This window comes from Dermacentor albipictus, chromosome 7 (genome assembly GCF_038994185.2).
Source record: "Dermacentor albipictus isolate Rhodes 1998 colony chromosome 7, USDA_Dalb.pri_finalv2, whole genome shotgun sequence".
In the NCBI taxonomy this organism is placed as follows: Eukaryota; Metazoa; Arthropoda; class Arachnida; order Ixodida; family Ixodidae; genus Dermacentor; species Dermacentor albipictus.
In genome coordinates this window covers 30,244,878-30,316,966 of record NC_091827.1, presented here as the reverse complement: position 1 = coordinate 30,316,966, position 72,089 = coordinate 30,244,878, and the positions used below count along the sequence as shown (strand labels likewise).

General features: G+C 48.0%; 2 protein-coding genes across 2 annotated transcripts; one reads left to right on the top strand and one right to left on the bottom strand.

The window, feature by feature from the left end:
- Nucleotides 1-20,414: 20,414 nt before the first annotated feature.
- LOC139047809 (neprilysin-2-like) lies at nucleotides 20,415-22,919 on the bottom strand. Its single transcript, XM_070521943.1, has one exon. The coding sequence runs from the start codon at nucleotides 22,917-22,919 to the stop codon at nucleotides 20,415-20,417; it is 2,505 nt and encodes an 834-aa protein (XP_070378044.1).
- Nucleotides 22,920-24,743: 1,824 nt separating this feature from the next.
- LOC139047368 (leukocyte elastase inhibitor A-like) lies at nucleotides 24,744-31,874 on the top strand. Its single transcript, XM_070521193.1, has 5 exons — nucleotides 24,744-24,905; nucleotides 25,876-26,023; nucleotides 27,446-27,818; nucleotides 29,186-29,581; nucleotides 31,097-31,874. Exons 1-5 carry the CDS (start codon nucleotides 24,884-24,886, stop codon nucleotides 31,469-31,471), a joined length of 1,314 nt encoding a protein of 437 aa, XP_070377294.1. The 5' UTR covers nucleotides 24,744-24,883; the 3' UTR covers nucleotides 31,472-31,874.
- Nucleotides 31,875-72,089: the final 40,215 nt, after the last annotated feature.

Sequence of the window (72,089 nt, the reverse complement as noted above, 5' to 3'; positions counted from 1 at the left end):
GACGGTGGCTCCAAACGCAATTGCAAGGGCTTGCCGTCTTAGTGTAAATAAACTTTTTCTAAACAGTGAAATACTTTTCAAATATGTCAGTGAGTGTCGACTCGGACCCTTGTTCGGAAACGCGCTTTGTATACAATGGCTTAGTATTTTGTATATGTCATCGTCCTGATGAAATTCTTCCGTCATTGTGACTCATTGTATCGTCGTTTGTTGAAATAAACTTTTTGTTAACACTCCAAAACAATTACAGCGTTTCAGCATAAATACGAGGTCTGTGCCAAAATTTCATGCAATAAGTCAGCGAAGAAGTGGGAGAGGACGTCGTAGCGGCTCCGATCTGGCCCCTCGAAAAAAAGAAAAAAATAAACATCACAAGGGAAAGAAACCTAGTCACAAGGGGTTCTTACCTAACTTGCACATGCGCCGTCTGACAGCACCTGACAGCCACGGCCTCTGTGATCGCCTGAACCTTCTCTCTAGACTGCCGTGTTTATGTCCCCCTCCCCTTCCTCAAGGCGCTGAGCCGTACTCCTTAAAACGATGAAGAACGCCTCTTCCTATTTACAATCCCCTCCATCCCTCTCTGTTTAGTACCAGCCGGTCTGTTGTATGTTAAGGGAGAACTGTGATGCGCGCACTTTTTTCTGCAACCGATTTTTGGCCTTTGATCGATGTGGAGATCCACGAAACAATGGAACCAGTGCCAATTTTTCTTTTTTGTCAAACTGGGCCAGAATGGTGCATAAGTTTGCCAAATTTTGCAGAATGCCTATGTTCACCCGAGTTTACAGCGAAGCTGTTTACCTCTACCAACCGGCGATTCTTTAGTGGCGGTCCACAGAAAACTCGGCTTTCTAGAAGTTGACAATTCAGCGCAAGAACCACATGCAGCGCACGCGCATTCGGGCGGCATGGTGTCACCGCGCGTGACGGATCGCGGCGAGAGGCCGCTGAAAGATGGGTTCATCACCACCATCATCATCATCATCATCAGCCTGGTTACGCCGACTGCAGGGCAAAGGCCTCTCCCATATTTCTCCAACAACCCCGGTCATGTACTAATTGTGGCCATGCTGTCCCTGCCCCTGCTACGCTTCCCTTCCCTTGGAATCCAGTCCATAGCCCTTAATGACCATCGGTTATCTTCCCTCCTCATTACATGTCCTGCCCATGGCCATTTCTTTTTCTTGATTTCAACTAAGATGTCATTAACTCGCGTTAAAGATGGGTTGGCGCCGCTATAAGGTTCCTGCCTTGAAGCGACTGGCGTTAGTGCGAGGTGCTTCTGGATACGTATACGTCTCGGTTTACGTATAAAACCGCAGATCGCATGAAACGTATGCACATGGTTTACTTAGAAAATGAGCCATGGGTATACGCCATGCAAAGTGAGAACTCCCGACGAGCAACAGAAGTAGGATGCGCGTAGAAAGGAGCAATATAGGCTCTCGGAGCAACGTCGTATAGGCAAGACCCTTCGAGCCAAGAGGTTCGAGCATCGGGCGAGAGTCAAGGAAGCGGACTCCAAGCGACGCGTTCGGTCGAGCTGCGACCAGGGACTATAGTCAAGCGTCCTTGCTTTCTATAGATCACTATCATCACCAGAGACGAGAAGCGGAGAACGAAGCGAAAAGAAGCAAGTACGACGCCGACGAGATCGCCACGTTCGCGGGAGCGGCTTCGAAATGCAGACGCAAGTTCCTCTACGTGGAATTCGGATTTCGGTGCGACTTGTGTGCGACCGCCTGTGGTTCCGCGACGGACTTGTGGCGCATCTCCGCCGCAAAGAACGCCGCGAAGAACGCCGCGAAGAAACGCAGTGCCATCGAGGGTCTCACTCGCGCGTTCCCCTGGAGACGCCGTGTCTGATATCGAGGTTAAGCGGATGGTAACAGCTTCGCTGGCGATCCACCTTAACAGAGTGGGTTGTGTCGTAGCGCAAGCTTTGTGTTTGACGTCTTGTGATTTCTCATTATGGTCTGATATATACACGCCGTGGTTGCTCAGTGGCTATGGTGTTGGGCTGCTGAGCACGAGGTCGCGGGATCGAATCCCGGCCACGGCGGCCGCATTTCGATGGGGGCGAAATGCGAAAACACACGTGTACTTAGATTTAGGTGCACGTTAAAGAACCCCAGGTGGTCGAAATTTCCGGAGTCCTCCACTACGGCGTGCCTCATAATCAGAAAGTGGTTTTGGCACGTTAAACCCCATAATTTTAATATAGAGGTTAAGTGGATGGTAACAGCTTCGCTGGCAATCCACCTTAACAGAGTGAATTGTGTCGTAGCGCAAGCTTTGTGTGTGACGTCGTGTGATTTCTAACTATGGTCTGATATAGTGACGCCACGCGACCCTGTGACGTCATAGCGTTTTCTGTATAAGAACAAGCCGTTCTTGGCAATACAGTTAGTTGCCTTTCTGCTCCTGGACCGTTGTCGCTCTTCTGCGTTAGTTCAGATTGGGCCTTCAATTTTTTCTAAAGTGAAATTTTGGAAACAGGTTTCTGCCAACACGATGCCAAAACTGCTCACTCCTGAGCGAGAAGTTGTGGCGAAACGAATGCTGCGTTGATTGGAAAGCTTCGGACGACAGCTATGCCTTTTTTTTTTTGCAGAATGTCGTCGACGGCGACGAAACTTAAATTTACGAATACGACATCGAGCTGAAGCTCCCGAGCAAGGAGTGGAAAGGAACGAATCGAGCCAAAGAATAAAAGAAAACACTACAGAACAAAGCAACAACCAAAGTATGTTGATCCTGATTTCTTTGTTCAACCCCTCTCTCTCTCTCTCTTTATTTATTTATTTACAGGATACTGCCGGCCTTAGTCTTAGGACTTGGGCAGGAGTGTGATATACAGATGAACAAAAGAAAAATTAACAGCATAAATCATTACAAGAATTCAATACATTGCAATGCACATATTCCCAGATCCGCACAAACCGTACAGAGCATTCCAACGAAAAAAAAAACATCACAAAATTTTAATATATCTTAAAATACGGATATTCGCTGCCATTAAATTGTGCGTCACGCTTGTGCGCCTGAAGGACAACCTGTCGAGACTACTTGCACCATGGAGGTCCTGAAGCGCATGTACTGTGTGACATAGGACCGTACGGTGACACTGCGTAAGACTAGGAACGCCTTTGCGAGCTGCGTGACAGCGCCCACAGAAATAGTTCGTGCGTATGTGCGTGTGTGTGCTTCGATTTCTTTTCCTTTCTTTTTTATCCTTCTTTCTTTCTCCCCTATCGCATCCCCTTTCCCCTCCCCAGTACAGGGTAGCCAACCGGAGATAATATCTGGTTAACCTCCCTGTCTTTCCTTTGCCTTTCTCTCTCTCTCTGTAGCACGTGAGAAGACGTGTGCGCGCAGTGCGACCAAACTTATCGAAAGGAGGTCGCTGGATTCCTCACCACGATAACGGGCCTGTACACACTCTGCAATGCAGGTGCGCGAGTTGTTGCCACACAGTTCCATCGCTGAGCGCTGGAACACGCTCCCTACATGGCGGATTCAGCCTCCTTCGATTATTCTTTTATGCGTTACATATTGCAATCACTCAGTTCAGCCCTTGGGCGCGGCCGGGCAGCCACCGTTGACCTTTAGCGCAACCACGTGACGTGACGTCACGACAGCCAGAGGAAAAGCTGGGCCCCAACTCGCGTAATATCCAACGCTTTCTTGGCTTAACCAAGCTAAGCCTGGCCATTTTTTTTCCCCGATTTCCCGAATGCTAACTAACTGGCGTTCCGGGCGTGGCACTTCGCGGTTGTGACGGATAATTCAAAAGCAAACAACACCACTCCTGAAGTGCTCAGCAGACGAGCGTTTCCAAGGGAGCTTCCAGTGAAGGAGTAACAACAACAATGTTTGTTTGAACCCAATAGCAGTACACACAAAAGCGCCCCTGGCGAAGCCAAAGGAAGCCAAACGAAGCCTTGATGGGGCAGCACCGGGCAGCCGGAGACTTGGGGACGCAGTCAAGGAAAATTTGTAAACAGTTTAAGTGGAAAGAAATTTAAAAAGTTACTTATTCGTAGCTTCGCGTCTAGTCATCGAGAACATCTCTACAAGCAAATTGATTGCACAACGAGGGTTGTAATATTCGCGGATGCGCTTCCTGTACATGGTGTGCTCCCAAGGAACAACAAAACGATGACGTGGAACGCAGCTCTTGGTGAGGCCTTGAAGCAAGGCAAAACTGTCTGGTCCAGGTGCACTTCAGTACAATTGTTTTTTTTTCTTAAACAATAGAGCAAAATTAGGTATCTTCCGCCGTGGAAATACACTCCAGTTATGGTTCTTGTGCTGGTCACACAATATAGATTACAAAATGATTTGTAGAACGTTACTTTCCTATTGGAACCAAAAATCAAATCAAAAGATACTGAACCACCGCACACTGTATTCGAAAGAGAATGCTCTCTGCCTTGACATTTGTAACGGTCTCAGTGACTAAATATGGCGTACAAGAGTCAAGGAATATTTATTTTTTATGCGAAGCATATTACGAGAGCTCAACCCAGCTCCTCAGGCGCGGCGGTGTCGCCTTCAATACCACGTGACACCGTGACGTCACGACATAGAAGTGGCTTTGGCTCAACTCTTGCAAGATGGGCTGGGTGGGAATCGAACCAGGGTCTCCGGAGTGTGAGACGGAGACGCTACCACTGAGCCACGAGTACGATGCTTCGAAGCGGTACAAAAGCGCCTCTAGTGAATGCGGTGTTGCCTTAGAAACGAGGTGTTACTAACGCTCAGGCATGCGTCGCTTGCTCAGGCGCACATTTCGTTGCCGCGCCGAACGCTGCGTTGCTCGACGCTCACCGCGTCCAATGCGGGGCGCGTAGTTGCTGCACCGTAGCCCATTGTAATGGCGGGTCGACGGGAACGCTATCGCGTTCCACTCTTGAAGGCGAAGCAGAGTAACGCACGAGTTGTTTCTTCGTCTAGCCGAACCAAATATAGCCAAGCAACAGCAGTTCACCAGGCTAAACAGTGGTTCAACAACTAAAATAAAGGCTAGTATGCTTCGCATCCTGGGCTTAACCTTACCTAAGCCACAGCCATTTTTTTGTTTTGTAATTGTGGCATACAGAAAATTGGTTGGAGATCTAAGTAAAAAAAAGCCATTGTCTTTTATCGCGTACAGGCGCCGACAAAAGTGGGATACTCCACGCAGTCCACGCTGCGGGAGCCGGAGCAACGGCAAACTGCATCACAGCTCCATCTACAGGCAGCATCTGGGATCATGTCTGCCGATAATAAAGGGCACCCATTGGCTGTCTCGATCCCAGATGCCGCCTCTAGATGGCGTGGCGATGCAGTGTGCCGCTGCTCCGGCTCCCACTGCGTGGACTGCGTGGAGTATACACCACTTTTGTCGGCGCCTGCACATCTACATGTCTATAGATTCGAAGAAGAGCTTTGCTGATCTCTTCCTTTCACCGTCGTCGTCACGCGAAACATTGTCGCGTCTCGCGTGACGCTAGAGCAGCACCTGAAAGAACGCCACGAGTTTCAGCGCTATACGCTTTTCTCGCGAGTGGTTGGATTACTACTTCAGCTCCGCTGACCACGTGCAGAATTGAAAGAGAACAGAAAGATGAACACAATCGTTCCCGTTTGTTTGCTGGAGAAAGATACGCGAGCACATTTGAAACAGCCAAGTTGTCGTCGCATGAAGGGCAGTTTTGGCTGCATGGCAAATTAACAACATAAATGGTGTCATAACCGAGTCGAAGTTATTTGAAGTTATTTGAGTCTTGCCTTTAGCACGGGAACGATTCACAGACTACAGAAGGCCTTGAGGCCTTGTCTAACGTTTTGCTTTTCACGTGTCCTAGTAGAGCGAGCACAGTGCCTTCTATATAAACCGCTTGTTGAACTGGTTGGTAAACGGTTCCTCCAGTAAGTTTCGCTTCGGGATCGGCTCCAAGATGGCGGAAAAATAACGGTTCTATCGAGTTCCGGTTCAGCTGAACATAATGGTTCGGCTCCGGTTTCCGGTTCAGTTACGGTTTGGTTCGACAACCTGGTAAAACCTCGTTATAACGAAGTTGAAGGGGGAGCCACAATCGCTTCGTCATATCCAGTATTGCGCGTACTGCACTATGAATCTTCATGGCGATTTCAAGGAGAATTTCTCTTAGTTCGTTATATCCATTGTTTCCTCATATCACGTTTCGATATGGCGAGGTTTGACTGCACACCTAACTAGGATGCAATTGATGTTTTTGCCTGAACGCCAATGTCCGCAGTTGCCTCTTCCAGCCTCTGCAAACGGGCAAATTTATTCTAATCTTTATTTTAGTTTGCGACTTTGCGAACGTGGTGTTGCCGACAACTCCTGACGTTACAACCATAAATTGAACCGTGATGTCACAAGGTACCGTGGTGTTTCAGGGATATCCCGATACCTAGCTCACAACTGCTACCTAGCTCACTAAAACAAATAAATAAACATTAAAAAAAGGTCTTACCCTATAGAGAAGGCAATCGACTGAAGAGAAATGCAGCTATAGATGAGGCCTCCTGATGCTTCCTAGCATGCGCGCGTGTGTGCTCTGCACAAGACATCGCAGGGCAAGCCAGCCAGGGACGGCTGTCAGAGACACGTGTTGATCGCCACGGTGGGGGTCACACACACTTCGTTTTCCCGCAGCTTGCTAAGGCTGAGAGCCCGCCGAGGTCTTTGTGCACGGAACAAACCCCGAGAGCTTCTGCGTGGCACACGTGTGCATGTGCGTGCGTCCACGCACCCGCTGAAGGCTCGTTTTCTCTCCCGCCCAACACCAGATGGCGACAGCTGACGTTCTATACACACACGCGCGCACCTCCCCCACTTGTCTTCGGAGTACACCGCTTGTATTGAATGGAACAACATAAACACACGAAAAAAAAGAAGCGTCCCTTATTATATGGCACGCTCCAGTCGGTCATCCCGCCGAGCGCCGAACTTTGGGCTGTTACATGCTCTCGTGTCCGTAGTACTGTGCAGTATTGTACCAACGTGGAAGTGGAGCCCGTGACAGTCTTGTCGAATGCGGTGCAGGAAAAAATGTCCAGCGTAGCCACTTCGGCGCGAGGAAAACCTGAAGTGCACAATGTTGCTTAAGATAAACGAGCACGCCTATTGAAAACGAAAATTTGTTGTTTGTTGTGTAGTGCGGGACGCGAGCGTGGCTGGAAATCGGCATAAAGAAGCGAGTGATGCATCCCTGAAGAACAAGCAACAACTGACTTTATTTTTGTGTTCGTTCAGCCTCTACGGCTCGGTTGCACACCCTCGCACCACTTCCCTTTCCCGCACACTCCGCGGTAATATTTTATCGAGTCAAAAGGGGAAAGGGTGTCTGACTGCCGCTGTGCGACCGTGAGGCCGCCACAGTTGCAAGACATTCCGCGCACCTTAGTGTCACTGATGAAATGTTTGATAAAGTGAGATAAAAGGTAGACACCGACAATGAAGACAATCTTACAAAGCTCATTACATTGCGTATATGAGTATCAAAGAAGAAATATTTGCACGAAAGCCACAAAGGTGGCTTGAGCAACATTTAAGTCTGTGAGCGATAGTATGACGGACAGTAAGGCACGCATCTTTGTTCCACGTTCCTGCCTGTAGGTTGTGTGTACAACACTAAGTAACCGAATTCAATATCATAGAACATGAATTGATGCGATTCTGAGAATTCTGTTTCTACTAAATACAGCCAACTCGTAAACATTGCCCTTACGATACATGCCCGTTTAGCTCATTACTAAACTCCTCTTGATAGTGCTGGCCACTGGGCTCGGGTGGATATACACAGCTACAAAGACACGTAAACGTGAACTGTACCCACATCTTCACTTGATCGTTGACGCTTGCAACACCGCCTAGAATGCTGTTAAGGCAACGTACGATATAAAATGACTTACGCCCATGAACCTGAACAAGAGTGCATATCAATCTGGAACTCACACCCTTTCTGGTGCAAGCGTGTGAGTTATAGACCTATCGATATACACCGTGATTCACTTTTAAGCGCGCACGTTAATCTGCCGTGTAGTGCACTTTTTTTTTGTTCTTGTTGTTGCTGCAATGCGATGCATGCGTGAATGCCTGCCGACATGCGCAGGCAACTGACTCGCCCGAAGGAGTGGCCATGGTGCAAGCTTCAGGTTTCAGATCCCTGAAGTACTATAGCGCCAAGCAGACGACACAAGAAGAAGAGACACGGACGAGCGCTTGTCTCTTCTTCTTGTGTCGTCTGTTTGGCGCTATAGTACTTCAGGAATATGCACCAACTAGCCCAACAAAAAGTTCTGCAGGTTTCAGATCACTGCACCGTATTAACGAGCCAGAGCAGCTCGAGCACCACAAACGCGGGCACACTTTCCTCCGGGCGCGCTTGCTTGCTTCTCACCCGCTGTGCCTGGTAGGGGGGGGGGGGGGGGTGAGGCGAGGGGTTCTTGCTCTTTGAACCTAAACACAGGTTCCGCGAGGCCTACTGCCGAGGCTTAACGGTTTCGGTCGCGGCTAACTCCTTTAGCTCCCCGCTGTAGCGCTATAGTAGTCTGGATGACACGTCGTTTATTTCCCGGGCAGTTTGGGTCTTACCCCCCCACCCACCCCCTAACAATCTCCCGTTGCTTCCGTTGCACGGTCCGGATCGGTCGCAGTATGAGTCCGCGCACGCGTTACTTGCACGCGAACAGGCATAGGGCCAATTGGACTGTGCCTCCCCCCCCCCCCCCCCCAATGCCCAAGTTCGGCGTCCACAATGGCGTGAGAACCGGGAATACCCGTGCGGGCATGGTTTGGAAGGTTGAGAAGTGAGGCCTTGCAGCGTTGTGCGCAAGTTTTGCGAGCTCTCATTTCGACGCCCAAGCCTTTTCTTTCTTTTTCTATATTTTCTTTTTTTAAGCAGTGATAGCTGTTACGTGTAGCTGCTACGACTAGTCTTGATGCCTCCGGACTTGTTGCATTTGTCAGCGGCTGTCGTAACACGTTCAACACATGGAAGCTGCTTTTTTTGTGATTGTGTGTGTAAGTTCGAAGAGCTCCAACAAAAAAACAAAAAAAAAAATCACACACACCGTATAACAGAGTTCGTCCTGCTCAAGTGGTATTCCCTGAACATAGTACAACATTCGGCAAAGAATTATATTTGAGCGTTCATAATGTCTGAAAATTTATACTGCTTTTTAAAACAGAACGCTAACTTAGAAAATCAAGAAAGGGGCTGACAGATGAAACAGCACACTGTGGTATAAAGTTTATCAACAGGAATAATGTGACACAGGAAAGCTGGCGAATGTTTCGAGAGGAGGACCTATATTCGTAAAAGGCTCACATGCCGAGCATGAAGCGGCCGCCTTTGACGAAGATAGGTCCCCCTATCGAAACGTTGGCCAGCGTTTCTGAGGCACGTACCTTAGCCCTGTTTATAACCGTTGTACCACAGAACGCAAACTTAGGAGTTTAGACTTGTATAGAAGCCATGGAAGGTAATTTGTCATAAGGAAAAAAGATAATCTGATTAATGGTATGACTTCTTACACTTCCTCCGTTGTGTCAATAAAATAACTGACCGAAAATTCGCCAGTACATGCGCTGGTGCTTATTGAGTAGATGACCTTGTGATGCAATAAAGCCTGATAATTAAGCGTTATAACTCACAAAAACGCATTGAACTTCCCGTCCGACCTGGACGCGCCCCTTTTCGGATAGCTTTGTTTTGCGGAAGAAACAACTGTACTAGAGTGACTAATGACATTGTTTTCGACATAGGATTACGTTTGCATTCAGAGTTATGCTCAATATATTTATCTTGTCATCACTAGTCGGGAAATTCAAAAGCAAGTTGCGTCTGCATGCAGAGACACCATGAGGGAAAGAGGCAATTACTTGCACGACAAATTGGAAAGTGCACATATATATATATATATATATATATATATATATATATATATATATATATATATATATATATATATATATATATATATATTTAAACTATTCACTACAGGACAGGTGTTGAAAATGCGAAAGTGAAGCCATACGGTATTAACGCCTGCTTACACAAGAAATCCCAAGAGTAGCCCCACTTTCGAGATGGCCGTCGAGAGGCATTCAGTTTAAGCTCATTCCAAACTGCTAGTGAGGCACTGAGAAACTGTTTATCGGGGTTAACAGAAAGCAGGACCACACTTAGCACAATCGGAAACGTTAGTACCTGACATAGTAAAACCCGCCGCGGTTGCTTAGTGGCTATGGTGTTGGGATGCTAAGCACGTGGTCGCGGGATCGAATCCAGGCCACGTCGGCCGCATTTTGATGGGGGCGAAATGCGAAAAAGAAAAAAAAGACCGTGTGCTTAGATTTAGGCGCACGTTAAAGAGCCCCAGGTGGTCCACATTTCCGGAGTCCTCCACTACGGCGTACCTCGATCATAATCAAGTCGGGGTTTGTGCACGTAAAACCCCCATAATTTCATTTTTGATGGTGTATTAAAGAAAACTAAACGTAAGGCGTTCTACGAAGAGTAGCACAAATCAATACGTGAAAGATCTGTATGGTTTTACAAAACTGCACCTTAGTAGATCAGCCAAACGCACATCCGCCTAGAAATTTTGCAAATGGACACAGGCACGGCAGCACCGAGCCATGTTGTAGGCTTGTGTTCTTTGTTGCGTTCCTTCTCCATCGAAATGCAACCACCTCAGGTGGCAGTCGAACCTGCAACCTATTTATATGGAGCAAAATGGCCCCGTATGTTAGAGGTTAGTCTGCGTAACAGCGTCGCGCGTCATAAAAATTTCGATCGTCCCAGCTGCGCAAGTCAGCGGGTGGGTGACTCTAGATTTGAATACGTCAGTGACAAACATAAGTTACAGCATATAAGAGATTGACGAGAGCGAACACACACTCTTTTGGGCTCATTGCGCAAAGACGTCTGGCGTAACACGTAAACGCATGATAGAATTGTCATATTCAGGACGCGGTCGCGGAGGGCTGCGAATAGAATGCAGCGCAACTCCGCCACGCACTCAAAGAAGAATGCGCGATTGCGAAACATTCGACGTAATGATAGCGACTACGCGACGCAACATGTTTACAGAAGACTGAGGGTTATTATCCAGACCCGACGGCCTTCTCTATGGCCGGCCCATTTCCCAGCCTGAATCTTCACACGCATACAGAAAAAATAAGAAAGCGTCGTCGTGTTATAACTAAGGCGCGCTTTTGTCACACCGCTTCGTCGAAAGACCAATTCAAGTGCGCGCCTCATTTCCTATGACGCGAAGAATAACGGTGCTCGTAATCTGTGTCGCAGCTGGAAGTACTCCACCGCAATACCACAATGTACAGCAGTGAAGACGTCCACAATGGAGGTGGCGTCGCTTGAACGGAGCGTTGATTGCGCAATGTTCGCGCAGGGGTGCGCGGGGTTCACTACGCGGGTCTTCTCGTGCACAGGCAGAAGGCATTACGACGCATCGCCTACCTGTCCGCATCCGGCAAACAATGCACGGACGGCGGTGGATTCCCCGCACGCGATTGCAGCCCACTACGCGCGTGTGAAAGACACATTGTGAGCACGCGCTGTAATGGGAGCCGACTCGTTTACACGTTTCATTCAGTGCCCAGCGTTCGCTTGGCCCCGTAGGTGTTCCCTGGTTGCGCAATGATTGCCGTCTCCGTTGGCGTCGCCTATTCCGGCGAGCACCAGGGGGCGCGCGGATCGTTCCCCCTACCACTTCGATAACAAGTGGTGGCCGCACCTCTGCGCAGCGGTGGAAACGTTTTTGGGGGCGCCGTATTTCGCGCGACACAGTCGCAGCTTGAGCCCCCCTGGCTCGCCATTCTTGTCCTAAGCGAGGGCCGGAAACGGCGCTTCGACTTTAATTACCTCGCTCGCTAGGTGGCCCCGCGGCGTCCGGAACAAAACAAGCGGGCCGGAACGTTGTCGCAGCGCTCCGCGAGGCTCGCTTCCCTGCGTGAACGCGGTGGACAATGAGAAGCCCGCTTGCGAGAGTGGAAAGGGAAAACGAAGAGGGGGAAAAAAACGGACTCCTGTACAACTAGCTTCCCTGCGTGAACGCGGTGCACAATGAGAAGGTTGCTTGCGGAAGGCGAGGATGTCACGTGAACGGTGGGATTGGGCGTGGGGCCGACAGGAGTCTGGTTGCTGTGCCAAGCGAACGGCGCCCTTTCGGTTTTGGCTGGGCGTTTGTTTCGGGGAGCGGGGCAAGTGGAGGGTGCAAAAGGGGGGAGGGGGAGGGAGCGAGCAGCGTCGAGGAGCCCCGGAGTCAGGTGCAACTGAGGTCCCGTCAGAGGCAGCTGACGCTCGGAGGCGAAGCGAGACTCGCAGGAGAAAATCGAGGAACGTTTGTATGGAGCAGGAAACGCAGCGCAGGCAAAATAGAAAAAAGAATGAAGCGGTGGGTGAAGGGGAGGGGGACGTCGTAATACATTGCTTGCTTTCGTGATAAGTTACGGTCTAACAAAAACTACGCGGGTGACAGGTTGTACACATTTATTAATAAAAGCCGCTTCGTGCGTCTTGAGAAGGATAAGATTGAGTGCGTAGTCGCCGGCCCCGTAGAAGGAGCCGAACGAGAGGCAGTGCCATCAGTTATTAAAAGTGGCTTAGCAGGTACGCCGTAGCAGACGCCAAATGTTCTGATATCATGTGTCACGGATCTGAAATTTACTGAAACTTGTATTAAAAGTATTAGGAAGGAACAGCGCCAACTAAGACGAACACAAGAGGGGAGAACGACACAGGACAAGCGCCATCCTGTGTCGTTCTCCCCTCTTGTGTTCGTCTTAGTTGGCGCTGTTCCTTCCTAATACAAGTATGCACCATCTAGCCCAAATGAATGTTCTCCTGAACTTTGTATTAAAAGCCTCCCACGGAAGCAATGCTCTTCCTTATGCCGTTAAAGACCTCACCTATAACACCGATTTCTTCCCGACCACATAACTTTGAAGCATGTCTGTACATATGGCGCTATTATTAGTAGTTTGCGCAAAAACCAAGCTTTATGGCGCTCCGAGAGGTAATCACAGCAGTATATATTCTCCACAGGGCCATATGGTTCATGTTCTCTTTTTTTTTTTCAAAAATCATATTCCAAATAGACACCGTTTCGTTTCGAAGAAACGTTTCGGTTTTCCAACTTTCTGCAAATGACTGTGCCCATAACGAGGATTGACAAAAAAAAAAATGAAGCGGCTACGTTCGTCTGCATGTCTTCTGCTGTTCTTCTGCAGTTCGTCTGCCAGTCCATTGGCAATAAAGTATTATACATGTCGTACGCCGGACTTATGACCTATTCCCTTTCGGTCCTTTCCAAAAGAGTAACGCGAATAACTCTGCCGCCTTACGCGTAAGTCACTTGGTCTGCCGGAACCGGAAACGGCTGCTCTTACGGTTACGAGCCTGGGAGAGGACGATTCCAGACGAAGCGGATATGGGCTCATCTGCGTTTCCGCCCGGCGTTGCGCCCTCCCGATGATCTCGGCGAGCTGCTGCGATGGAGGAGACCGTCCGGTAATGTGACTCCCTGCCTTCACTACTATCTCTTTCCTCTCACCCTCTCTATGGGTGGGGGAGTCCGTAGACCCCCGCCTTCACCCACTTGGCCTGTTCCTAAAGCACTTCCGGTACGCTCGCGCAAGTACGCATTCCTCCGACAACTTCTCGTGACTAACGACCGGCCAGCAAAAGGGGTTAAAATGCCCGGGTTCCCTGGAGATTCCTGCTTCTTTTTTTATGAAGCCGTTACAGTCTGTTCCAAATGGAGGTTACGTGCTCAGGAGATGCTGGGAGACCACGGACACTGATAAAGTAGCTCGTCATTTTCACGAGACATCCTTTACATACGAGTGCTCGGTGGCAATAGGGCTCCGAACAACCTCGATCAGAAACTGTGGTTATGGACGTGGCGGGATGGGGGGGGGGGGGGGGGGGTTGCTTTTGAGGTCATGCGAATCGATAAAATGCGTGGCACGCTGTTTCTGTCCTCTTCTGTAATTGTGACATGATTATAGAGCAGGTAGATCGCTGGAGCATGTCCCAGGCTTAGCACGTGCATGCGGGCGGGTCTCAGTCAATTCTGATTGAAGTTCATCGACACTAGATCTTGCACAAACGTTCTATTAAACGTAGCCTGCAGCAGGACATCAGGTTGTCAATGAACGTATAAATAAATAAATAAATAAATAAATAAATAAATAAATAAATAAATAAATAAATAAATAAAGCTTACTTTCATTCAATGGCAACCTCAGCGCATCATGCGAGAAGAAGATGGACATGATTGAATTACACTGCACGCGCAAATGACAAGAAGGAATGAACGCGTCCGTTTTGAAAGAACATATGCAGGGTGCCCCAGCTATAACATGGCCCAAAGTGCGATTCCTCTTTAAAATGGACTATTAAATCATAATAAATGCATTACTACACCCATAATTATCGGCCTATGTCACGAGAAAGTGATTGACGTGATGCGTTAAGCAGGCATCCATGCACTAAAAAATAAAAAAAGTAAGGACAGAACAAAATCCTAAGCACCTTTAAAGTATCGATTGTACACTTCAGCTGTAATTGATGGCGAAATACTAAGTAGTCGTTCCTTTTAACAGTGGAGCATATTCTACATCTTTCTGGGCTGTAAAATTTAAGTTACAGAGAGTAACCCTCTGAAACGTTGTCATAATTAAAAGGAAAATACACTGACGCCTATTCACAGAAACTTAGCGCGCAGTTTTATGTAAGTTTTAGCTCGGGGAAAACTCGCATTTCTCCATTAAAATACATGTAAACCGCAGAAACACTTTTATGTCACAACCGCATAACCGATTTACATGAAATCTATTGCATTTGATAGAGAAAGTTCAGTTGTAGTAAATCAATCAAGCGAAATTTGTAATTTAGATAATGAAATGTTTCACAAAAATTGCCGGAAATTGATTAAAAGAAATAGAAGCACGGAGTTTAAGAATTCGCAACTCAGCACTAAAACAGATAGTGTATTTCTGTAAACGGCACCTATTAAAGAGATAGAAAGATATAAATTTGTCGGCTCGCCTAAAATTTGCATTTGTTAGGATATTTAAAACAGAAACGTTAATACACGAATTTACAGCACAAATGAATTTTTTACATGTTTACGAGGGCCACACTCGCAAATTAGTGGTATATTTCAGAGTAGCGTATCGTACAAATTTTGTTCCCCCTATGTCTAACACTTGCAGTTTGCCAAAAATGTTATTTCATTAACTCTCTGTTACAGAGTACTTGAACTTTTTTTTCCCCAGCTTTTCAATTTTCAACAATCAAACAAAACGTTTAGGACTTTAACAAAAATTTAACGCTTCATTCATTATATTTCAACTTTTTTTTCTTCTTTTATATGCAGTAAGGCTCCTGAAAATCGGTACAGTGGTAGGGAAGAAACCCAATTTATCCGCCTTCATGCATCTAGGTAAGAGCTCCCGAGTTAAAGCTTCCTCTTAACCAACTCATTTGACTTGCCTGCAGGAGGTAGTAGTATTAAACTATATTAAACGGTAAAGAAGTAAGGGATCGGACGGAGAAAGCGTTCTTTCGTCGCCGGTGAGCAGACTCCTCAGTCCAGAAGTCCAGCGGCAGTGACCAGCCACCGCGCGTGCTCCATCAACTGTTGGTCAACAAGCATCAACAAGTTGGTCTTGCAAGCTCGAGCTGGACAGTGCTACTTCCCACTGGTCTAGGGAAGGGGCGGATGGTTGGGGCTGCTTTGGTACGCCCACACTGAATGGTATAGGGAAGCGCATACATTGCAGTTTATGACATCTTAGTTGAAATCAAGAAAAGGAAATGCGCATGGGCAGGGCATGTAATGAGGAGGTAAGATAAGCGATGGTCATTAAGGGTTACGGACTAGATTCCAGGAGAGGGGAAGCGTAGCTGGGGGCGGCAGAAAGTTAGGTGGGCGGATGAGATTTAAAAGTTTGCAGGGACAAGATGGCTACAATTAGCACATGACCGGGGTAGCTGGAGAAGTATGGGAGAGGCCTTTGCCCTGCAGTGGGCGTACCCAGGCTGATGATGATGATGATTCATTGCAGTGTGGGCACTTGTGTGGGTAGAGGGTAGGACGTATGGCGTGATATCAACTAATCTGCAGAGAGGTGTTTTTTTCTGAAGGCAACGCCAAACTACCGCATCATCGTGAGAAAGTCTTGCGTGCGGGTGGTGGGGCGGGGAGGGGAGGGGTGGTAGGGTGCGGCGTGCTAGGCGATAATATTGTAGTAGATGGGTCTAGGTACGTGAATCTGTATGAAAGCGTGACGCTGATCGTGCATGCACATGTGGGCAGTACAGTTGATTTGAGCCTTTATGCCTAGGCTTAGAACAAAAAAGAAATTTAGCGGCAACTCTGGTCCCTAAGCTTTTGCACTCGACTGTACAGCTTGTAGGAACGCATTTTTAAAGCGACTACTTTCTTTGACTTTCTTGGTTATTGGCCTAATCTTTTTAGCTGTGTTACTAAAGATAAAGTAGGAGAGCCTCATCAGATTCCCTTATCTTGCGTTGAAATCCCAAGCGCGTGAAAAGACAAGAAAGACAAGTCTACTGCGTGTCACTCGGATAAGCAAAGCCTAACTGAAACAAAATTGAAAAAATAAAAGTAAATGAACGGAAGTAGCGGTAAGAACGCACTAACTCTGAAATGGACCCTATGTAAAATTGTGTAAGCAGGCTTCCCACACATATAAAGCTTGCTATAACCAAGATGGCCACATTCCTGCTGGCAGAAGCCCTGTTAAGGACTACACAACCATCACGAACACTTGGATCATGGGGAGAACAGAGGGCGGCAAGAATGACGTCACTAGCTTGCACGTTGACGTCTTACTTGCGAAAATAGCCCGAGGTCCGCTATCTCTGTTAGGCCAAGCCATGGGCGTCTTGCGCTGGAGTTTGAGGTATAGTAGCGGCGCCTGGTGGCGGTGCGAGAAACGACATCTGGGTCGTACCAGCTTGGGTCGTATTGAACCTTGGCTGTGGCGAAGCACGTTTCTAGGCCGAGTTTTGCGTCGATTCGCACTTTTTTCTGCCCTGTTGCGAGTGCGAAAAGGCTCGTCACTTCTCACAGACCACGCTGCGAGCTCGCCGTAGCCTATAGTTTAACGAAAACGGACTCTCCGTGTGCCGTGGGACGTAATGCTAGGAGCAGAAGGAATCGGTGACGCCGATCCAGCCTCGAAAAGGCGTCACCGTCATTACTTCTGCGTCGCGGGCTGCCATGAACAAGATGGTCTGAATCCCAACATCAGATTCTGCCGTTTTCCTTCAAGGCCTCACGAAGTGGAGCGTCGGGCGCGCTGCATAGCTGCAGTTCGTCGCGCTGAGTAAGCGAAACTTCGCGCCATGTCGACTGCTTCACCTGTCTTGAAGCTTGCTTGATTATCTGCGTTCTAATGTTCGGTCTTTTGCACCTACAGTCCCGACAGCAGACCGACATTGCAGCAGGCATGGCTGGCAATTCACGATTCGAGACCCAGCCACAGCGACAATTAACAATACGACCGATGCGAAGTGGTGAAGTGACCAGGTGTGTTCAAATGAGCACAAATGGTCGGGCTCGTTCGATGACGATTCACTACTCCAATACGAGCAGCACAGGTTAAGAGAGTTAAATGCGCTCATCCTTGATCTCAAGCAAGCACGTTGAGGCAGCGCAGCAAGGCAGTATTGATTGCAGCACATCGATGTTCGAGCGCTGTCATTAAAACCTACATCAAGCGAACAGCGCACGTACATATGCAATGCATATGAGCTCGCACGTACGTGCGAGCTCATATGCATTGCATCAGTTATTACCAGTTACTAAAAGGGACAGATGGCCGCTACTACAACGCAGGCATAACTACTTGTTTAGCGGCATGCAGTCAACAAAGATTGCAGGAGGCCCGCCGTTTCGCGGCATGTCGAAAGACCACTACCGTCGCGGCGCGTACGATCGTGCGCTCGAGCAGTTCCGTATACATGATGCCTGCTTATCGCTGCTGTGGATTCATTTATAGCAAGCATTTCCTCGCGTTTGTGCGCCTGAATCTAGCAGCTAGCGTGCAAACCTTACCTGAAGTTCCACTTCGTACGCGACTCGCTTCACTTGCGATTGACACGGTGCTAAAACTTCGCCGCCTAATTCTTGAACGGCGTACACTTATTCGGCACTGCATAATTTCTTGCCTTTACGCAACGTGCCACCCCTGAAAAAATCTTCGGCGCCCGATATTCGCTGCAGGCCGTGAAACAACACAACCGAAAGTGGCGGGTCCATATTGTAAACGTGCTTTCCGAAGCAGACGACCGAGCTTGGTACGACCCATTTTTGCACAGAGGGCGCTTTTTAGCACCTTTTTCGCAGCGCCCCCTGGGCAATGCAAGAGCCCCATATATGTGTGCAGAGAAGCGCACCTGCATGTTTTGCATGTCGTCTTTTGACAGCGAAACGCGAATGCACTCGAAGCCGAACCTTTTAGAGCGCAGTTCTTTGGCGCACGTTCCAGCATTTCGCATCGCCCTTGAGCCTCGCCGTCGACCTCGCCGTAACCAAGGTCACGCGCTGCTCTAGCTGCGTGCCCTCCTGCTGCCATCTCTAGCGAGCGGCGCGAGTCTTGCTCTCCCCTTGTCTTGTCTTGTTTTGTCTTGTGGCCTCGAGAGTGGCGCGTACCCACTATGGGGGATTGGCCAAGAAGCAGGCGGTTTTCCGTATGGTTAGAAGTAGAGACAATCTAGATATAGTGGAGCGTGGGACGATAGTACTGTAAATTAGAAGTTTAATTGATTATTGTTAGGAATTCCAATAAAATAAGTAAACGTGAAGAAATGAAATAATATAAATTATGGATAATTTTAGAAATTCAGCAAGGTACTCTTTTTGTGTCTCTGATGAAATTATAAACTGCTAGAAAAGCATCCCTGTGGCTGGATCCCAGTGAAGTCGCCCCAAAAGAAAGAATGGTTGGCGAGGATAGCGAAAGGTTAAGTTTAGTAAATGAGTATTCTAATAGTTTTCTTTGTCTTAGAAAGCGGCGGCACGAGAGAAAGTAATGTCCGACAGTTTCAGGCTCACTGCAAAAAGAACATAGAGGGGACACTGCGAGACCAGACCTGTTTTAGTAAAAATTTAGAGGAGGTATGCGACATCTCAGTTTCGTAAAGGAAACTTCCAATTGCCTTGAAGGACAATTGGAAGTCCCCTTGTCCTCCAAAGCCGGATCACGTGTTCTTGCCTATCCTCTCGCCCCCTTCCTCCGCGCAGCACCGTTGCGGTGACTCTCGCCGCTACGAGGCACTGTTGCAGTTTTTAAGGGGAACAGAATTGGACAAGCGGCTGTAGCATGAACAGATCGTTCATAGTGCTGTAAGTGCTACTGTGCTGTGCGGAGACATTATGCGGTGACAGTGACCGACTGTGATTGTATGTCTGTGCCCTTTTCTTTATCTCTACTTTGGTATCACTTTAGCTCCCCCTCCCCTCTTTCCCCAGCGTAGGGCAGCAAACCGGATCTTCCCCTCTGGTTAACCTCCGTGACTTTCCCCTTTCCTCTGTCTTTCTCTCTCTCGCCGCTACCATCCACTCCGCCCTTCCCCTCCCTTCTCCCGCTGTCGCGGCACTGACACGGTGCCGGCAGCGGGCTCTCCTTGCCGCCTCGAGCCTGATCCGCGGCTCTCCACTCCTGCTCCTCCGCGTCGCGTGGTTGTGGGGCTCTCAGCCATGTCTCTCGCTTGCCCGTTTGCGGGGCGAGTTCCTCAGTGGCATTTGTCTCCTCTCGCAGTGTTTGCGCCTGGTTGTCCTTCTCCCGCCTCCACTCTTGCCCTAGACTTCCTCTTACCTGGCACAGGGCCGTTGCGGTGACTCGAAAGACAGTTATAGCGTTTCGTCCCCTTACTTCTACTTCCCACTCAAACCTTATGCGGCCACACTGAGGCCTGTCTGTGAGTGAATGAGTGTGTGGTCTCTACTCAGTACCTTTGTTCTCCACCCATTTCCTCATCCCACACCAGAAGAAACATTAAATAATTGCTAATATTCGAGCCGTCACCTGAGGCCACCACATCAAGAACTGCCGGACTATTCTTTACTAAAGTTTCTTCTTCTTCTTCGTCTAATATCCCCCCCCCTACCCCCAATCCGCGGCGGTGACCCTCTATATTATGGCTCGATGGCGCGCCGCCGGAGAGCCGGCTCGAAAGCGGCTGATCGCGGTGTCTGCTGCCCAGTCCGCAACGCAGAACCACCTCCGTTCGGCACTGCGTGTTCTCTCTGCGGTTGCCTGTTGTTGAAATAAGGCAGCAGCTGGGCTCAAAGAACGCATTCCCAAGAAGCGTAATCGTAGGCCATTCTTTTTACTTCGGTTTCACTGCACGTAACTTCCGCGAAATGAAACGAGAGTGTGGCGGTCTCCACACGTTGCATTCTATCGTTGGGTTCATGTAAGTATCGGGCGCGCAACGGAACGCTTGCGCGAAGAACCGGGAGTTCCTAAGCGGCACGTTGACGCGCCACCTGGCGGGCGTGACGCGATACCTCCCACGTCGATCCCAATCGGTCGCGTTGGTGAAGTCGCACATGGCGGCGGCGAGATTGTAGAAGAAGACCTGCGCTTCGTCGACAAGGCCGAAGGGCCCTTTCACGAAGAACCGCGACAGCTTCTCCCTCGAAATGGCGTCACGGTACATGGAGTACAGAGGGTAGATCATGGCGTTGTCCAGAAAGTCAAGTTCAGTCAGGTTCGAGACTCCGTCCACAGATGGCGCACTCGCGTAGTGGACGGCGAGGCAGTCCTCGACGTCTTTCAGACGGCTCGCCTTGGAACTAATCCGCCACTGCTGCCCGACGCCATCGTCCTTCTCGGCGCCGCTGGGCTCGTCGAGCGTCACTGCCCGGATCACCCCTCGTACGACGTGAGGCGCGACGACCGGATAGAAGACGGGGTGTATCGCGTTGCTGACTCCGTTCAGTAGGCTCACCGCAGCGTGGGGAAGGAACAGAGAGTTCCTGGACCTCTGCAATTCGTGCGACGGCCACAGCGACGACACGGAGAACTGGTTGTCGTATGCCGGCGAGTCCGATCCGAACGCGTCCCAGTAGAGGGAAGACGCGTGAACGTGGATTCCGAAGACGCTGGTCAAGATGCTTGTTCCGTTCTGGCGAAGCGGCGGCCACGACCCGCGCGCGTTGCGATAGTGCTCGTACTCGGCGAGGTTGTCTCGCGCGCCGAACTCGAAGCTCATGGCGTTCAACTTACGGGTCGCAACTTCGACGGCGTCGGCGTCCCCGATCCACGACCTGTTGGCAGCGAGCAGCGCCTTGACCATCCTCTTCGTTTTCTTGAACAGCTGCCTCATCTGCCTGTCCAGGTAGGATCGCTGCACAGTCGCGTATTCCCTGCCAGCAGTGAGCTTCGCGGCGATAGCCACGCCGTACTTGTACAGCTTCTCCAGGGTGGCGATGCAAGCCGCCTGTCTCTGCTTCAGTCCGCGGGCTTCGAGGTCGTGCGTGAGCGTCAAGAGATCTTCGCCGGCTTTACCGAGGAAAGGAGACAGCTCGACGAGCATCTTAAATGTCACGTAGTTCACCACGACATAGTCCAAGCTTGAGTTTATGACCTGCCAGAGGTCCTGGATGGACACGGCGTCGCTCACCGAAATGAAGGCGTCGTCGTCTACGGACTCATTAGATCCCGCTAGGAGCGTGCGAAAGTACGTCGCCCAATTCCAAGCCTCGGAGGATGGCAGGTCTTTGAGAGCGACCGCTTTGTACCGGGGCGACGTATCGTGCAATTCTCCGGGCAGCAGCGTGGCGGCGTCTAGCTCTTTCTCAAGAGCTACTATTTGCGCGCCGGTCGAATAATTCCGAGCCGGCGGTTCGTCTGCCACGCCAGATATGTTGCCGTCTGGTTTTTCCTCCGTCGTCGCTATCCGGGTGAGTGGTTCCGCCGCCAGACCACATGCTTGACTCGTGTTCCACGAGCATAGTGCCCCGTCCACAAGCTGCAGGTAACGCTTCTCGGAGTCTCCGTGCTGTTTCAGCATGTAGCGACGGTAAAGCGTCTCTGGAGGCCCCACGGCTAGAAAGACACCATCTCCCTTGCGACTAGGAAACGTGCGACTGGGCTTTACCGCGACCGTGAACAGGGGGTGAAGCCTCAGTAGCCTGTCGGCTCGCGCGACGACGTGGCTCAGCGGCCGGGTCAGCGGCGTCCACGAGATTAGGCCTAGCTCGTCTAAGATGGCGTCCAGCTCGAGCGAGACCAGACGATCCCCGTTAACCGCCTCCTTCCGGCACTCGTCGTACACCCAGATCATCTGCGAGAAGAAGTTGTCGCCTGGACCGACTTCTATTCCGTTCGATGCCTCCTTCTTGGCCTCGCGGTAACGTCGGAAGAGTAGTTCCAGGTCTCCGAAGAGGCGGACGGCGGTCGACAGAGGCGTCGGCGGTTGCGCGGAAGCGTCGAACGAGCCGTGCTCTTTGGCGCAGACGTGAGCGTAAAAGTCGTCGCACGGATTCCTGGACCGCACCGCGTTGTCGAGGACGTTCTGCGCCGTCCATTGGCACGCGGTGGACCGGCAGAGTCGTGGGTCGATTCGTTTGCGCGTCCAGTGCGGGAAGGACCAGGAAGTCTCGGTACTCGCTGCGGCGCGCGCCCTGAACTGGGCGTACGCCGGTAGCAGGTACTTCTTGGTAAACACTGTGGCGCCCAAGATTAGCAGGACAACCCCGATCACGGAGCAGGCCGCGCACGTGGGCAGAGTCGCCAAGGCGCTCTTGAGGACTCTGCGGCGCCCGCCTTCATTCATGGCCTCGCGACACGCTGCCGTCGTTGTCGAGCGCTTCTTCGATGGAGCCATGGCGGCCTCGCAATCGTTGTTGATGATGGTGATGATACTCTGTTGTGGCTCGTACCCACTATGCGGGATATGCCAAGAATCGGACGCCAGGATGTCGCTAGAAACGCAGAGAGAGAGAGAGAGAAAACAAGGGTAGGAAAGGCAGGGAGGTTAACCAGAACAGCATCCGGTTTGCTGCCCTAAGTTTTGCTGGGGGTGGGGGAAAGGGGAATAGAAAGCGGAAGAAAGGGAGAGAGTAAACACTGAGTACGTGTGGGAGGGACACCATACACAAGGACACTATAAACGGTCTGTTAGAAATGCAGACTAAAAGGAAGAACAAAGGAGATGCTGTAGTAACTAGACTGGTGTAAGAGGGAGCAGTCGGACTAACTGAAGGCAAAAATAAAACAAGTTGTAATCATGAAGAAAATAAACAAAATGTTAATAAACAAATTAGTTGATTGGTTGGTTTTCTCCACGAGAGGCTCGTGCCTACCATGAGGGAGTGGCCAAGAATCGGTTGAGATAAGGAAATAATTCGATTCTGAAGACAAAAGACATATAATGTTCCTTTCATTATGGTTGTCCTCTGATATACACTTTGCCCTGCCCACTGTGGAATATGTGGAGAGATTTGTAACGAACAGGACGAACAAATACTATAGTCGGACCTGATTCTTTAATTGGTAGGTGTGATAAATTGGCGACAAAATGAAACATTACCCAGTGCAAACTAAGGCATGTCTAGCGCAAATGTGGACGCTTTCCGGTCTATAAACACAACGGTACTTTTTATGAACACATTTCATGTTATCCATATGGCAGAATAAAGAGTACAAAAAAAGAATAAAGCGATATCTACATTCTGTAAACAATATCTACGGAGACATCTAAAGCGGAAAACAAAATCTGTTACACGACGCTCTGAGATGTACCACGTCTGAGTATACTCAGAACCATAAGTGGCGCACTTTTGTTAAGCCTTCGCAAATATTATAATGATTTCATGCAGGCTGTGTAAACTTGCACAACAAATATTTTTTTTTCGGAAGCTTTTGCTCAGGGAGCTTAGAAAACTGCGATCGCTTATGCTATTTATGCATTACCTCACGCCACTGCCGACGGTGATGACGACGGAGAAAGGTAGCCTGGAGTGCCCATATAATTACAATAAAGAAATCTCATAAATTTGGATGTAATCATGTATCCTGCAGGGAGGCACTGTAGCGACAGTCATCTTCACACTACTTGCTAAAGTTGGCATGTACCAAGCGTACGGGCTGCCGGCCAACAATGACGCGGCACTTTTATAGCCCCACAATCCCTCGCACGGGCGCGAGCCAGCTCACAAAGCACTGCGTTACTTCCTCGGACTTCAACGCCCGGCTGCTCTCCTAACTACAAGTTCTCTCAAGGAAATCACCCCGTATGCGAACTATGCATAACCCTGAGCTATAGTCGCTCTGTTGCATATAGCAAATTGTTCTCTTCAATATACTCTAGGTTAGGCCTAGCGAGATTCGCTAGGCCTAATCGAGAGCATAACATACTCTCTGTTATGTTCTCGGCCCGTCCTTTACTTGCAGTTGTAGCCACTGCATAGGTGAACATTGGAAGATGAGTTGTTACGAAAGACTATGCATCTTCTGACAAAGTAAACTAAATGTGCTGTTAAATGTACTAATGTAGTACATTTGTAGCTAAATGTACAAATGTAGCTAAATGTACTTAAGCTGTTAAATTGGCCCCCAAAGAATCGTCTGTACAGGTGCAGCTCGGTTATGCGCGACAAAAGTGAGCCCTTGATTCCTCGTCCGTCATTACAGTAGCGGGTACGTGCCATCCACTTGAGGGCCCAGCAGCAACGGCAACCGCTGGTGCGGCCGCGAAATGACTCGGTGAAGATGGAATGCCGTGTGTAACGTTTTCCTTGATGAGTGGGGTCCAGTGTGGCGCGAAGTCGACGCAACTACTGACGAGACATGCACCGGCTTCGGCATTCAGGTACGAAGTTGCGTGAAGTTGCGCGTTTGTCTCTATGGGCATGCGATTACGCAAGCACAATTTTGTGTTGGTTCAGCGGTTGCCCATCGTGTCGCGGAACCAACTAACACGTATACTACTACAGCAGTGCGCTTCATGTGTGTCTAATGTCTTAACTACCTAACGTTCGTGTCGAAAGTGTCGCTATGGCAGTGCAGCATTCCGTCGTGTCAGATTACATAGCGATGCGTTCAATGTGCAGGCAGGGTAACGCTAACAAAATGCTTGCCGGAAGTTGCTTCTTTCTGACTGGCAGCAAACACGTCATTATGCTTGCCGCGATACTGTCACAAAATGTACATTGTGCTGGCAGCCCACAACTTGGTTTTCGCACATAACTTAACCAAACTTAACCTGACAAACCATATGGTGACTTCCCCCGACTACAGGATCACGCCTCTGCCCTGCGGGAAAATCCGGACCGGGGTTCTTGAAAAAAGATTATTCTCTCTCTTTGGCCGGTGGAAAAAAAATATTAGAGCAAGAAAAGAACAGCAGTGATTGGGAATCTCGGGTGACGGAAACCAGCCAATTATAGAGCACGATGTGAGTTTTTCGGAGTTTGTATGCTGGCTAACGGAAATATAGTCCTTTCCACTGAATAAATATACACAAACAACCTGATATATGCGGCTGAAATCTTAGGATTGGTCGTCCAATGGATCCTGCGTTGCAGGTTGAGGGTAGCCCCGTTTGCGTAAAGGCAAAAAGGTTCAGCTTGACCAGTGCGTTGCAGTGCCCTGTGAACAGTGCCCTGAAGGAACGCGAGAATATAGTGGGACGCTTCCCAGGCGTGAAGGTCTCGAGGCAACTTCCATATAAACCTATAAGTGCATTACATGATCTCATGAAATGGCTCACAGGAAAAACAAAGAAACATCCATGGTGCAAAGTACGCGTACTTAATTCCTCCGTTTACGTCTGCATGCAGCTTGCAGTTTGTTCCTTCTTGTGGTGACAACTGCCTCTGCCAGCCAGGATCAAACTGCGTTCAGTACGGCGGCGAGGAATGTACTGTACAGAGGTGCAGCTTCACTCACGCTGGAGGTCCTGGAGCATCACGGGTCCCGACCGAACAGGTATTACGCACCGGTGACACACACAAACGCACGTGTTCAAAATGATGCCACTATACTATAGTGACACGTGATGTATTTTTCAAGTTTTTCATGTGAAGGATATGTCTTTACCTGGAATACTGTATGTTTGGCACGATTTTGTTCTATAACACGTCTGTTGTAATCCTAACTATAGGCACAGGTTCACCGGATGATGGAAACTTGAAGTTCTACACAGCGGTCGAACAAGCGATGCCTTGGGAGCCATCCCTTGTTCTAGCACTGCCGATGACGACGATTGTAAAATGTATGTAATGTATTCAAACCTCAATGTGGAGTTATAACAGGGAATCGGAGCCCCAGTCAAGTCGCAGCATGAGTTTTAATTCCGCTCTCCTTTCTCCTAAGGAACATAAACTTCGACCTACATTGAATCGAAAAATCGAAATCAGACGTTTAGTTACCTTGGCTGTAGCATCGTTCACGTGAGCTCTGCTGGGTTGGCCCTCAAGACCTTAAAATAAGTCTTATCCACTCTGGTGTTTGCGGAGCAGCTCCTGAAAACGTCTTACTGATTGCTTCCGCACAGACAATGCAGACGTGTAAACAAAGTGAGCATGAATATATAAAGCAAACACGTATGCGCGTGCTGCGTAAAGAAAGCTTGCGAAAACGGAAAAAAAAGATATTTCTTTCCCAGAACTCAAACATCTCATCACTGCCTTTCCTTGACCTATATCAAAACTAGTAGCCTCAACATATGTTAGCTATATATATATATATATATATATATATATATATATAGCACAAAGTGATCACTGTGGCTGGGAAGTTCAGAACAATCCGGCTGAAGTTTGCTTCACCAGTTAGTAACCATGCTGCGTCCTGCAAGCTGCTCAGCATAGCGCAAATTTGGATATTGTCAAAGCGTCATCGTCATCGCAATCATAAGCTTTTATAAGTTCACTGGAGTGCGAAAACTCCTGTCAGAGATCTCCACTCTCCAGGTGAGAGAGAGAGAGAGAGAGAGAGACTGTGTCTGTATCTGTGTGTTTGTGTGTGTGTGTGTGAGAGAGAGAGAGAGAGAGAGAGAGAGAGAGGCGGGTTTTTTAAAATTGGACTGGTATAGTGTGGTGGTTCCTTTGGATCGATTCTAATCCTTACATTATCATCCACCACTCTCTAACTGCCGATCAAAGCGATGAGTGGACCTGCACACGGATGACGAATCACGAAAGATAAAAATAATTCGAATATAACCGGCTTATATAGGGTGCAACTTCGGACACGCCGTATACATTTCGAATTAAGACTCTTTCTCTTACTTTTCCAGTTAATTTTTGATCAACGTGCGATTACGCGACGCAAAAGCATGCTGCAATTGGCCTGCCTTTAAGGGGCCAGTGGTAAATGAAGCCAATCGAAATCGCAAACTGCATACAGCGGTGCCTCGGAGCAGAGGGAACGCAACGCGCTCCTGTCTCCGCTGGCGCTCGCCCTGTCGTTCGCCGTCGTGCTGGAGGGCTCGGTGGCCGGCACAATAGACCGCATTCTCGAGACGCTGCACTGGCAGCTGCTCAGGGACCCGGACATCCGCTACGTCATGGCGCGCTCCCTGCACCGCCTCTCGCAGCTGCCGAACGACAGCGTCCGAGTCGAGGCGGCCGCCTTCGTGCAGCGCGACTTCGACGTCGTCCGGGCGTACCGGGAGTCCCTGGACACGTACTACGGAGCCGACGTCCTGCTGGTCAACTTCCTCGACCAGAGGGCGGCGCTCGTGGCCATCAACTCGTGGGTGTGCCGAGTGACGTCACGCGTAAGTCGACGAGCACTATGTCATCATCCTCATCATCATTACCATCATCAACCTGGTTACGCCCACTGCAGGGCAAAGGCCTCTCCCATACTTCTCCAACAACCCCGGTCATGTACTATTTGTGGCCATGTCGTCCCTGATCTCATCCGCCCACCTAACTTTCTGCCGCTCCCTGCTACTCTTCCCTTCCCTTGGAATCCAGTCCGTAACCCTTAGTGACCATCGGTTATCTACTCTCCTGATTACATGTCCTGCCCATGCCCATTTCTTTTTCGTGATTTCAACACGTCATCATCATCATCATCAGCCTGGTTACGCCCACTGCAGGGCAAAGGCCTCTCCCATATTTCTCCAACAACCCCGGTCATGTACTAATTGTGGCCATGCCGTCCCTGCAAACTTCTTAATCTCATCCACCCACATAACTTTCTGCCGCCCCCTGCTACGCTTCCCTTCCCTTGGAATCCAGATGGACCCTTAATGACCATCGGTTATCTACCCTCCTGATTACATGTCCTGCCCATGCCCATTTCTTTTTCTTGATTTCAACTAAGATGTCATTAACTCGCGTTTGTTCCCTCACCCAATCTGCTCTTTTGTTATCCCTTAACGTTACACCTATCATTCTTCTTTCCATAGCTCGTTGCGTCGTCCTCAATTTGAGTAGAACCCTTTTCGTAAGCCTCCAGGTTTCTGCCCCGTAGGTGTGTACTGGTAAGACACAGCTATTATACACTTAGCACTATGTAGTTTCATGTATATAACCGGCCGCGGTATATACTGTAGCTCGTAGCGGCTGTTGCGTGGTGCTGCTAAGCTCGACGTCGCGGGTTCGGTCCCCACCGCGGTGGAGGCATTGCAGCGGGGGCTAAATGCAAAAAAATAAAAAAGCCGTCGTGAACTGCGATTTTAAGGGCACGATGAGGAACCTCAAGCGGTGAAAAGTAATACGGAGTCCTTCACTACTGCGTGCCTCATAATTAGGTGGCGGTTTTCGCAGGCAGAACCTCAGAATTGGTCTTGTATAGTTGCGTCGTAAGTCAGTCCATAACTGACACCCTTTCCCCGAAATTGGACGTAACTATGGGATTATAAACCAATTGACACCCCATTCACTCTTGTAGGTAACGTGTAAGGGCGAGAGTTACAGACTGATTTACAATCTTATTCACTTTTGTGGGCGTAAATTATTTTGCGGTGTCGAAATTACTAAATCCGCATAATTTCAATTTCGAACTAAACGAACTTTTTTTGCTTCCCTAGCAGCGAATGGTTTCTCCCCGAAACTTTCCAGCGCGTTCGAATTATGAGAGAAGTCGATTTAAGCAAGATCTAATTAGCGGACGTCGACTGTATCTACACTTAAGGTAATCCTGAGGCTGCTCCTGGACAAGACGTCGGAGATCGATTCCAAATCGAGGTTCGTGGCGACGGGCGTCCTGACGCTGAAGCTGGCGTTCGACCGGCCCTTCCTGAATCCGAGAGTCCAGCTACCCTTCTTCACCTCTCCAGTGGAATCGCAGTCCGTCGAGTCCATGCACACCACGGGAACGTTCGGCTACAAACGGTTCGCGGACCATGGCTTCGAAGCTGTGGCCCTGCCCCTGCTATCCGGGAACCTCAGCTTGCTCCTTTTGATGCCTGTCGACGGTTCCACCTTGGCCGCCGTCCGCAAGACCCTCGTCACGCATCCGGACCTGCTGCTCAACCTCGAGGCCGAGATGGAGCCGACCGTTGTCGAAGTCACGCTTCCTCGGTTTAAGGTAGGGATCGTTTCTACACCAATGGCGCCGCAGAAGGTAAGTGATGACGGGAAATGTCGGGATGACGGTGAACACACGTACGCACATACCCTGAAGTGAATCATTATTCGAGAACGCTCAGAACGCCTATAATATACAAGCACGTGGTATACAAAGATATAAGGGTTTACGTGCCAAAACCACTTTTTGATTATGAGGCACGCCGTAGTGGAGGTCTCCGGAAATTTCGACCCCCTGGGCTTCTTTAACGTGAACCTATATCTAAGAACACGGGTGTTTTCGCATTTCACCCCCATCGAAATGCGGCCGCCGTGGCCGCGATTCGATCCCGCGACCTCGTGCTTAGCAGCCCAACACCATGGCCACTTTGTGGTATAATGTGATGTTATCTATCGAAAGACAAATTCTTTTTTCATGCAACGCAATTGACGGATGGGTGATTAACCTACCTTTGAATTTCACTAGGAAAGAATGTTTTTGAATAAATCGCACCACTACATGTGGCAACGTGTCGTGCTGTATTGATACTGTCAGTTTTTGACTAAAACTTAAAGGTCGGCGTTGTGTTCAGCGTGCCTAGTTTTCTTGTCCTCGTTAATTTTATGTGGCGTAATTAAATCGGAAATTGATCCATACCAACTCTTCCAACTTTTTTGCTGTCTTTTTTTTCTCTCTCCACATACGTAATGAAGAGACTGTGTTGCGAGAATTTACTGTAGCCCTTGAGAAAAGTCGCTCCACCGACCGAAAACCGAAGATCACTAGAAGTTGTGCTTCTCAAGAGAACATGATATATATATATATATATATATATATATATATATATATATATATATATATATATATATATATATATATATATATATATATATATATATATATATATATATATATATGTATATATATATGAGACTGGATTTCAGCTGCAGGAGATGAGTCAATATGTGGATGACATAGTCTCTGATTTTCGATTTTCCACTGATTCAACCATGTACCTAGGTAAAGGCATGTTCTAAGTGTATACAAGGGGCGCACCCACAAGAAAAAAAACGAACAAACAAACAACCAAACAGAACAGCAGAGTTACGCGACCAAGTAGTATGAAGAGAGTTTCTGTGAAGCTGTCGGTGAGACCGCACCCCTATCCCGCTCGAGTTTGGAACTACACTGAAAAGAAAGTTTGGTTCGTTCTTGGTGGTAGCACGATGCACCTATTCGGCTCCCGCACTTGCACCTTCGCCCACGCATAACATTTATCCTTCTACGCATACCCCCATTCTTTCCACATTTCAGCAGGCTATGTGACCTTTCGTTCCTCGAAAGTGCGTGGACGATTTCAAATGCGCGCTTTCGTCCTTGACACACTCGGCGATTTACGTTTTCTAGCCGACGCGGTCGAAACGACAAATTCGCAGCAAAACAAAACTTTTTTTTTTCTGGGTTCAAATCGACGTTAGCGATAACGCAGCAGATTAAGTTCTTACGTTTGTTTGTTTTTTCGCGCCCTTTCGCAAGGTGACCGCCGTATGCGGACTCAAGTCGGCACTGACCTCGCTGGGACACGAGTTCCTGTTCGACCGCTTCAAAACCAACATGGGGGCGGTCAGCCGGCACGGTCACGCCTACGTGTCCAACATCCTGAACGCCGTGTCGCTCGACGTCGGGCCCATCACGACGACGACGACGACGACGACGACGGCGTCCGGACACGAAACGGACGCGCCGGTGAACGAAGCTACCGACGCCTCGATGACGAATCCCGCTGTAGCCTTTCACGTGAACAAGCCTTTCATCTACGTGGTGGTCGACAAAGCAGACGGCTTGCCTCTGGCCGTCGGACAGTTTGTGGATCCATCGGGCACAGCCAACGAGGCTACCAGCAAGTTGTGAAGGCTAAAAGGCTTACCACTAGTGCAATGTCCTCCGAGATCCAGACGTGCAGTGAGCTCGGAGGCATTGCGAATTTTGGCTTTTGGGTGAAAGCGCACGCACGGCCGAGTGGACGTGAGAGGGTGAAAAAAAAGCGCTTGCCTAGAAATGTACTCATTACGCACACGGCATGATACCGCATCGCTTACTTATCGCGAATACCAGGTGCGCCGTCAGTATTAACCAAATTTGATTAAATTGCGCCAGGAATGTTTCACAACTTGCAGATATAGCCCATAATTATACGACTGTGATTAGGATAAACGCATGATAGGTGAGCTTTGACAAGACCGAACGGAATTTGAGTCGAATTTGTTTGTGAATATTACGTTGTGGCTGCTGGAATATATTACTGCAAACGCAATTTGTCAAGTGAACATTTCATTCTGGCGCCCGGTTCTTTAGATATCAATTTTTTCTTTCTTACGAAAATGTTGATCGGTTAATTTATGGTCTATTACAATTCTTCCACGTCACTGAATGTCGCATTTTTCCCGAAAATGGGGATAACTCCCGCACAGTCTTTTAGTGCTTAGATTTTGGATAAACAAAAGTGCCAGCCAGCCAATAAAAATGTTTTAATCCATTAAATCTTTACGCGTGTACAAGTTTCCAGTAGCCGTGAAAACAAAACCTAACATTTCCATGAAATGCGCGTTAGTGTGCCTTTTATTCGAAGGCGTCCCGTTACCCCAAACCTTCATGTAAAGGCACATCCACACCGGCACAGTTTTATTGCAGTGGTTGCTATTGGCGCAAAATAGCATTTTAGAGCGCAGCTCTTTGGCGTCCGTCCCTGGGTTTCGCGTCGTCGTCGGCGTTGTCGTCGGCCTCGTAACCAGCTCCGCCCCCCTTTCATCCCCCCAGCGCTAGCAGCGACCGACTGATACCGCTGGATGCCGCTGACGCCGCTAGAGAGTCAAGATAACGTGACTGCATAGAACACCGTCGCCGCCAGGCAGAAAGAGGAGGAAAGGGTCCCCCCCCCCCCCTGTTCTTGTGTGGCGGATAGGGTGCTCTTCAGTTTCCGACGCGCCGGTTATTTCACGTAGGCCCCGGCACGTCGACGAATACGTGACCACCTTCCCACGGCTAGACCTGGTTCTTAGCGCTGCGGAAGCGAGGGTATCATATTGTTTGTGTCGGCATCAGCGGCGTTGTCCCTGAAACCAACTCCGCAGCTGGGGTTGACTCACTATCGGCGTCAGCGGCATCAGTCAGTCGCTGCTATCTCTTCCCTCCTCCCTTTATCGTGTTGTCCGCTTGCTGCGCGCGCTTCTGCCCCCATCGTTTGCCGCTGGGTGTACACGCCGCCCCCCTCCCCCCTCTTCCTGCGAGTCTCCGGTTGTCAAAGCGCCGGCTCGAACTTAATTCCTTTCTTCGCTCCTCCTCCAATGCAACCCCTGTGCGGTGGCAATCAGAGAGCCAGATCGGTGGCGGCGGATCTGTATATGTGCACCGCCCGAGCCGAAATTGCCGCTGCCGTTCGCCCTGTGCGGTGGCAATCAGAGCCAGATCGGTGGCGGCGGATCTGTATATGTGCACCGCCCGAGCCGAAATTGCCGCTGCCGTTCGCCACTGCGAAATTATCTGCCAGTTCTTTCTGAGCCATGAGCGAGACGACCGATGGAAGTCCTCCGTCTGCTGCTGCTGCTGCTGCTGCTAAACGAGCTGCCAGAGTAGAGGCCCAGCGCCGTCGCCGTCAGAATCCAGAGGTGCGTGCCGCCGAAGCAGAAGCTTACCGTCACCGCCGTCGAGATGATCCAGGAGTACGCGTCGCCGAAGCAGAGGCTAAGCGCCGCCGCCGAGAAGACCCTGCAGTTCGCGCCGCCGAAGCGGAGGCTCATCGCCGCCGTCGAGAGCAACCAGCAGTAAGCGAGGCTGAAGCAGAAGCTCATCGCCGCCGCCGAGAAGACCCTGCCGTTCGCACCGCCGAAGCGGAGGCTCATCGCCGCCGTCGAGAGCAACCAGCAGTAAGCGAGGCTGAAGCAGAAGCTCATCGCCGTCGCAGAGAAGACTCTACCGTTCGCGCGGCCGAGGCCGAGGCCAAACGCAAACAAAGGCTCGCATTTGCTGCGCTCAAATTTCCCATTAGGAAGTAACGTAATCGTCGGTAATTTTTTTTTGTTACGATCCGAAATCATGCAGATAATTCTTGTAATTTAAGTATTCCTTTTCTGCTGGGACAGTAAGGGCGGGTAGTATTACCGCCTGTCGTATTTTCAAGAGATGACGTCCGTCACGTCTCTCACAAGATGATCCGACGACTGTATGGCCTGTGGTTTATCTTTATCTGATTTATTGTTACTGTTTATATCGTGCTTAAATTGGTTTATTTTTTAAGGTAATCCTTGCTATTTATACTAGTTCACGAGCTTTTTTTATGCTTCGTTGCCCCAAACCTCAAAAGTTTTTGAAAGCACGAGGTCCGAGAGAACAGAAAAAAAAATTATTTGGTCGCTGTCAACGCATTCGCCTTCAAGTTAAAGTGTATTTTCCCACATCAGCATTCTGTATACTGTCCAATGTGTTGTGTGGGGAAGTAGTTACAAAATTTAGCCTTTTTCGAGAATTTCCGTGCACCGAAAACGTATGCCGTCCGCTGTACAATGAGCTCATTTATGCGTAGCCTGTGCTAATAACGACCTTCTGTATGTTGTAGATAAAAGGAGACATCGTATTTGGTACCATCTGGCACAATAAATTCAACACAACTACAGACTGCCATGAAATGTTTTTTATGCATGTATTTTTATGTTAGCTAGCACTGTCAGGATGTGGATATCTTACAGTGTTGATATAGCGTTAAAATTACATTACATATACGTATTCTTATAAGAATGTACATCACCTGACGTTCGGCCAGCAATTATGATTTGATGCCCTCGGTCCCAGTACCTGCAACTACGCCTTCAGCATATTGAAACGAGTGTTTGTCGCAAAATAAATAAAATGGCAGAAATTATGGTCATTCTTTTGAATCGTCAGCAGACACGTTAAAGAAAGCAAACGATTACAATTGCAGTTATTTCCTTATAAAATGTAATTCGTTGCAGCTACCAGTTGCAGCTCCAGGAAAGTAATTTACTAACTACTAAAAAGTAATCGGTTACTTTGACGTCCCTTTCGATCGTGCTTTAACATAGCAAAACAATACTGGTAAGACACAGTTGTTATACACTTTTCTTTTGAGGGATAATGGCAACCTGCTGTTCATGATCTGAGAATGCCTGCCGAACGCACCCCAGCCCATTCTTATTATTCTGTTTATTTCAGTCTCATGATCCGGATCCGCCTTACTACCTGCCCTCAGTAGAAGTATTCTCTTACCACTTCCAATGCCTCGCTGCCTATCGTAGACTGCTGTTCTCTTCAGAGACTGTAAAACATTACTTCAGTTTTCTGCAGATTAATTTTTAAACCCACCCTTCTGCTTTGCCTCTCCAGATCAATAAGCATGCATTGCAATTGGTCCCCTGAGCTACTAAGCAAGGCAATAACATCAGCGAATCGTAAATTACTAAAGTATTCTCCATCAACTGTTATCCCCATTTCTTCCCAATCTAGGTCTCTGAACACCTCCTGTAAACACGCTGTGGGTAGCATTGGAAAGATCGTATCTCCCTGTGCTGTAATAGCATGCTTTTATCATGTCGGCCCCTGAAGATTTTAGTCAACTCAGTGGAACGACCTACGCGGCACAGTGAACTCAAAAAGAAACGGAAGAAACAAGCCCATTCGTTCGAATAATTTGTTTTCGCCTATCGGAGTAGAAGCCAGGAAATTAGGCCACAACCAAAGTACTGAACTATGTTGCTATACGTACGCATGGTGCTATAACCAAGAGAAAGCTCGGTACGAGATGGCTGTGTTAGTTTACTTGAGTAACACTTCTTCAGAACAGCTACATAGATAAATACCTATACTTAGTGAGGGATACTGTGCACGTAGATTTAAATTTAGCGCGCAGTTTTTTTCAAAAATGAATGTACGACAACAATTTCTGGGAGTGGCCCGCTGCGCGTTAATCGCGCCCACCGAGGGGCCTCAATGAAGTTATTCATCCATCCATCCAACAGCAATTTGTGTGTCTCGTGCGGCCATCTGCTGCTAATAAACAGCACTTAGCAATTCATAGCGTTTTGTAACGCCAAGAGATGGCGCTACAATGCTATGATTAGAAAATTAAGCGACACAGAAACAAAGAAGGTCAAGCGGAAAGTCAGAGAGGCAGATATAATCTCACGTATGGCGGCAATGGAAAAAAAAAAAAAAACCTGCCGTGAGTAATTATTTAAGAGGGGAAAAAACGAAATCAGGAAAAAAAAAAACAATGTATGACAACTCAAAGGGAAGATCATTACTATTCGAAGCGAGATCAGGATGCCTTAGAACACGCATCTACAAAGCAAGATATAAGAAGGAAGAAGAAGCATGTGCTTGCTGCGATAAAGCTAGGGAAACGATGGAGTATGTTTTATTAGAATGTGAAGTTTTCTGACCAGCGGTCGATTAAGTAATCACTGGCCTCCTTAGAACCCTTGGGTTCAGCGAGAGCAGGGAGAAAGTAAACATTTCCGCAATACACTCTAAGAACAGTTTACACCCTTTGGCTTGCCCCTTCTGCCACACAAAAAGAATCGTCACCTGCCTTGATGCGTTTCCTTTCTTTATCGCTGCGAGCCCGGAACTTTACAGTAACGAACGGCACGCGCGTTATCATCATAGAACAGTTTACACCCTTCGGAGTGCCTCTTCTGATAACGCGCGTGCCGTTCGTCACTGGAAAGTTCCGGGCTTGCAGCGATAAAGAAAGGAAACGCATCAAGGCAGATGACGATTATTTTTGTGTGGCAGAAGGGGCAAGCCAAAGGGTGTAAACTGTTCTTAGAGTGTAGAGAATACTAAAAGGCGATAGGAAGATGGGTGGAAGTAGGGAAACGGACAAACAACGGAGGCGTCCAAAAACAAAGTTCACCATAGGGGTTCAGAAACTTTGGTTATACAAATTCATCGTGTTTCTTTTTCCATTTTCCTTTTTTTTCTTTTTAACAAAGATAAGACATTAGGCAATAAAATAAGAGATTGGTGGCGTAACTCTCCGCTCCGTTCCAAACTGGACGCTCATAACATCCATCCACCCAACCATGGTATAGTAAGAACCAGTAGCGGGAATTTGTGAAGATTACGTTATTATGATGTTCTACACGGAAATTGAATTCCAGGAACGTTGCGCTGTGTTACTTGAGTATTAGATGAAAAATACAAGAGGGCTGTTTTCGATAGCTACATGCAATGATTTACAGCAAGTTGTACAAAGAGAACAAGAATATTTGTGCACAACCACAGCATTTCGTATCGCAGCTACGGGAATCGCGGAGGCTAAAATTTGTATCAGTTATCGTCACTGCATGGCGCCACAATACGTGCATAGAAGCGATGGGCCGCGATTGACATTTGGCGTCGCTGTAGGGGCGCGAGAACATACCAAATTTTGTAATAGAAATCAAATGTTTTTTGCTACGGTCGATACAACCAAAGTCTGCAGTAAGGCCCCGGCCACGTCCTCATAACCGGCAGCCACTGTTCCTCTGCGAGGCTGCAAGTGGTTTGCACACGTAAAAAATGCGGTAACTACAGAAATATTATTAGCGGCGCGTAATTATTTACGTTTTCACTCGTTATTACAGTGGAATGGCGAAAGCCTAATTCTTTAAAGAACTGAAATAAAAAATTGCCTGTGGTTTAGCTCTGGTTAACCCTAGTTCAATTGCGAAAGCAATAGCTGCATGGCTACGCTTGTGTTGTTAGCTTGTGGTTAAGCGTTTGGTTTAGCTATTGTATAGACACAACAAGACGCACTCTTCAGGTAACGACTAGGCTAGGTAACGACTAGGAAACGTCTACGCAGCGTCTCATTCCGACGCTCTCGAGAACTCAAAGCGGTCTCTTCCGCAGTTGAAGAGTCACTCCGGGACACTCCAGAGTACACTCCAGCCTGAAGCTTTGCTCCTCGAACGAATGCATGCAGTGCCTTATCTGTGGTCTGGTGACGTATTATTTCTCTGTTTCATTGTCCTTTCATTGTCGTGGAGCGTGAGATACGATCACTATATGCCTGTTTCTTATTCACAAGCTGTTCAATTAAAGGCTAAACCCCATTGACGCGATTTTGTGCGCGACAGCGACGAGCGACGGGTTCGCGCGACGGATTGGGCCGTCGCTTGAACAGATCGCTCGGTCTTGTCGCGCGATCGCTCAGTTTTGCAAATCTAGAATTCGTCGCTCGTCGCCCGGAAGTGCTATGAGCGACTAGCCAATAGCGCAAAGCCGGAACTGGATGTACATAACTTCAGTACTTCTGATTGTCGCACGGAACGAGCAAACGATTGAATTTTTATACGTGCAAGGATAAGAACCTACTGCAAGACTTTCAGAAATATTTTATGCTGCTTTTTACAGTAAAATACATCAACTTAAGTTAATAAAGCACGCGTCACGCTAGTTTCGGCGCCTATATTGCTGCCCTCATACCGGCAACGCTGGGGAGACGTCGCTCGAAGTCGTCGCTCGCATGGGGTGCAACTTGTAGGCGACGAGCGAACGCGACAGCCATCTCCATCGCGTCGCTTGTCGCTGTCGCGTGCAAGATCGCTTGCATGGGGTTTATACTTAAGACCACCGGAAGCGACCAGTATAGTGAACTGCATATTACTACATGCGTGAGATATTGCAAGTAAGCCTTCGTCAATTTTTATATACCATGTGCTACCTTTATATTTCACTTTTCTAAAATGTATGTATGTATGTATGTATGTATGTATGTATGTATGTATGTATGTATGTATGTATGTATGTATGTATGTATGTATGTATGTATGTATGTATGTATGTATGTATGTACTGCTTCGAGCGACGAAATGAGCCGTCGACGGCTCATTTCGTCGCTCGAAGCAGTCGCTCGTCGCCGTCGCGCACAAAATCGATGTCACGGGGTTTAGCCTACCAACTTGAACTAGTTATGAAGTTATTGTCGCCGCCTGTAAATGTATTATCCCCCTGCTGTATTTATTTTCTGGGAGAAAGTAAAGTTGCAGGTATATTCTGCCTCGTTTCATTCGCATCTGGAGTAGATTTTAATGAACAGAAAGGAGGAGAGGTCGGCCTGGAGAGTGTGTCTCTAGCCTGCTATTCCTCACTGGGGAAAGGGGAAGTGGGAAATACAGGGAATGGTAGGTGGCGGGTGATTATGTTATGGTACAATGAGATACTATATACACGTTGCCCAATATGCGGGTGCGCACTGAAGACGCATACCCGTAAGCAGGCACGTACCCAGGGGGGGGCCCCGGGGGGGCCCGGGCCCCCCCCCGAAATCAAGTGGCATACCCCCCCCCCCTCCCCACCCACGCCACCGCTCCTCAAACATTCCTAAAGCGCCGCCAGATCAATGTTGAGACTTCGCAGCTGTTCATTGGTCAGCATTAGGCTGCCTTTTTCACTCCTTTTAGATGGCGGTAGTTATCGGCATCTCTTGTAATGTGAAGAACAGTTTTCTCGTAGATTCCGCACCCGCGCGATTAACTCGAAATGTGCTCAGTTGTCACCATATATTCAACCGTCACGCACATAGCTGTTGCTTTTGTTAGTTCAACTTTCTTTGTTCAGGCTGATCCTGGGACCAGGAGAGGGATGCGGCTGTTACTCAGCTGGTCTGTACTCTCATGCAACGAGTTGCGGCCGGAGAAAACACCAATTGCGTTTAACTTTTCCCTTTGCTTCATTGTTTCCTTGAGTTACGGCTCGCCGCGACGCTGACAGATGCCCGGAACCATATACACGTGATATGGGTTAGATAAGATGGGAAATAGAATAATGTGAAAGAGCGTCCATCATGAAACCCTGCAATAACCCTTAAACCCATAAGAAAGATGACTGTCGCCCGTTACCTCGTCTGTTTTTCCCTAACTGTATTAGCCCCGAGAATTAGGAGTGGCGCCCTCTCGCGAGTGACGTCACGGCCAGGACGCCGCTCGCTCCGGCTCGCTCGGCTGCCGCGCGCGCTCGTTCCCTTCGTGTATGCTTGGGGTATGGGTGGCTCGAGCCGTACGTATTGAAGAATACGTCGGCTTCTTTCAGCTGCCATACCTTAACCACAGTTTCTTCTTCAAAAGCGTGTGAGCTGAGAAACTTTGCGGCTTGGATATCGCAAGCTAAGTAGCGTTAAAGGGGTCTACTAGGTTTTGCAATGCATATATGCGCCGTGTCTATCGGTAAATTTTGACTAAAAAAAGAATATCTGCAAATTCAACGCGCGAAGTTGTGTATGATGCTTCGATAAACACTTAACATTCCTGTAGTATTTAGCTATGAGAGGCATTGCATTTTACGTGGAAGAAAAATTTGGTAATAGGCGTCAACATGTTATCCGATGTTAGAAAGACACTGCCCAGCGAAGCTGTCATCACGATTCCTATTACTCTGGTGTGTTGTTCTATTCAAATATGGCCATTCATTGTTGCGTAAAAAATAGTTAGGCGCGCATTTCTTATGAAAAAGTTTGCTGCTACTTTCATCCCACTCTGAAACAGGCCTCCAAAAAACGAATTGCTCATGGCTGCTAACACGACGGCGCGTCATGTAGAGTATTTACATAGTTAATTCACAAACACCATAGTAGCAATCGCCTGAGAGAAAAGTTTCGTTGTTAAGGTCGAGAGCCACTCAATTGAAAGTGATGAAATGTTTCATAGTGACCCTCAGTAGCCTTTATCGACAATATGGCACACCCCTGATCACGTAACGGTAGCAATCGACTGTCCGTATGGCGAGGCACGCTATGTTCGCGAAACCCATCAGTTCACTACAACTTCGAATTAAAACCATAAAGCATTTTTTACAGCGCCAACTGGAATGGCTAAAGTATTCTCGAGCTACTACACCGCAGCTTAGATTGCCTACAAAAGGAAAATTCAAGCACCTTCTGTCTCACGATGTCTCGATCCAGCGTTATTCAATTATACAAACGGATAACTATTCGCTTCGTCGGTACATAAATTAAGGCTAAATTAAGTTTGCTTCAATCCAGCCGCAAACATTCATAAAGAAAGCACCACAAGCCTTGCATATACTTTCACTTGATTTCTGACCCTCCACCGGGGGAATTTCGATATCTTGAATATGTCCCATACTACTAGTCATTGACTCTTCGACGTCTTTCTGGCTGCAGCTATGCGGTCCAGCAGGCATGCTTCACTAAAAAAATTGGGCCGAGCAGCCTGTGTCAGTTCGCAAAACAGATTCGTCATGTATATTCCTCAAGCAACAAGCACCAGTAAATTTCTCAAGTGAGTTTGATTTGATTTGATTTATTAATTTCCATTTACACACACACATGTGCAGAGGAGTGGTAAATGGAGGTGGATGAGGGAAAAAAGCCGCACAGACGCGGCTTGAGGTAACCTCACCCCCTTAGGTACAATATGGCTGCATGGGGTAACACATCAAACGCCATATAAATTACATTTATATAGTGGCCATAAAACATTGCAGTTATACAATATATGAAAGAACAGTAAAATATTTCCACAATAACAATGCAAAACACACTGCGGCATTGAAATAAATAAATTATATACACTAGGTAACATAGACAAAAAAAGAGGAACATAACATACATTATTAATCATTAACAAACGCTCTCTAAAGAGGTGAGTTGAACGTGCAACACGGAAAAGGGAATATATATTGGTACATTCCTAATTGTACTCTGTAAATAGCTGTAAGCCGTCATTAACTTTACTTCAAGTTTCCGCCGCTTAAAAAAAAATAAACACGTGAAGAACCGCCTAATGTTGACAAGCAGGTAAAGAAGCAAGTGAGGCGTGTAAAATCTAAGCTCCAGTATTAGTTAAGTCCCCGTGCTACTGCCGAGCGTTTCTGTGAGGAAATGCAAAAATTTGATATTATACCATGAACTACTCGTCGTGAGCAAACCTGTTTTAGCGGAATAAAATCAACGTGACTGCTGTAGAAGTAATATATAGCCAACTTTGTGACATACTTGTTGCAGCGCGGCAGGTATGGTATCATAACTGGATTCCTATAGGCTATGCTTTTGCGATTGTCTATGCGCGTATGAAAAACCCGCAATGGGCTGGTCTGCGTCGCTTCGGCTGGCACTGTAGCGTTGCCTTCGAGAGCTGCAGTGTTGTCTAAGAAATTACTGCTTTGAATAAATGTTCGCAAAGGAAGACGTCGTAAAAATATATTTGAGACGACCACCATAAGTATACAAGCAGAGAGAACGAGGGTGAACAAACAAAAACACCGCAGAAAGCGCCCGGACAACGCCCGAACTGTAGCAGACGACAGGCGCGAGTCCGTGCCCTGACGTCACGCGAGCGGCGCTCGCAGCGCCGCTCGTGTTCGTTCTCGGGGCTAATAGCACTTTTCATGAAAAATTGGCAACTGGAAACAAAAATCGCAAGGAGTTGTGATATTAAGCGATCTACTAAGAGAGAGAGCCAAGGCAACAACCAAACTGCAAGCAAAAGCGAATAATAAAAAAAGTTAACCGTTGTTTATGAGAATATTTATGGATCAGCATCTTTTTATTTAAAAAGGAAGTAGAGAAATCACCGCCGGAAGTGGAGAACAATTACTTGTTTTGAATGACGCTTCTACATTTATCGGTCGAACCGCCTCACGTAGCCACTTCTCTGCTGTGCTTATGTGGGTGTTTTTCTAACATTTCTCGGTGAGCGCAGTACGTCTAGAATCGCAGAGCCCTGCGCTCTACGCGGTTGTATGGGACTGGCGGCCGCACAGCGTTACTCAATCCGTGGAACTGTCGAAACTGATCAACGAGGCGAAAATAACTGATATTCGAAGCTATAACATGAAAAGAATGAAGAAGCCGTAAAAAAATGAACGCAGCCTGAAATCAGTAGAAAAGAAACCTGGCGTAGGACAAACCATGATGTATGCACTAAAAGATAAGAAGGATAATATCATCAGCAATCTCGAAGATATAGTAAAAGCAGCGGAAAAATTCTAAGCTGACCTGTATACAGCACCCAGAGGAGTCACGATAGTTCACTTAGAAACAGTAATGAACAGGATACAGAAACCCTCCTATAACTAGCGATGAGGTCAGAAGGGCCCTGCAAGACATGAAACGATGAAGAGTGGGAGGATAAGGTGGAATAACAGTCGATTTAATCAAAGATGGAGGAGACATAATGCTTGAAAACTGGCCGCTCTTTATACGAAGTGTCTATCGACTGCAAGGGTCCCAGGAAACTGGACGAATGCAGACATTATACTAATCCACAAAAAAAGGAGACGTTAAAGAATTGAACAGTTATGGGACCATTAGCTTGCTCCCAGTATTGTATAAAATATTTACCAAAATAATCCCCAGTAGAATAAGGTTAACACTGGATTTTGTCAACCAAGGGAACAACAGGCTGTCTTCAGGAGGTAGATGCTTTACAATGGATCCCATCCATGTAATCACCCAGGTTATCGCGAAATCTGCAGAGTACAATAAGCCTCTCTATGTGGCTTATATAGATTACGAAAAGGCATTTGATTCAGTAGAGATACCAGCAATCGTAGAGGCACTACGTAATCAAGGAGTACAGAACGCTTACGTAAAAAGCTTGGAAAATATTGCTACATGCGTGAGGTATTTGTTTGTTTGAACGAGGCGCGTATGCGCCATCACTCCAGAAAAGAGGAGGAAGAACGAACTGGGCTCGCGCTGTGAATCTAACCGGTCAGCGCTGCAACCGTTGTTGTAAATATAATCTGTAAATAGTTTCTCGCCATACTGACTCGTCTTTCGCGTTAGAATATCTACGAGGTTCTACAGCTACCTTAATTCTACACAAGAAAAGCAGGGAGATACCTATAGAGAAAGGGGTCAGACAGGGAGGCACAATTTCTCCAAAGCTATTTTCTGCGTGCTTAGAAGAATTCAAGCTATTAAACTTGGAAGGCTCAGGAGTAAAGATCGACGGCAAATATCTCAGCAACCTTCGGTTTGCCGATGGCATTGTTCTATTCAACAACAATGCAGACGAGTTACAACAAATGATTGGAGACCTTAACATAGAGAGTGTAAGAGTGGGGTTAAATATTGTTATGCAGAAGATGAAGATAATGATAAATAGCCGGGCAAAGGAACAAGAGATCAGGACGGCCAGTCGGCCACTAGAGACTGTGAAGGAGTACGTTTACCTAGGTCAATTAATCAGAGGGAACCCTGATCATGAGAAGGAAATTCGCAGAAGAATAAAAATAGGTTGGATCGCATACGGCAGACATTGCCAGCTCCTGACTGGAAGCTTACCATTATTATTGAAAAGTAAGGTGTGCAATCAGTGCATTTTGCCAGTGCAATATTTCCAGTGCCAATGCATTTTCCAGTGCATTTCCCAGTGCATGTTGCCAGTGCATATGGGGCAGAGACTTGAGAGCAAGTTAAGGACCACGCAAAGAGCGATCGAACGAAGATTGCTAGGCATAACGTTAAGAGAGAAAGAGAGTGGTTTGGATCAAAGAGCGAACGGGTATAGACGATATTCTAATTGACATCAAGAGGAAAAAATGTAGCTGGGCAGGTCATGTAATGCGCCGGTTAGATAACCGTTGGACCATTAGGGTTACAGAATGGGTACCAAGCGAAGGGAAACGCAATCGAGGACGACAAAACACTAGGTGGAGCGATGAAAATAGGAAATTCGCGGGCTCTAGTTGGAATCGGTTGGCGCAGGACAGGGGTAATTGGAGATCGCAGGGAGAGGCCTTCGTCCTGCAGTGGACATAAAACATGATGATGATGATGATGATGATGATAGAGGTGGTGGGCCCCCCCCGAAAAAAAATCCTGGGTACGTGCCTGCCCGTAAGGGTAATCTTGTCCATACAAAAAGTAATAGTGTCCCAAAAAGTTATTGCGCATCTGAATTACTGTGCGCTTGTGTGTCCGGGCTACCACCACGGAACGTAAGCTCGATGCACTTCTTCATATTCAGAAACAAGCACTTCGACATGTAGCCAATGTACCTCATTTCCTGTCTACTTGGCAATTTGTTCTTATAATTGTAACACAGTACGAATAATTAATCTATGTCAATACCGGCTATTGTATTTCTTTTTCCTTTGGCTCCGAAAATTGTAGAACCTTTTCAAAACGTACGTCACGACTTGCACGCGAAAAAATTGACGCACGTAGCCACAGCCAGGACGGGTGGTGATCACCATATACGCACCAATCATCTCATGCTGTCGCTAAGGCGCACCCTGCCTTTATCGTTAAATAAATTTGGGAAATAAAGTGTTAATGCAGGTACCCTGACTGAAAACAAATTAGAGTACACTTTTGTAAACTCGACTGAATGCACAATAAGGAGAAGCGTAATTTATACTTCACATTCTTTATCCTACGTAATATCCGATCGCAGTCAGTATTTCATAACTCAATGTATCATTATAATGCACATCCTAGACAGGTTGAGTGTAGTGCTTATTTTGGAAATGCGATCATTTGGGACTTCGATACAACATGCATCTTGGCTTTGCTTCTCACTAACCGTAATTGATTTTTTATAAATACTATGTCATTATCTGAAAAGAAGCTTCTTTCTTTGCGTGTTGCACATTTGTTCTCTTATACTGTAATTGTGTATCCTAACAGGTGAGTCTTTCATACGTTGTACGTCTGCCCATATCTGCTGCATGCCATGTGAGGGCCTTAAGCATATCCAAGCTGTATGTCTCAGCTTTCCGCCTGAAGGATCGACCCCCAACGAAGTTTGTCGGAAACAAAAACATTTCTGATTTCTGTTTCTGAAGTCGTTCCAGAGGTCCCACCACAGAACCTCCTCCCGTTTTGCTCAGAGCACTCAAAGATAGTTTAGCTGGGTATTGCAAGATCTTGCATGAGGGCTTGTGACCTGGTGAGCTCCAGATTGCAAGTAGCTAAGCTGAAGCTAGCAGTTTTTCCATTAGCGCTGAGAGCCTCGTAGGAGGCCTTAAAAGAAGGCAATCGGCAGTCGCTCCCTTTGAGATTCATTGACGGTAAACGGTTGCGCTTATCCCACATGTACACCAGGTTGCGCGTAATCTCAATAAGGTTGTCAGCAGGGCAGAGGTTGGGTTCTTGTTCACAGCCCGAAATACGTCGCGCAGCCTGTGCCAACGAGTCAATCGGGAGACCAAGAACAAAAAAAGAAGTTGTAAAATTGAAGCAGCACAGGTAGAGGCTTGTTGTTGGCTGTTGCGACTGTGTGGTTCATAAGATCCCTCTTTCATGCAGGAGTTTCTATATCGGTGAAACGAGGCGGTACATCAATGACCACATGCGAGATACACTCAGACGAGGTTCGGAAACATGCTAGGCGTAGTTAATTGTCAATGCATTGCAATGAATGCGGCTGCGAGCCGTCACTTACAGTTGTGACCTGCCTGTCAAAATATGCCACGATGACAGCGCGCGTCTTATTCCTTAAGCCTTTAACAGCCATAATAGCGGCGAAGGATGCGTAAGCCTCCCCTGCATTTCACTCCTTCCGAAGGAGATAGCCTTCCTGTATGATTGATTACAATTTTATTCTTCCTGCGCATGCTAAATTTCTGTTGCTTCCTTGTGCTTCGCGACACACACACACACACACACACACACACACACACACACACACACACACACACACACACACACACACACACACACACACACACACACATATATATATATATATATATATATATATATATATATATATATATATATATATATATATATATATATATATATATATATATATATATATATATATATATATATATATATATATATATATATATATATGTATATATATATATATCAAGACCCAACCAACCCTAATGCGCACTCTTGTGCATTTTATTGCTCGTCGATTTAGCGGTCCAAGTTTAGCGTTTTAATGCGTATGTTACATGTACGCATTCGTATACAGAATGCAAAAAAAAAAAACGTTTCTTGTTACCTGACGTTTTGCCAGCAACTATGAATGATCTCGAGCATCAGTGAATGTCTGCTTTTTCCCAGTACCTGCAATTACTCTTTCGGCATCTTGAAACGAGAGTTTTTTTGTTTTTTTTTTGTTTTGAGAAAGAAACAGGATGACAGAAATGAGGGTCACATTTGTTTGAATTGTCAGCAGACTTGTACACGTTACCGAAAGAAACACAACTAGCATACTACAGTTACAATTCTTTCAAATATGTTAGCAATCATAGCCCGAAGAATGTAACTGAGCAACTACTAAAAAGTAATTGGTTGCTTTGGCGTTATTTTCTACCATACCTTTATTAACATAGCAAAAATGCAGCGACTACGACGAGCTAGCCTGGTTCTTTCAATACGTCTTCAGCACACCTTCAGACCTTGCTTAACTTCACCAAGAATTGTTTTCCAAAATTTTCTTCGCTAATCTTCCCTCGTTTACAGTGACCCTGGATAACCCGCGAATGAGTGGAGGGAAGGATTGTGTTGGAAAACAAAAACACCTTGCTCATAACCTAGAACGTGCTAGCACACAGCAGCATGGTTATTTATGACGGAAGTATTATCCGAACTGCAGTGCATGCGAATAGACAGCAGACATTGAACGCCTTCTGTCGTCTTGGCCAAAATGCCGAGATGAGAGGGACTCTTTGTTTGAGAGCACGCAAAAGAAGGACCTTCCACATGCGTGCCTCCAACACCTTGTGTTCCGAGATGGGTATATTGTGGCCGGAAAATAAGCTTCGCGTCTTCTTCTTGCATTCCTAAGCGAAACTCTTTTGATGGAGGTGTGGAGACACACTGCAGTGACATTGTAAGAGACGCCTAGGCGGAGCGATTTCCGGCCTCGATCTCGGATTAAGCGTGCCTGCTGGTACAAACCACCACCAGCACCACAGCTTGCGTCATTGTGGGAAACAGGTAACGCGTGTGCATGTTTTAAACCCTTAAATTTAAACACTAGTTCCCGGAAAAATTTACGTATTCAGACCGTGAAAATGTAATTGCCTACACGTTATTATTTTACCGAAAAAAGTAATTGAATTACAGCGAGCGTTACCGCGAGTCAACAAAGTAATCGTTAAATTACAAAACTACCAGGACGTGCTATTGATTACAAGTAATTCAGTGCACGTAATTCGTTACTTACACGTGTGATTGTCAGTGACGCACGATATGGACATGCACGGTCAACTATTAAAAGGCGCACAAATTCTAGCTTGTCCTACAATAGCAAGATTTTAGTTAACTCACTGAAACGGACTGCGCGGTAGACTGGACTCTTACAAAGAGAGGGAACAAGCAAGCTCATACGTTCGACTTATTTGTCGTCGCCCATCGGAGTAGCAGCCAGGAAGCTACGTCAAAACCAAATTACTGAAATATATTACTACACGCATGGCGCAAACCAAATTAAACTCGGCTCAAGGTGCTGTTGGTCATAGTACACTTACCTAGAACATCTGCAGGATAAGTAACCATATTAGGTGCCGGTGAAAGGGGCGCGCAGATTCAAATTCAGCGCCCCCTTCTTTTCAAACATACCAGTAAAACAGCGACGTCTGAATTTGTGACTCTCTTCGCGCCATCTGCTGCTGAGGTACAGCACTGACATGCTCATAGGCTTTTTTGATGCTAATAGATGGCGCCACAGTGCTTACTGAAGACGGTCGCGGGAATTTTGTGCAGATTGCGTCATTCCGTTGTTTTTTCGGTCGTTGTACTGCGTTGCGGGCGTTCAGATTGGAAAAGAAGAGTGTTGTTTTCTATGTTTACACCCAACGCTCCACATGTTTTATAAATGAACAAGGATACTTGTGTACAAGTGGCATAAAGGTTATGAACAGTGATAAGGTGCCTCAGGAAGGCTGGCGAACATTTCGATAAGACAACCTATCTTCGTCTAAGGCGGCCTCTTCATCCTCGGCAAGTGAGGCTTAACGGGTTAGTGGGGTGACCTCACGTGCGATTGTTGTGGGTACCGACTGGCTGTAAAGGGAGAAACTGCGCGGCGGTCACATCGCTGCTACGAGAATCTCGGAGGATAAAATTTGTGCGAGGTTTCCTCCCTGCATGGCGCCACAATATGCGTGCAGAAGTGGTGGGCCGCGATTAAAGTTTGGCGCGGCTGCAGGGGGCGCGAGAATATCCGAAAATTTTGAAAAACAAATAAAAATATTCTTTGCTCTTCGATTTCATATTAAACGATGTACTGCTCAAAGTTGTCGAGTATTCGATTTCTCATTTTTTTCTTTTGCTCGAATATAAGCGATAACGACACCTATTGGCGCGGTGTATCTGAACGAGCCATGTCTCTTGCGTTTGCAGGTGGGCGCATAAGAGACTGCATTTCCAGTCTGACATGGTGAATCATGAATGCGAGTGAAGATTTTACCAATGGTAGTACTAACACTACCTTCCTGATATCATGCTAATCATGGCCAATCCCGCGCAGTGGAAGGAAATCCAATCCAATTGCGGCGGATGATTCTACTGTAAGGTTGCCGCGTTCTTTAGCTTTGGTGAGAAGCACCAGCTGCTGGGTTAACGCATAGAGCACGCCCCCCCCCCCCCCCCCCAACTGGTGAACAACAATTGCCTACGTTTTGCTTGCCGCGGTAGCACCGTGGCTGTTGCATCAATTGGGCTACGGTGCGCCAGGCCTTGGGATATCGGGTTCGATTCTGCTCGCAGCGGCCGCCTTACAATAGGTTTGAAATGTGAAAGCGAAAGAAAAAAAAAAGAACGCTCGTTTTTTTTTTATGATTTAAGGAGATGTTGGCGCACAGTTTAAGGCGCCGGCTACTCCTCATTTCTTGAGTGGTTCCGTCATACATCGTGCAGGGTTCAAGGTTACATATCAAATAGTCTTTTCACACAAGCACCGGGTCTTGTCACGCAGCGTTTCCACAGGAAGACTATGACGTAAGGAACACATGGTACACACAATATACAATGTAAATGTCTCCACACTTATGTAGATGAAATTCTCAAAAGTACAAAAGATATTGTCGCCTAATAACACATTGTCTAGTCAGCGGGTGGTACATACATCGTGTAAATGCATTATCACATACAGTCACAACAGAACAGTCGACATAATTCAATAACAGATGGATATATACAGTGACAATGAAATGAAGGGAACAATGAAAGCGCTAATAACGTCCAGCAATGCCGTTGATGTGCACGTTAAAGAACCCTAAGTGGTAAAAGTTAATCCCGATCTTTCCACTGCGGTCTCCCTCATGATCATAACGTAGTTTTGACACGTAAAACTCAAGAATAAAAAGAAAACAAGGAAACAAACGAACAAACAAATTCCAGTCATACATTAAGGGTGCTGCGTTGTTATGCGGCGATCGAAGATGTTTACTCGATTTACGTAAAGCGCCACATTATTTGGAAAACATCCGCCCTGTCTGCGCTCCTTTGAAATGTGCCGAGCTTTAGTATGGAGAGCACACTCTGCAGTCTGAAGCTTTGCTCATTAGAACAAATGGACGCAGTGCTTTATGTAGGGCCATGGTGACGTGTTATTTCTCTGTTTCATTTTGCGTTCATTAACGTGGAAGGCCAGAAACGATCACTATTCACCTGTTTCTTATCTACAAGCTATACTCAACAGACCGGAAGGCCATCGGAAGAGAAGTGCAGTGAACAGCGTATTATTGCACGCATCACGTATTGCAAGTAAGCCTTCGTGTATTTTTCTATACCAAAAGGACTAACGTGCGCCACCTTTATATTTCATTTTCTTTAGAAGTAAAATATATATATATATATATATATATATATATATATATATATATATATATATATATATATATATATATATATATATATAAGGTATACGGTGAAATATTTCACAGTCATCGTGTCGAATTTTCGTATTCGAGTACATTCACAAATTCCGCTAATTCGAGTCTCCCAAACTCTCCTCTGTGGACCACGTTGACTCTGCACATAGGAAAACGTGGTCGCTTACAGGCGAAATTTAGATGCCTAGGTGGCACATGAAATACCCAAATAGACTTTAGGAAGACCACGGACGATCTCTAAAAAAGACTTGCCATCAAACTGGAGTACAAAATAGATGGCAGCGTTAACGTTACATAGGACTTCTAGAGAAGTCATTAACGAAATTTTCGGCGATTCCAAGGGAGTATTTAGAGCGACCTCAAGCAGCGGTAAATGTTGCTGACGCAAATCTATTAATAAAGTCTACCACTACAAGACGACCAAATGAAGGAAGATGTTGGAGACGAAACTGTGCGCTAGGATGAAAAAAGAAGAAATGCCGGAAGTAGTTCGCGTAAGTTCCTAACCAGCTTTATAAAAGCAAGCAGTTCAGGCTGTACAGCTGTACGGTAGTTAGATATTGTGCATTCACTGCAATTCCACAACTTTCGCAAGTAAATAGACGAATAGGAGACCATTAATTAATCTGGATGAAATCGGAAATGTTAGCGGCTCTTGCATCGCCGGCGCTTCTCCGAAAAAACAAACAAACAATAATAACAATAAGTTCAACGATTAAACGGTGATAACTCGAGATGACATATAATGACATATAAGAGCGTTTTTACGATAAAGCGCCTACCGCAACCATCATGCGTGAAAAGTATGTAAAAAAGCACACAATTGCAGAACAGCACATTCTGCAGTATATGCGACTATAGTCGGATACAACTTTAGAAAAAAGGGGGCGTTTACTCCTCCAGGCGGATGCACACGAGCATCCACCAATGGGCGCGCACTCTGGACCGACGTCATGCGCCGGACGGCCGGTGACTTCGCCGCTTCGGTCATCTGGGCGGGGCCTCCCTTTTTTATAAAGTTGTATCCGACTTATAGACACAAATCAATAAACTACAAACTAATACAAAAATGAAAACATGCCCCCACGAAGACGAGGCCTTTTGTCGAAACGTTGGCTTCGACGCCCTGTCTTGATGAAAACGCTGTTCGCTTGAGGTTTCGATATTCTTGTCGTTCTCCGTCTTATTCAGCAAAAACTTTCTAAGTGTGAATACACAAAAACAGTGACTCCTCTCTCTCTCTCTCTCTCTCTCTCTCACGCACACAAACAAGAAGATTACTTGAAATCTTTTAAACGAGATATTCTCAATTATTCGGTTGCACGTTGTTAAAACAATAATTTGTAACCTTCATTCGAACATGTGCATATAACCTACAGGGCACGTTGCCTTTTTTTTTATTATTCTCGTCACGCACCTAAATCATCAACGGTTTCAAAAGCTGACCACAAGCTCTACGTGTGTTTCGGCAGAACCACTCCCGGCCTGAAGAGAAGAAAAGAGAGAGAGAGAGAGAAAGAAGCGATAGCCAATTCGTAACTCTTGCTTCGTCATGCGTGATAGCTACAGAGGGATTCGTGCAAAACTAAAAGAAGCCGAGAAGTCATTACTCCTCCCCTGGAATAATCGTTGCCGCTACACGCATAGAGCGCTTCCAAAAAAAGGATTCGCGACGGCCACTCCCAGCCAAGCGGGCTCCCCCGCCGCCCGGAGCATCATCTTCACGGTGCCAGGGGATATTGCAATGCGTTAGTGGCAGCAATGCAACGCCTGAAGAATGTACCGTATCTACTCGGATCTAGGCCGGCTTCTATTCGTGGCCGCGATATTGGAAATTCGGAAGGTATGGAAAAAAACTGTTCAGGGACGATTTAGCGATCAACGCGAGAGAAATGCGGTAGCAGTACACGTGGCACCTCTTAGAGCATCCGGATGAACCGTGATTTGAACCGGGTTCATCGCACCGGGACGTGTTGATCAGGAGCACACTCAACATACGTCCGGCCTCGTGGAGGAGCGAAGTGCAAGCGGAACAGATCACCGTCAGTTGCAATATATATATATATATATATATATATATATATATATATATATATATATATATATATATATATATAATATGCCACGTGACCAGTGTCCCATACCTCACACACGCACACTTTTCTTTTTCCACTTGGACACTCTTAATGCTACGCCATTAAATATATTGCATTAGAAATGCCCTAACATAGAAAGAACAGAACACAAAAGAAAGAGTATGCACTTACGGAGTGTTTCGCATTATCTCATCGGCCGCAATTTCATCCCGCGCGATCGTGACCCAGCCAATTACCCAGGTTAAGCACACATATCGAAGTGACGCCAAAGTAGACAGACGTGTGAACCAGTTTCGAGCGATGCCTTGAATGTTTGGGACCTCATTCGCCTCTATGATAATCAAAACCAGCAACTTTTTTTTTTTTTGCAACCTGGTGACATCGGCCTTATACTGCGGTCGGCAGTGCCTGGCGGTTGGGGTCAAACGAGCATCCTCGAATAACAAAGAAAAAAAAAAAGCCGACCCCCTATGTGCGTACATTACATTTTAAAGCAGATATATCGGCTTATACCCGAGCAAGTACGGTATAATCGAGTTAAACGCATCCGCACATAACAATCACCGCAGTAGGCGTCATTCAATAAACATTCCTTTCTCCATCCCTATGGGCACCAAAAGGAAGCCGCCCAGCGCCGTTACAAGCGCGAGGGCCAACATCTCTCGCTTCGCAGTAGTCACGCGCGATATATATGCAGGCGAAATCCTAATGGGTTTTTCTGTTGGTGCTTTGCAGCTGCCCCCGCGAAGTTATTTTCCTCTGCTATATTTCGTTCACCTTTCTCTCGATTCGCGCCGGTGTCTGACGACTGCGGACGCTCGTCTGCCGACTCGCATAGATGATGACGGCGTGGCGGTATACAAGTGGCGCGGTGGGCGGTGCCCGAATCCCACGCCTCCGGTACCGCATGGACACGCGCCGTGGTAGCCTCGCCCGTTCGTGCAGAGCTGCCATGCCTTTAAAGACTCTGGATGCATGAAAACAGTAACAAAAAAGAGAAGCCGCTGTAACTATTCCTTGTGAATACTTTATTGGTGTTTAGGTCTTATGTCTCACAAGAGGTTCCCGAAAATGGTCGTACTATTCCTTTAAGGCTAAGCCTTCTTTATCTCTTCCCCCCGATTTCGCGTGGAAGGCTGCCTTCTGGTCGAGTAAACTGAGCCGATCTCGGAGGCCAGGTATTGGAAGGCGGGCCGATCATGATAGTTGCAGTTTATAGTTCGCCGGAATAAGCAGCCTTGCATGCATTGAACGTAACCACGCTGGAATCCACACGCACACGCGCATTCCACATTCATGAGACGCACGCGTTGTTTGTTCTTTTGCAGCCGGCGGTCGCTCGTGTTCTTGGAACAGCGCGTGCTCTTCCGAGACAGGGACCGCTGGGGATGACGCACTTCCGCTGCGGTGCCGCAAGGTGCAGATACACTTATATAATATGGGAGTGTGCTGCCTCCCCAGGCGCCAAGGAAAACACTGACAGTAGAGAAGCCTGGGAGGCCTTGCTCCAGAGCGAGGCTGAAGACGACCAGCGTCAAGCAATCCGCCTGGCCGTTGAGGCCGTGAAGACTCACCGTCCTCAACGCGCGGGGACTGCTTCATCCTACCACCCCTACCTACGTGTAGATTAAGAGGCAGGCAACCCAGCTCGTTGAAACAATAAAGTTTTCAATCAATCAATCAATCAATTTACGGACGCTCGTTATCTAACCAGAGGCCAAGCAGCCGCCACACCGCGCTCATGTCGCTCAGCGCCATACATAGGCGCGTTCTTCTGGGCTAACACAGATACAGGCATACTGCCGGGGGTGGCGGCATTCCCGTCGCGGTGTGGGAGGTTGTTAGGGGTTGAAGGACGGACTTCGGGATGAAAACCAAACTTGGGAGGGTTTATTCTGCATTATTTACATGGAGGTGAGACGTCAAGTAACATTCGTACAGTCATTACGGGCCGGCAGCAACTCGGACGCTGCGGCCCGCGGCAAGAAGTTCGAGAGAGGCGAATCAAGGAATCAGGGCATGTCCCAGAATGCTCAGGTCTCTCTGGAAGGCTTCTTATAAACCCTTCGAGCACTGTAAGTCACGTCATGTTTGACCAATGGGAGAGTCCGCTCCGATGACGCCACTTTCAGCCAATGGTAGGCGCCCGTGCGATGGTGTCATACCCGGCGAAGAGAGTCGGCGCCTGGTCCTCCTCTCTTGATCACTTGATCCTCCTGCGCTCTTGCCTCGCAGAATCGCAATCCACTTCTTCTAAGGTGGAGAAGGAGGGGAGGCGCTCATGCTCCATTGTACAAGGGCCCACCTGCTCCCGGTGGCTCGGCTCCGCAGCGGTGGCAAATGCCTTGTTCAAAGGCGAAGAGGGGTGATAATTGGGCTCTATTGTCCGACAGCCCCTTCTAATCCCGGCGGCGCACGACCTGGGGGCCGCAAACTTGTTTGCACTTGTCTGGTGCTCCTCTCGAATGTGCTTTCCTGCTTCTGCATTCCTCAATTAGCTGTGCTGCGATTCGAAGTGGTTTGGGGAACTCGAAGTAGCCTCAGGAAACAGCGCCATATCTAACAAGGTACACAGATTGGGCCGTCGAGCGTACGTGTTTAGAGTTACTGTACATGCTACCTGTGGTAGCATATACAGTAACTCTATACATGTTTAACATGGGGAGACCTCTAGCAGCAACGTCGCGCACACGGCAGCATGTACGGCATTAGTGGCTTGCGGGGCGATTTACGTGTTCGCACAGGGCATGTCGTGTTGCATCGGGCCAGCTGCGCCGAGGTGTGTGAACTTCGGTCGCAAGAGGGCCATGTGATTGTGTTCGTTTAGGCGATGGTTGGCTGCGTGTTCCAAAAACTGGAATAGAAAAAAGGTGTCACAGGGTCACAGTATATGTATCGTTGACGGTCCCACCTACTGTGAAAAAAAAATGCAAGAGAGAAAAAAAGAAACTGATTTAGAGAACTTGAGCGAGGAGAGCTAAAACGAAGATACCGCCCCAATTGGCAAGAGTACTTAAATGAGTGTGTAGACATGAGAGAGGAGGGAGCGAGCCGATAATCGGCCATCGCTACAGTCAATGTATACCTTACTTTTTTTTCTCAAACCTATCTATTCCTGAGTTGACCACCCTGTGTGCAAAGTGTCACCGAACGGCTACGAAGACACCTTGAAGAATCGTCTATGCCAGTAAGACATGGTGCAACTGATTCGTCTGGACTGGCTGAACTTGTTCAGGCAGTGCTGCACTTCACCGTTAGTGTCAACGGTACGAGCGTGGCACCTCTGCAGGGCGCCGTTCGTAAAAAAAAAAAAAAAAAAAATTTAAAAATGCAGGAAATGTTGAGGCCCGGTTCCTGAACTTTTCGCACTGCTGTGATTGTCGGTGCCGACGTCGTGCAGCGACGAATTGAAGCAGACGATTTCTCCGGCTCTACGGCAGCAGACGATGCAGCGAGAAAAAAAATACCCGCGCTGCAGACAGAAATTGCGTCGTGAATCGGCAACGACGGCACTCGTGTTCACCTGGCCCTCGAGCGAGTTCCGAGACAGGCGCAAAATGCGCTTGAAATCGAATTCAAAGTAGGCACACGAATCTTTTGCACGTAGGTCTCACTAGCTTATGCGCCAGCATTGAAAGTATGTACCATCATACGGTTCATTTTTGCTCTCAGGGTGCTGGCAAAGACACAATGTCAATTGTCCTCTCGACACTGCAGCCGCGAATCTGACAAAGATGGGCATTCGCGATGCAATCACGGCACACGCTGATCAACGCCAGAGGCGAAAGGCGTGCGCGACTTGTGCCACATCGGTACTTTTGTGTTCGTTTCAGGAAAGCCCCAGGGTCGCACTGCGACTGCACTTTTGAAGTGACACTGCACGAATTTCAAACCGTGCAGTGGACTTGAGCGAAAAGTGCAAGCTAATCGAATAGACGTAATATCAGTGCACGATTTGTGCCTCCAAGGAGTTTCAACGTGGTTTGAAACGCGGTCCAATCGTGGAGGTTGATCGGACGTCACAACACTCACAAGCCTCAGCCACGTCTCTACCTGGGTCGCAGATGCCGGTCTCGGAAGCCATGCTTTTCCGGACTGCATGAGCGGAAGTGATTGCAGATCCGGAAACACATCATAAGCGCCATGGACGCCAGCTATAAGGTGTACTGCAAGATGGCAGTTAGATAGGCTTGTTGGCACGACGACATGCTATGGCTGATAACACGAAAACGCGACTAAGAGAACAGACGACACGGCGCACTGGGGAGAAATGTATATGAAGCAAGGAATAAGGTAAATGCAACACACACACACACACACACACACACACACACACACACACACACACACACACACACACACACACACACACACACACACACACACACACACACACACACACACACACACACACACACACACACTACAATATGATTACATGAATGACTGAGTACGCGGTGTCCCCAGCAGCCCATCTCAGCAGGTCTGTCAGTAGGGTATCCCTTGAGTCATCCCCCTGTGTTTGCTGACCAGTTTCTTTCTGTGTCCTCTTCCCCTTATCACAATAATATTAAACATCGGGCAATTAAAGGGATCTTAAACTTAAGAGCAACACTGAATCAAAGTACACAGGTAAGACACATTCATTTACCCGTTTTCATTATTTATGCAGGAGAAGGTCAGTTATTACTGGAGAAAATTAATACCAAGCTATTCTTCACTGAGTTTTGCGCTGAAACCTCACCGCCAGTAGGGCGCGCGTCACAAATTTCAGAGTGTACTCGTATCTGGAATATTTTTGGAGCAGGAGAGTCCTCTAAACTTGCTCGCGGTTGAGTCCCCGGTTCCTTCAGAATCCAAGGTAATCACTATTTAGCAATATACAGTTAACTAGACTGGAGTATTCACTGTCAAAAAGCTATGACGACACAACGAGCAGGCTCGGGAGCTTCGCGGCGCCGTTGCCCCCAGACTTTCGTTTCTGGCATCATGTTTGATTTACCAAGTCTCCTGTCACCATAGCAGTGAGAGATATGGCCATTGCAACAGCCTACTTTACTGATTAAGCTCGAGTTAATATTCCTGTTAATGAACCTTTAAATTAGAGGAGGGCGAATATAAACACTCCTCGAAAACGAATCGAATACGAATTTGGTAAGTGTATCGAATGTCAAGTGGAAGAGCGAATAGTCATACGTAGATGGACATACATAAAACAAGGTTGTTTATTACGGTATAATTAGGTATTCCTGTCACGGTGGCGTAGTGGTTTTGGCGTTGCGCTGCTAAGCACGAGGTCGCGGGATCAAATCCCGGCCGTGGCGGCGCCATTTCGATGGTGGCGAAATGCAAAAAAAAAGAAAAGAAAAAGATGAACACTCCCGTGCACCGCGCATTGGGTGCCCATTAAAGAACCCCAGATGGTCGAAATGAACCCGCAATTAATTCACTATGGCGTGCTTCAGAACCAGTTCGTAGTTTTGGCATGCAAATCCACAAATTTTAAGTATTTAAATACATAGAACTATCCAGCTGGCAGCCGTTATGCTGCAGCGTAAGATTGCTTGACAGGTTAACGTTACTGCTAAGTACAACAAGGAAGCCACATATAAGAGTTCGACGGACGGGGCCCATTCCTCACCTCTGTACACATCAAGAAAACGTACCCATTTTGAACCATACGACAAAATATTCATCTTTGCTTAGCTAAGCTGAAGGCAAAATGAAAATGGAAATGAAAAAAAGAAACAGAAACACATGGTCGCCAGGGGGTCTAAAACCCGCCGTGAATGGCGCCTCCTTACAGACCTATGTACCGACAGAGTATTCTACCTCCACTGCTTGGGGAGGGCTTCCTCTATAACGATATCCAATTATCCCTGCCTTGCGGCAGCTCACACCAGCCCATTCACTGTCAGAAAGCTATGACGTCACAACGAGCAGGCTGCAATTTGTTTCCTCTTCCATCACACCACTTAATGAACTGCCGTCCTCGACAGCGTTTTCATTTTCCTTGGCACTAATTTTGTAACACCAATAGACCATGGGTCATCCGCCATATTGATTAACTGGTCTGCACAACTGCAATTTTTTTCCCTCTTGATTTCAACTAAAACATCGGCTAAGTTAGTGTGGTACACGTACGCGAATACAAGAAAGTAGATGGGGAGGACAGCTGCCGTAACGTTATGGACGCATCGCGTGGAAGTTGCGGATGTGGCAGGTTGTCTTTTCGACGGCTTTTGTCTTCCCCTTTTGACTAAGGATATTTTTCAACTAAACAAGAAAACCCGCATACATTTTACTTCCACTATGATTTGCTTGACTTCATTGTTTGTTGGTGTCGGTTGTTGCTAAAAAAAGTTGCACCACTTTCCCCCTGCATATAAGGAAAAAATTCCCAGGTGTCCTTACTGATCGCCTCAGAGACGCGAAAGCCTTGTAAAGCCTACTGTAATTCGCCTTAATCCACCTAAATCCTCCCTAATCCACCTTAATTGACGTTAATCCACCTTAATCGTCATTAATCCACGATAATTGAATAACTGATTAATCATTTATCGACTTTGCTAATTATTAATCTCTCACACACGGCTGCACATCCTTTGGTTCGCTTCTGGCCTTCCTTGGAGCACGTAATATTTACTGTACCTCACAACGCGACCTTGAAACATTGACGTTAAAGGCTTTCGCCTTAAAAGTACAGTAACTTAAAACCTTCCCATGCAGCTATGTATACGGTGAACCATTATTAGGAGTTCTAGGGCGTGATAAACCGGTAAGCGGTGGCTGTTAAAATGAAAGGTCGCCATAAACTTTGACCTTGCACGTAAACGCTTTTGTCCAATCCAGGTTTCACAACTCCGTGGCCCTTACTTAGTGCTTGTTTGTTTTGAACAATGTTTTTTTTTACTCGTTGAGTGAATGTGGCTGGTTGAGCGTGGCTTTGACCTATACGTAACTTTCTGTATTGCAACCTGGCATTAGCCGCGTGAGCCATTGGTCGAGAGCATTTTGTACGTATTTGCATAACTAAAATTAATTTCGTATCGATTCATTGCATAATTCAATGAATTATCATTTCATTCATGTGTTCATTCGTTCGCTGGATGACCGAATCTTCTCGCTCAGAGTGAAGTCTAGCTATAACCTCTCTGCTTTTCCTTCTTCTTGAGTGCCTGACTAAACACCGCCTTCAGCTAACTTAGTGCGTGTTAAAGTGCGGTACAGACTCATATTTTCTCTCTCCCTGTCCCTCTCTCACTCCCCATTCCCCTCCCCACATGTAGGGTAGCAAACTGGACACAGTCTGGCGAACCTCCTTGCCTTTCCTTCTCTCTCTCTCTCTTCTTCTGACTTTCCTCGGCAAATATTGAAAAAGAAAATATAGTGATGTAGAGGGTAACAAAGAGGCGCGCCTAAAACGCTAGCTTCTACGGTATTGTAAGGCGTCGATTTGGGCGTAGCTCGCAGCGTAGAGCGCTCACCTGCCGCGATGAAACCACATTCAGTTAGAAAGGGTCGAGTACCACTGCGTGAAATACACCAGCACATCTGAATCGTCTGCGCCGCTCCACATGGAGTTTTCGGCCGTGCACAATTTTCGCCGTATAGCCCCAAAAACTCTACAACTTAGCGCGCGCCTTCTCTGCGCGGGGAAGAGTTCGTTAAGACGCGAAGAGAGAGAGAGAGAGAGAGATAGAAAAGACAGGAAAGGCAGGGAGGTGAACCAGACGCATGTCCGGTTTGCTACCCTGCACCAGGGGAAGTGGGTATGGGAATGAAGAGAGACTGTTAAGACGGGAAAGATTTGTAGCCACCGGGAGGGTGCACGGTATGACGGGCTACGCCACCGCTTGTTACAGTGGCGAGAGATTGACAAGTGATCAGAAGGCAACCAGAAATAGAGACCAGGGACATAATCAGAGACGATTAAAATGCTTTAAAGAACCCACTTGTGGGTTGGAAACTGAAGAACTGGGGTATTTTGACAACTGGATCGTCCGGGTTATGTTTGACCGCAATCAGGGTTCTTTAAACGCGTATACCTAAAGTGCACGAACAATATTGCATGTAGATCCCTATGAAAATGCCGTGGCTGCTGCCGGGATTCGAACATTCGACCTCGTGCTCACTGAGAGAACGCCTTAGTCAGTGAACCACTACGGAGGTTATATAGAAGAGACTAAGGAATCGGAGGGGTATAAAAAGTTAATTTTCACTAGCCAAGCTTCGCAGAAGCGGCGGACGTCGGAAGTTGCGCCATGTTATAATCAATGCAGCTGTCGATAAAACGAAGTTTCACGATTAATTTTCTTCACGAATGACCCTACTTTTTTCTTCTTCTTTTTTGTGGGGAGGGGGGGGGGGACGTCCAAAGCGACCGAGTTCGAATTCATTTCGACGCAGAAATATGATTCTCTTCCGGGGTGCCCCGGCCATCCTGTTTGCCACCATTACGTATATTTGTTGTTCGACGCAATTTGCGTCAACGAGCCGAGGGTCGCCCAAGAGACGACAATTCGTGGACAATTTCTGTGCCTGCAGGATTGGCCAACGTCACAAACAGCGGAAGAAGTAAAAAAAGAAAAGACATATGTTGATTGAGAGACCCGTTGTCTTAATAATGGTACAGCAAACAATAGAGTGAACACCACCGCGCCACTTACAGCTGGGCCTCGGCGCCCTAACCCTGTCATCTTCCCTCGGAGCTCAAGATGGACGGCCGAAATTGCCGGCAAACAAGGCAGTGAAGTAAAAAAAAAAAAACATGGAGGACAGTGCAGCGTGGGACAGCAAAAGCCGGCTGCCGATTGGCACCCGCCCGCTGCCCGGACCCTTCTTCGAAGAGAGACCATTTAATCGCCGAGCCATTTACCCCCGCCATCGGCTTTTTTTTTTTTTCCCCAGTTCCTGGCGTGGCTTCGCGTGAGAAGCGGGGGGCGTGGTACGTGACAGAGTAAGTGTCCGTCCCAAATGCCCGTGAGCGGTACGAGGGCAGCGAATGACAAAAGAAAATATACAAGGCAGGGGCCAACGGCAACGACTTCTGCCGAAGTGGTGTGTGTGAAGAAGCTGGGGGTGGCGAAATAGGAGCACCATATTCCTTTTCTCTGTGTTTCTCTTTCTTTTCTTTTTTTCGGTCCCAATTGCTAGATCACATCTGCCGATGGAACGCTTCAAATCAATTGCAGCGTACCACTGGCTGGCGATTAGTGGAGGCCGTTCGGGACTTCCTGCTTTCATGTCTTCCCTGGAAGTGTCGGCGAGATGAAGTTGTCTTTCGTGGGCGTGCTTCTTCATATTTTTGTTTGTTTGGTTGGTTGTTTGATCTCGCGGGTTCTTGATTAATGTGGGGGTTGAAAAAGACCAGCCGTTGATGGTCCGTGTACGTGGTGAACCGCAGCCACATTGAGCGCAGTTTGCCCAGCCGTCGGTTGGCATGGACGTGCACAAGCCCGAAAATGGGGTCAAATTCTGGCGACGAGATAAATTGAGAAAACATCTAAGGAGACTGGTTTGCTTAGAAACCGCCGCTTTGTAGGACGCCACAGCTACGTCCACCCGAAACCCCTTGTCTATTACGTGGCATGGTGTTTTCAATCATTTCGGCGATAAACTCGGAGGCGATTATCTAAATCATTCATCCCACATATGCAGTCTAGTCACATGCCGCCAGAATGTACGGAAGTGGTTTAGACATATTCTCGCCGTGAGCCTTCGAGGAAACTAACAATACTTTGACGTAGACCATCGTGTCGCCACGGACGATAAGCCCCCGCGAAGTTCGTTTCGTCAAAAGCATGGCACTTATGACGTCCTTCAGGCTCCGCAATCGCTTCCGGCTCCCGCACTCCGCGAAAACATGGTATTCGAGATCAGCTACCGTTACCCAGCGAAAGTAGTCGCTGGAGCGCGGAGTTGGGCACCTCTTATACCACGAGATGAGAGTAAAAATGATGCATGCAGCAGCAACGTGCCAACTCGACGCAGGTTGTTCTATATTCAGCTCTGTGTTTAGGCAAAGCGGATTCTACTGTAGCAAACATGAAGAGACGGTTACATTATCCTAGTATATGAAGATGATGTAACCGAGTTTCCTAACGTAATTACTAGAGAGAACCCTGGTGCTGCTATCGTTCAGCTGCTAGGGAGTGATGGTTAGTACATGGATTTGTCTGATCTTGCTTGTGGCTTCAGACGTTCTTATGGTTTCGTTTGATACGCGCTTCGGAGGTTCCTGTGGTTTCGTTTAATACGCTTTATCAGCCTTCATTGGCCTAACATCAAAGCAATGTATACATTTTTTTAATGCCTAAGGAAACAAGACTCTGTGGACATGCGTAATCACTGCTCATTACAATGGTTCCGTTTGTCCATGCATCTGTGGCACAATGGTTTCCTCCTCGGACTCCTGCGCAAGGGGTCCTGAGCTCGAATCCCGTCATCGAAAATTTGTATTAATGTTTATTCAAATATTTACGACGCAGTATAACGCAGGGCAGGCCAGGAGACACAGCCTCTCCAATCCTATACACTGCACGCTTAGAAGTATTCAAGCTGTTAGAATTATAAGGCTCAGGAGCGAGGATCAACGGCGAATGTCCCAGCAACGTTCGATTCGAAGATGACATTGTCCTGTTCAGCAATAATGGTGATGAATTGCAAGAAATGATTGAGGACCTCAACCGAGAAAGTGTAAGAGCGAGGCTGAATTTCAATATGGAGAACGCAAAGGTAATGTTCAATAGCATGGCAAGAGAACAAGAATTCATGATCGACAGCCAGCCACTAGAGTATGTGCAGGAGTATGTCCACCTATGTTCACATGGCGACTCTGATCATGAGTAGGAAACTTACAGAGGAATAAGAATGGCTTAGAGTCCATACGGCAGGCGTCACCAAATCCTGGCTGCGAGCTTATTACGTTCGTTGAAAAGTGCACAATCATCGCATTCTACCGGTGTTAATATATGTGGCAGAAACTTGGATGTTGACAAAGAAGGTCGACATCAAGTTAAGGACCGCGCGAATAGCGATGGAACTAAAGATGTTAGGTGTAAAAAAATAAAATTAAATAATGGATTTTTACGTACCAAAACCACGATGTGATTAAGAGGCACGCCGTAAAGAGGAACTCCGTAGTTGTGGTACGCTAAACGGGACCAGTACGTGACAATCAATCAAGTGCAACAAAAGTCACGAAATACAGGTTTGAAAGCTGCAGCTCCACTGTTATTGCTTGTTCGGGCGTTGTTATTCACTTAATGCCCCCATCTCCCTGTAAACGTCTGTTGAGTTCAGCATTAGTAATGCTAGAGTTTATCAGATAGGGGGAGTGGATGTAGCGCGGGCTCACCGCTGAAGCTTTCTTTTACTGAAAAGCTGGTGGCGCCACCATCGCCTTCACCTTAATGAGCGGCCCCGCGCCAGCCGGACGCTTGTCGCGTCAGAGACCCGACCGCAGCAGCATGGAGCTTTGACAATTAAGTGCTTCAGTCTGCTGCATATAGTTTTGATACTTAGTAATGAAAACACTGATTTTATTCCCCATTGATCTGTAGAAAATAACACGGAGAAAGAGAGACGGAAACAACGGAAATGACGCACAACGACGTTCCGTCGAGCAGACGATAGCTACGCAGGCCGTGAACTCGCCTCAGCCAATGGGCGCTGCCGAAACAGCCGGAGCTTCAGGGTAAGGCGACGGGAGCGCCGCCGCAATTTCGGCGCTTTTTGCGTCATCGTCTGCGCCTGCCGAGGCGTCCGCTGTACCCTCTAGTAATACGGTACTAATCGGGACACTTAGGCGATAATGTGCCTTCATTATCGCCATCGCAGCCCCGCTATACTCGAACGATATCTTCTTTTCTGTCTTACACGGCCTTTTGAAAAGCTGCCCGAGTGCTCTGCAACGGCCAGTCAAAAACGCTGCAACTCATCGCCATTTCATGCACGTCTATCAGTTACGCGCAGCTTCCTTAATAGAGCCTCTTGTTTAAACTGATACCCGCTGTAGCCTTAGCTGTGCTGCACTTATTTATCGAGGCTGAGTGACGTGAAAGGAACACCAGGAGCATGTGTCAAGAAAAACAAAGTGAAGTTCGAGACAGGCGGACTCGTTGTTGCACGCAATTAAAAGGCACCCCTTCGACTCCGGAGTGATCAGAAAGACATGATGCCGCCGCAGTCACGTGGTTGGAACTGCTGCCGGCGCAGAGTGGCAGAGCAAGAAAAATAAATGGGTGGTTTAACGCGTGCAAACAAGGAAGCGGAATCTGGGTCTCAGACAGGCCGCCGGCCTTGCTTCGGCGGAGTAGTGAGTTTGTCACGTTCACACTCTCCTTTCTCTTTCTTTCTTTCTTTCTTGTGTTATCTTCTCTTCGTGAATACTACTCTCCTTTTCCTGTGCCAAGTCAGTAACGTATCCCTCCTGCTCGAATCATTTGTGTACGGCAGCGCCTCTCTTGAAGACATCGCGAGTTTCGAACGTATGTGTCACAAGCTGCGCCACAATTCACGTCTACGTCACAATCTGCGTCTGCCTCACAATCACAGGAGTTATAGAAACTTCTGTGTGCGGGTGTAACTGCCAGTTCCATATATATATATATATATATATATATATATATATATATATATATATATATATATATATATATATATACACGTCTCCTTTTAGAGACTGTTTGTACTCCCAGATGGAGTACGTTTACTGCGCTTGTGCCCAATAAAACGGTCATGCGCTATTAAAATTAAATTATGTGATTTTACGTGCCAAAGCCACTTTCTGGTTATGAGGCACGCCGTAGTGGAGGACTCCGGAAATGTCGACCACCTTGGGTTCTTTAACATGCACGTAAATCTAAGTACACGGGTGTTTTCGCATTTTGCCCCCATCGAAATGCGGCCGCCGTGGCCGCGATTCGATCCCGCTACCCAGTGCTAAGCAGCCTAACACCACAACCACTGAGCAACCACGGTGGGTCGGGAATGCGCTATTTAAAAAAAAATGTACACCCTAACCCGCCATGGGTAGCCCAGTGGTCTCGGCGTTGCGAGGATTGAGCTCGAGGACGCGGGTTGTAACCCTGGTGAGGCGGCGGCATTTCAACAGCGTTAAAATGCAAACGCGAATAAGAACATTAGGCGTATCTATGTACGACTCGTCAGACAAATGTTTGCTGAGCGATCGCTGCGCCGGAGTTTCCTCCACGAATTTTTGTAGCACGCTGGCTCGTGGCCTCCGAGATGCCTGACTCGTGGCCTCCGAGATCGGGCGGTGCGGCGGAACCACTCTCTGAGGCCGTCGTGAAATTCGCCCCCTGATCTTGAGGAATCGTCAACGCTGCACTCGTGCGGAGAAAGGCAGGGCTAAACATGGCAGCCCAAGAGCGGGCAGCACGCCCGAACGGGTGCCCTATACCCCGGGCGTGCTGCCCGAGGTAGGGTTGGGCACCGCCGTGCCTAGCCCTACATTTCCCAGTACGAGTGCAACATTTTATTGCGAAAGCAAAAATGCTCGCACTTTCGGCCCATCGGTGGTCGTGGCGCCTCCTTACACAGCTGCGCGTCACGTGACCATGTGACGTCACGCCAGACCGAGAGACGGGGCCCCAGCTTGCGGCATCGATGGTGGAGGCGAAGCCTTGCGCGCCGCTGCTGCGGCGTTACAGAGAGTGGGCGCTTGCTGGTGTGACGTCACGCTAGGAGGATAAATGGGGCTACAGCTTGGCTCCTCGCAGTGGTCGGCGCGCTGCCTTGCGCTATGTCGGATGATGTATAGCCATAAGTTTAACAAGGGGCAACCATGTCCACACAATCAGCCGAACCAAGGCGCAGCCAAGGGTATTAGTTTCGCAGTCTTCCAGGCTTAACCAAGCTAAGCCTTCATCCAATTTTTTTACTGTTTCTTAAGATCTGAGGCCGAATTCGCAAAGCTTTCCGTCCGCAAGAGCTGTCGGCCGTCGGTTGGCTGCCTTTGCTAGTAATGAATCCGATGTCGAGTAAAGGCGGGAGTTCGCTCTTGCAAACTGTTCTACCGCGTAAACTTTCTCTGTGAGCGCAGGCCTCGTGGTTGAGCTCAGCAACAACGGCCCTCCGAGCAAGGTCACCCTCGTCGGAGCAGACAAGCGTATACACGTTAGGAATGCGCGCCATCTTGAGACATCATATATTAGACGTCCGCGCGAGGTTGCGAAAACACTTGCTCCCGCATGGCTTGTTGATAAACACCGCTCGGTGGAACGAATCAAAGGAAGCGCGTGCTTGTTTGAGAGAAAGATGGATGCGCGCGAATGGAAAGGGAGCGTGTGTGCCCGGAAGGAAAGTCTTTTGCTACTGGCCCCTTTTCGTACGACCTTCTCGGCGTGATATGCGTATAGGCGAGCTGCGTTATATACACGGGCCGAGCAGAACTGGGCACTTGAGCACGCTGCGGAACTTCCTGAACAGGAAAGCCCTCGAGAACGCCATCTGCGTTCTTCTCTCAAGGACGTCTTTCGCTCGTGTAAGACGAGCTCTGAATCGCTCGGCGCATACAAAACGCCCCAGCGAAGGGGTTCTCGATCGTGTATACACTATAGTCACGGAAGCACTTAGCTGGTAAGTGTGAAAAAAAAAAAAAAACTGGCTGTGGCTTAGCTAAGGTTAAGCCCAGGATGCGAAGCATACTAGCCTTTATTTTAACGCGACAGCGTTAAGGAGCTCGTGTGGCGTGCGGCGCTTGCTCAGGCGCACATTTCGTTGTCGCGCCGAACGCTGCGTTGCTCGACGCTCACCGCGTCCGATGCGGGGCGCGTAGTCGCTGCGCCGTAGCAAAGCCACCTAGAAACAGTCTCCGTAGCACGCCGCAACCTTCGCTTCTCATTCCAACGAGCAGCTCTGTCTCCAGGAGGCATCTCACCTCGTGAGTGTCTAGCAGAGGCAAGCGCAGCTGCTTATATACCGCCGCGACTCCGCGAGCGACGGCGCGAGTTGGAGCCCCGTTTCTCCTCTGTCGTGACGTCACGGTGTCACGTGGTATTGAAGGTGACACCGCCGCGCCTGAGGAGCTGGGTTGAGCTCTAGTAATATGCTTCGCATAAAAATCTGTTTGAGCAGCATTAAGAAACGGCGCGCAGTAGACCAGCACTTGCGATCCAGTTGAGGCTGAAGTGCGAGAAAACGGCGTCTGACACAATTTTGTTATGTAGTGTGCCACAGCTTTTGACCATGTCTATGCAACGGTGCAAGAAAGTAAAACATAGGCATGAGGGCTTGAATATATTTTAGCCAATGCCAATTCTGATATAAGAGGACATGCAGCACATCTTTTACAAATAAAATATTTCCAGCCGTCGCTATTTTATTTCATTTCTTCGTTATAACGTTTAAAAATTCATTTATGGCTGGCAACCTTTAACACGATGTCCGCAAATACAAGCTGTTCCAGTCAAGATCACAAAGTTCCAGCGCTGTATAGACGTAAATTATAAATTATAAATCGAAATAAGGGGTTTCACGTTCCAGAACAGCTACTTGATCAAGAGGCACGCCGTAGTGGGGCACTCAAAAATAATTTTCTCAAACCTCGGCTTCATTAGCGTGCACCTAAATGTAATATACCATAACGCTTTTACATTTCGCCCCCATTGAAATGCGGCCACCATGGTAGGTACCGAACGCACGGGTTGATGTAAGCAGCGCAGGGTCGTAGTCACTTAGATATACCGCGGTGGGAAGTATCAAAGGTTGCCAGTGTTAACAATACAAAATAGTCTTTAAATGTCACCTCGATTGCCCCACCTGAAGCACAGCGGCTAACTTGTCGTTCGAGATATTTAGCATTTAATAGATCCGTCTCCCCTTCATCGTCCTTCTAACCTTTACAGGTCCCGGTGCGAGACGCCGATGTATCTAGTAAGACATGACTGCGTAAGAAAGCATGCTATTATAGTGTCTCCCTACTCCTCTGTTTCACAATTTCATAGCAAATCTAAATAGTGAGTAATTAGTGAACTATTGCGCGTACGGAGATTATGCGTTGTGGTGCGTTGTGGCTTCACGGTATAGCGCGTTCCGTACTCCAACGAAGTGATTGGAGAGACAAAATTACACGCATCTCCTCTAAAGTTGAAAAACGATGCCACGCTGAGCCTCTCGCATTGAGTCAGTTGTGCCTTTTCTCGCTTTGCAAAACCGTGTTCCTACAGTGGCCGTTCAGTTTGGAAGAAGCATAGTTTCCTAATATATATATAGCTTAAGTGGTATAGCCCTATATTGTACCTTTAATACAGACCAGTAGCTGCACGATTCAAATGGAGGACGAAGTGATGGCATACCCACGCAGCGTGGCCATGGTCCCTGCCTTTCGTAGGGATGATGGCCACGTGCCTGTCCCGTCTGTCTCTCCTTCCGTTGGTCCCGTCTTATTGCCTTTTCTCGCAGTCGAATAAGCTACAGTTCGTCCCTGCATCGTCTACACAGCTGAAGTAGCGAGTGGAGCGTGAAGAGGAACGTGGAGCGGTACGTGGAGCGGATCGTGGAGTGGTACGTGGAGCGGATCGTGGAGCGGATCGTGGAGCGGTACGTGGAGCGGATCGGGGAGCGCAGTGGTGGCTGCGCCATCCAGCCGGGCCGAAGACGAAAGCGCGTTCTCTCTTCGCCTCTCGCGACTCGAGCCACACCAGATGCGCGGCGCTGGTAGAGGCATCTGATGACCATGCGCACTGGACAGCCTGGCTCAGTTCCGGGGACGTCGACCGACAACTTGAACTGGTGGACTGGGCGGAAAAGGCCAAGCAGGCCCAGGGCCTTACTTGAGCCCTAACCCTCAGCCACGTCCCTCTTTACCCTTCCCCCTTTCAATAAAGTTTATCACCACCACCACCATGCGCAGCGATGAAGATGACGCTGCGAATGACTGCCTCTACCGAGGTCATGTCCAAATGGAGTTAACCGGCAGAAGGCGATGTTGGGCACGATGGTTGATGCTTGAAATGTGGTCCTGGAGCAAGAAAGACTAAGCGGAAAGAAGAAGCCGTCTAGTTTCCCTTGCGCCAGAACCACATTTCGAATTAACTGGACGCATTCATACAGAGGCGGAGAGAGCTAGGAAACAGTTTTCATGGGCAGTCTTGGTCATCGGCGGCCACTATAAGATAGTTAAAGGGGTGGAGACATCAAAATTTTCGTTCATGCGTTTGTTGATTCAAACGTTGCGTCATGCTTCAGGGAGCACGATACACACAGCGGGATTCATATACATTCGATAAATAATTTAATAATGGCGTTATTATACCGAGCGATTTTGGTTTCGGTTTCTGGGCTCCGGGGATGCTATGACGTCACAGAGGAGGAAACGCAACATGACTTGGTCACGTGGGCCACAAAAATAATGACGTAATACTATGCTGCGTCGTCTGCTCGCGCATACGCGTGCTCTGCCAGCAGAGGTCAACTGGCGATTCGAAGTGCATGTCGCGATTATTATAATTATAGCGAAGAGCGACAACAACGGTAAGAAAATATTGCGGCTTGTGAGAGTCGGTGATTCATTCCGAAGCGCCGTAAGCTTTAGCTTCCAAGTGAAGCGGAAAAGGCCTAGCCACGATATCGGCGGCGCCGAACGATCAGAGGCGGTGAAGCTGCCGTCGGTGCACAGAGTGACCACTCCTCGGACGCTGATTGGCCGCTTTGCCGTACGGCTGCCGCACAAATGGGTCCCGGGCCCGTGCTCTCTACGGCTAGGACGTCTCGCCGTTCGCGAGCAAAACCGCCGTCGCACGGGGGCCCGCGAACGGCAAACGGCGTGCGGCGAGTTTCCGTGCCGGTAACGTGGACGGGCCTTCACATGGAGAAAGGCCAAGCGAAGGAGAGACCGCTCCGAGCTGCCGAACTATGCGACTATGCGAGGAGAGAAGCGGACAACACGAACGCCGCATATCCTGGTCCCTTTCGGAGTCGGCCGGCTACTGTTTTACACTCAAACGTGCAAAGGCCCGTCGGCACGGCAACTCGCCGCACGCAGTTTGCCATTCGCGGGCCGCCGTGTGGCGTTCGTGTTGTCCACTTCTCTCCTCCTGTGTACGTGTCTGCATGCCTTACCCCTTCTTTGCATTAAGAAAGGATTTCTATATGCCTGTAGCTCGGTCATAGTGGAGGCTATGCTCGGTCGCTCGGCTCAGCAGGCTCCGTAATCGGCATTTCATCGCTACTCATCATACGTCACGTTTTTGTGCTGATGTGCTATGACGTCAATATTTTCGTTCCTCCTCTGTGACGTAGTAGCTGCCGCGCTAGCGATGGGTCTCGACTACGAGAAGGAGTTTTTAATGACTTTTTGGAGCTGAATTAAAATTATTTTCAAATGTTTGCAGCGTCCGATACCTCGCTCTGGGTGTCCTTGCATACGGAAGCAGCCTACAACATGCTTTTTATAGCCTCAAAATTTGGTGTCCCAACCCCTTTAAGGCTGGCGGCTCTGAGTGCACCGCGTACGTGCACTTGGCCCGGTACAGCCTACCCCGCGTGCATTTTCCTGGATAAGCTCGTAGGTGCGGCGCAGGAAACACAAAGCACAAGGAACGGATAACCTAAACACTGGGCGCGCATCCTGTGGGCAATGTAAAGGGCGAGGACACACAAAGGACACGCCGAGGTACATACACGCGCTCCCGCGTCAGCATGAAATACGTTTCCCCAAGTAGACACGAAAGCAGGCACGCCATCTTTTTGGCAACACCAAGGGCAAGGACACACAAAGGACACACCTTGGCAACGCCTAGTAAACGTGAAAGAAATAAAATGGTCCTTACTGTTCTTACAAAGGCCAGCAATAAGTGGCAACCACAAAGAAGGTATTCGTGACGTATTTGCACGCGGGCAGTCGGTCTGTCTATTTCGCGCCTCGAGATGCCCGCGCCGAGTCCAGGGTGAAATGGGACCTGCCGCGGTGTTGCTGGAAAGCCGAAGCGGCGAGAGTAGGAAAAACGCACTTCAGCCGTGATTACATCGGCAGCATCGCGGAGCGCGGAACGGAGTCGACCGACGCCTAGCCGATAATGCGTCGGGGGAAATTCGTTCCACGGGCTCGTAACCCGCGAACTGTATACGGCATTTGGAAAGATTGGTTGCGCTTTCTAGACGATCACAAGGAAGAAGACAGGACAGGCGCAAACCAGTCTGTCTTCTTCCTTGTGATCGTCTAGAAAGCGCAACCAATCTTTCCAAATATAATGAACCAACTTGCCCAACAACGCATTCTGTTTACGGCAGACGCGCTGGTCTGACGATGGGCGTCGACCAGGCGCGAAAGAACGAGAGACAAAGACAGACATCTCTATCTCTCACTCGAGGGTATACCCGCCAAAGTGGCTGCTGGAAACCGCGACAGCTCTCTCTCTCTCGCTTCGCGCTAAAAGGCAGGCCTCTTCAATGTACGGGGGACACGCCTGGTTCGCTCGCTGCTCGATCTTCTTTGCCAATGATCGCGCCGAGCCGATTCTCACGCCTCGGGTCGAGGTCACGCTGCGTACACGCGGCAGGAACAAACCCGTGCCCGTGTCTCCCGCTCAAAGGGGACCCCTTTGATGCCTCGCGAAGGCGTGAAAATTACACGAGCCGCA

Bases quoted from the DNA above. Each gene is read 5' to 3' on its own strand.
- LOC139047809 (XM_070521943.1), bottom strand. From the start codon at position 22,919: ATGGCTCCATCGAAGAAGCGCTCGACAACGACGGCAGCGTGTCGCGAG.
- LOC139047368 (XM_070521193.1), top strand. From the start codon at position 24,884: ATGCACCGGCTTCGGCATTCAG. The intron at 26,024-27,445 runs GTATTACGCACC...AACTGCATACAG, and splicing joins CACGGGTCCCGACCGAACAG to CGGTGCCTCGGAGCAGAGGG. The intron at 29,582-31,096 runs GTAGGGATCGTT...CCCTTTCGCAAG, and splicing joins TCACGCTTCCTCGGTTTAAG to GTGACCGCCGTATGCGGACT.